Genomic DNA, 72,089 nt, shown 5'->3' with positions numbered 1-72,089 from the left:
TGCCTTACCTTTATCCGTTCACCCACACATAAAGCTCTGAGGACCACTTGGACTCCTGCCTCTTCTTCCCCTCTTTCCATCTCATTAGATTTCACATCCTTCATGTTATCCTGTTTCTCTCACTTACTCCTTCCTTTTCATTCCGACTTTCCCAATTCTGCCCTTGGGCAGAATTTCCCAACTTGACCCTTGATTCCTTTTACCTTTCCAAGTTTCCTAACTGACCTCATGACCTTCAGTGCCTGTGCATGCCAATCTTCTTCCCCCACTTTTGCTGGAATAATCTTACCATTCAGATGTAATAATCTCTTTCCCTCAAGGCCTTCTACAGGGAGGCCCCAGCCTCTCACTGCCATAGTACCTGCACCATCACTCATTAACCCACCTGCACCTGTCTTAGGAGCCAGAGCAGGGTTCTCAACTGCGATGCACTGGAAAGTCACAGAGGAGCTTTCAGAAAACACTGATTCCCCGGCCCAATTAACCAGAATCCCTAGGCCTGGGGCTGTGTCTGCCATAAAGTCTACAAAATCATTATCGATGTCTGTACTGTTCTTCCTCTGACTGACTGTAAACTTCTTATGGGCATTGAGTGTATTTGTATCATTTTGGTATGAAAACCCTGAAGCCCAGCATAATGCTCATATGTTGCTGTTCAGTTGATCAGAATCCCAGGTCTTTTGATGCAGCAGTCTAAAGATCAGACCCTAAAAGCTGTGACTTTACCTTTCTCCATTTCTCAAACATCTGATAAATTCCAATAATTCAGTACTCCTGAAGTTCTTGACAAGTATCTCTCCAGCTGGTCTCATGATTAGGAACCAGAAGATCAAACTATAAAGGTCCTTACAAGTCTTTACAAGTTATATCATTTAAAAATCATTTTTACAGTGCCAAGAAAGGACATTATTATAATTGTGATCCTAGAAGCCAGGGCCTCCATGGAATAATAGGAAGTGACCAGGGAAGCAAAATTTGCTTATGGATAGATTACTTCAAATGCAGAGTAGCAGGTCTATTTGAGGCTTCCCAGATGGCAGAGGGCTAAATAATCTGCCTGTCAATGCAGGAGTTGTAGGTTCAGTTTCTGGGTCAGGAGGATTCCCTGGTGAAGGAAATGGCAATCCACTCCAATATTCTTGCCTGGAAAACCCCATGGACAGAGGAGACTGGCAGGGTAGAGTCCATAGGGTTGCAAAGTGTGGGATGCAGCTGAGTGACTAAGCACACACATGTCTGTACAGCTTTTCATGTAACTTTCATAGACATTCAGTGGAATATTGCAATTAGCATTTCCTGGGTTTTTTTCGGCAGTGTTGGAATACTGAAGAAGCCCTCTGTTAACAAACTTGTACTTAAGGGTTAATTGCACTTCAGAAGGCTGTGGTGGGGGCTCAATAAGATAGTGCATATAAAGGAGCTGGTCCCCCTTCATTATCCAATACACAGATCTGCTATTACTAGTAGCAGTAATTCTTATCTCCTGAACACCTAGTCCCAGCAGCTTTTGTTTATAATTTACTGTGAAAACAGAACCATGAGTAAGAACTCTGTCTTGTCCTGTCCCACATCTATAAATGTGTCTGCACCTGTCCCCAAACTTTCCTCTTTCTCTTTCAGCAGGTAAGCTATGCCCTCCTGTGCCCCAGAGCCCCACCCCTTCTCCTTACTTGGGAACTGCTGCTACTGCTAAGTTGCTTCAGTCATGTCCAACTCTGTGTAACCCCGTAGATGGCAGCCCACCAGGTTCCTCGGTCCTTGGGATTCTCCAGGCAGGAACAGTCGAGTGGGTTGCCATTTCCTTCTCCAATGCATGAAAGTGGAAAATGAAAGTGAAGTCACTCAGTCGTGTCTGACTGTTAGCAACCCCATGGACTGCAGCCCACCAGGCTCCTCCATCCATGGGATTTTCCAGGCAAGAGTACTGGAGTGGGTTGCCATTGCCTTCTCCGGAACTCAGGAACTAGACTCCGTTTATCACCCATTCCTGGGTGGGTCAGTGGTAAAGAATCCTCTTGCCCATGCAGGAGACTCGAGTTCAATCCCTGGGTCAGGAAGAGCCCCTGGAGTAGGAAATAGCAACCCACTCCAGTATTCTTGCCTGGAAAATCCTATGGAAAGAGGAGCCTGGTGGGCTATAGTCTGTGGGGTTGCAAAAGAGTCAGACACGACCTAGAGACTAAACAACAACAACCTGTCCTTCCAGCAGGGGGACCAAGCTCAGCATGAAGGATTCCTTTCCTTTCCCCCGTACAGAACCTAAGGAGAATTTTCCTCAATTTTGTTTGAATTCAAATTATCTCATCTCAAAATTCCTCTAGTGTAACTAAGAGATTATAACATCATGTCTTATTGAATCCACAGCAGAGAAGATTCCTGAAATTTATCAGAGTTAACAATGTATTTTACCCTCCTTTATAAATCTATCCTTTGAGGATGAGTGTTTGTTTAGGGAGGCATGTGAATAGGTGCCAACAGGTGTGGGGGACCCTGGAGGGGATAGGACTTGGAGGGCCCACACCCAATCCTGGCCACACCTGCTTTCCTTCTTCCTAAACCACACTTTGGAGCACAGCTCCTAGTTTCCTTCTACACAATGTAATCCCCGCTTTGTGTCTCTGGTTCTTTAGAAGAGCATGGCATACACATTCCTATAGGCAGACGTGGAACAGCTAGGAAGACCTCTTCAGAGCCAGGGTTTAAGTTGGAAGAGGGGGCAGTTCTCTTCCAGTCTTGCAGGAAGAGGAGCCTGGACAGAAGCAGAAGAGGCTGCAGGCAGAAGCTCCTGCAGGGGCTCCCCATGGACTTGGGGGGAGTGGGGCGGAGCCCAGAACACAGAGGAGCCGATCTGTGCGGACACTCAGCCACGCTCAGCTGGAATCCAAGAGAGTTGAACTTTTCCACCTTGTGGAAAAGGATGAAGACCAATGGATGGGCTCCATTAGTTCCCGACTCTGCATCCCCGCACATCCTCACATCTCCCTCCTGGGGCGTTTCTCTGTCTCTCTCTTCCCTGTTTGAGTCTAACTTACTGAATTCATGCTTACTGTTTGATCCTCAGCTCATTATTGTCTTGGTAGTTTTCTCACTCAGCCCTCTCATCTAGCTCACCAGGAACTTCTGTATTACAAATGTAACGGGCATCTTTCAGCCCATACCTTACCTTTCTCAGCATCTCTGTGGCACTTGCACTGTTGATTATGTCCTCCCGCTTGAAACAATCTACCGCTCTATAGCATCTGTGACATATTCATCTCTTGGTTCTCCTACTAATGGATCACTCCTATGTGGCCCCTTTCTAGAAACTTAATTCTCTGCCTCCCGTTAAATGGTGCCCAGCATTTAGCTCTCAGCCTTCTTCTCATTGTGAAAGTCATAGATTCAAATATTATTGGTAATATTTATTTTTCCTAAATCTATCTTTTAAGTTGTGATCTCTTTCCACAGCTGCATATTGGATATGAAGACCTAGATGTCCTTAAACTCAATGTTCATCACCCTTGAATTCTTTATTTTGGAGAACAGCACTGTCATTCTGTCGGTGATCCAGACAAAGTTCTGAAACATAATTTAAAAATTCTCTCATGTCTTTTCCTTATGCTTTCTCTCACCCATCCCCAGTATTCAATCATATCCATTCTATCCTTTATACCTCTCATATTTATGTTCTATCACCACTGTGAAGGCCCATACAGATAATTAGTAAGAACAAGTATAAAATCACATATTTTCATGTCCCTAGGGATAGAATATTGGCACAATTTTAATATATTTATTTAATAAGTGGATACACAATTCAGTAAATAAGTAAATGGATCAACCAAAATTCAAATTTAGTGCTTCTGATTTTAAGAAAAACAGAGACTTCTGTAACGTAAGATTAGCACAAAGGGAGGCAGGATGGTAGGGTGGGTTTGTTATTATAAGGAAACACATGGAACCTAGGGAGATGAACCAAAGTAAAAAAACAGGAAACAGCAGGTCAACCAGCATGTGGTAAGGCAGCAACATCTAAGAGCCTCAACAGCCGGAGTGTCTGAAACTTCACTCTGGTTCCCATGCTACTGTGTGGGTTTGCCTCTCACTACAGATCACCTTTCCCCTCTACTCTGCATGCCTTTTCCCTATATCATTGACTCTGCCTGCTCATCAGTTCAGTTCAGTCGCTCAGTCGTGTCCGACTCTTTGCAACCCCATGAATCACAGCACGCCAGGCCTCCCTGTCCATCACCAACTCCCGGAGTTCACTCAAACTCATGTCCATCGAGTCGGTGATGCCATCCAGCCATCTCATTCTCTGTCGTCCCCGTCTCCTCCTGCCCACAATCCCTCCCAGTATCAGAGTCTTTTCCAGTGAGTCAGCTCTTCGCATGAGGTGGCCAAAGTATTGGAGCTTCAGCTTTAGCATCAGTCCTTCCAATGAACACCCAGGACTGATCTCCTTTAGGATGGACTGCTTGGATCTCCTTGCAGTCCAAGGGACTCTCAAGAGTCTTCTCCAACACCACAGTTCAAAAGCATCAATTCTTCGGCGATCAGCTTTCTTCACAGTCCAACTCTCACATCCATACATGACCATGGGAAAAACCATAGCCTTGACTAGGCGGACCTTGGTTGGCAAAGTAATGTCTCTGCTTTTTAATATGCTGTCTAGATTGGTCATAGTTTCTGCTTTCTCATGACTGGATGGCCATGACTTATCATGAACACAGATTTACCTCCTGACGTCATCTGTATATCCCTTCAACTTTTGCTTCTGCTGCCAGCTGCTTGCTTCTCTCTAAGTCTCCAAGGGAAGAGCCTGATGGACCTGGCTCAGTTTCAAAACACCAGACCACTGATGAACTTCCCTGGAGTACCCAAGCTGGTCCACCATAGTCCAATTATTACCATCCATTGCTAATAAAGAGTCCATTGGTATGGACCATGGCTATCTCGGGTTGCACTGGGCAAAAGCAGTGGGCAGCACAGAAACTCTGATGAATACAGACATGTGACCACAAGATTCTTCCTGGGGATATAAAAAAATATTATAAGCATTCTTATCACCAAGGAGAGTGGAGTGGAGGCTCCTTCAATATTGTAGGAAAAGCTAGAATTGCAGCAGCTAGGAAAGTTCAAATCACTTAGGAGTGCTGAGAGTACAGATGATGGGATGAGAGTCTAGAGATTCAAGAAGGCTTGATGGGGACCATAGTCAGGGAATGGAAGGGGATTGAGGTCCGGAGAATTTCTAAGAATACTGCTTACAACTCTGTTGTGCCATGAACAAATACTCAGAAATCTAATGGACAGTAAATACAAACTAACTAATTGTTCTGCCTCTGGTCTGGTTCTCTTCAGCTGCCACTTTAACAATATTTAGGCAATATTTCTCTTCCCGCTGTTATAAAAATGCTTACTTAGAAAATTTGGAAAGTAAAAACCATAAAAGAAAAACTAAAAATCTGTGGTTTTACTACCTAGCAAGAATTGTAATTACCATTTTATAATTTCTTTTCCTAGTCTTTTTCTCCATGTGTTTTTCTTCCCTGAGAAATTGAGATTTTTGCCACTCCAGTACTCTTGCCTAGAAAATCTCATGTACAGAGTAGCCTGGTGGGATATAGTCCATGGGGTCGCTACTAGTCGGACACGACTGAGCGACTTCACTTTTACTTTTCACTTTCACACATTGGAGAAGGAAATGACAACCCACTCTAGTGTTCTTGCCTGGAGAATCCCAGGGATGGCAGAGCCTGGTGGGCTGCCGTCTATGGGGTCGCACAGAGTCGGACACGACTGAAGTGACTAGCCAGCCAGTCAGTTATTAATATACATTGTGCATTTTTCTTTAGTTGTTATGTCACAAGTAAGTAATACATTCTTCAAAATATGGTTGCAAAGATATTGTCATAGGGTGGTATCATAGGGCTACAGTCCATAGGATTGCAGAGTCGGACATGACTGAAGTGCCCATCTTTTTAAGAATTTTTCACAGTCTGTTGTGATCTGCACAATCAAAGGCTTTAGCACAGTCAATGAAGCAGATATTTTTCTGGAATTCCTTTGCTTTGTCTATGTTCCAGTGAATGTTGGAATTTGATCTCTGGTTCCTCTGCCTTTTCTAAATCCAGCTTATACATTTGGAAGTTCTCAGTTCATGTACTGTTGAAGCCTAGCTTGAAGGATTTTGAGCATAATCTTTCTAGCATATGAAATGAACCCAATTATGGTAGTCTGATGATTTTTCCAGTGGTCATGTATGGATGTGAGAGTTGGACTGTGAAGAAAGCTGATCGCCGAAGAATTGATGCTTTTGAACTGTGGTGCTGGAGAAGACTCTTGAGAGTCCCTTGGACTGCAAGGAGATCCAACCAGTCCATTCTAAAGGAGATCAGTCCTGGGTGTTCACTGGAAGGACTGATACTAAAGCTGAAACTCCAATACTTTGGCCACCTCATCGAAGAGCTGACTCACTGGAATAGACTGATGCTGGGAGGGATTGGGGGCGGGAGGAGAAGGGGACGACAGAGAATGAGATGGCTGGATGGTGTCACCGACTCGATGGAGGTGAGTCTGAGTGAACTCCGGGAGTTGGTGATGGACAGGGAGGCCTGGCATGCTGTGATTCATGGGGTCGCAAAGAGTCGGACACGACTGAGCGACTGAACTGAACTCTATTTGGCATTGGCATTATTGGTACTGGAATGAAACTGACAGGGGAGAGCTGTCTCATTACTACACTTAGCTTTCCCATTTTCAGGTCACTCTGCTGGCTGCAAGGTGGGGTGGGGTGTGTGGTGGTGTCCGGAAAACTGCTGGTTTAGTTCATAATCAGGTCAGTGCCCATCGCCCTTCGCTGCATGCCCTTGATGCCCCCACTCCTCCCACCGCTGGCTGACTTCTTTCCCCCTCTCTAGACTCCAAGGTACTTGAAGGTAAGAGCGTGTTCTTCAACCTTGTTTCTGAGGGCCCAGCATGTACCTTGAATGTATTATTTAACACATGTTTTTGAATAAATGAACGGCTTTTAGAAACAATCTCCCCCTCCACCCATTCCTCGCACACACACCCAGGAAGGAACTTGGAGCCAGAGAGAAGGAGCAGGAGTTGTTTAGACCCTCAGTCGTGTCCGACTTTTCCGACCCCATGGACTGTAGCCCACCAGGCTCCTCTGTCCATGGGATTCTCCAGGCAAGAATACTGGAGTGGGTTGCCATGTCCTTCTCCAGGGGATCTTCCCAACCCAGGGATCAAACCCAGGTCTCCTGCATCCCTTGCACTGTAGGTGGATTCTTTACCACTGAGCCTTGAGAAGAAGGAGATGGCTTACCCAAAGCACGTGATCCAAATATGGCGACATCATTCTAAAAGGAATGTACTGAGCTGAGCTGTAAAGCAGGCAGGGAAAGACGTGGGCAGGAGAGACAGCGATGCCCACGGCCAGGGTCTGTGATGCTCAAACACCGCTGTGAATCAGAAGCACCCGGGGCTGGTTTTCCGCATTCCCGGCTCGAACCTAACCCCGGCCATTTAAGACAGGCCCTCCAGAAAGGCCCTGTCACCTCACTGCTGTCCTGGGGCTGGCTCGTCCTGGTTCTGCTTCTCTCCCCAACTCTGTGTTCAGGGACATCAGTTTGGTGGCTTAAAGTTGGCCCCTATGTGGTCATTCTACCACAGCCATCAGCAATCACTACACACCACCAAGTTCCCTCCTCCCCCTTCCTAAGGGCCGGTTTACGAGCACCTTGTGGGTCATTTAAAAAAACTCCCCAGGTGTTTTGGTTGGGCAGCAAGTGTAAGACCAGCTGGTCAAAAGCAAGCTCTTCTTGTGGCCTGTAGCTTCCTGCCAGATAGCATCTTGGGGCTCTAGTCCTTCCTGTGAGGTGAGGTTAGACATGGTGAGGTTTAGGTTGCCTCCCCGGAGCCTGAGTGAAGCACGGGAGAGGAGAACTGTGGTTTCAGTTTTAGTTGTTACAGAGCTTCTTTGCATAGGCCTTGGTCTCTTTTAAATTTAGCCCATTCTCTTTCAGGCTATGTTTCAGGCTGTGTCTATAGAGGCATGCTGATTCCTTAAAGCAGGTGAGGAACCTCTGGATTATGTGCAATCAGGAACCTTAATTACTGCCTCCTGAATCTGTAAGTCCTCTTTTGGAGGCATAATTGTGGTGTGATTTGCTGGATCTGACTCCCTTGGCTGAATCTGATTTAAGTGAGCCCCACTCCAGTACTCCTGCCTGGAAAATCCCATGGATGGAGGAGCCTGGTAGGCTGCAGTCCATGAGGTCGCTAAGAGTCGGACACGATTCAGCGACTTCACTTTCACACACTGGAGAAGGAAATGGCAACCCACTCCAGTGTTCTTGCCTGGAGAATCCCAGGGATGGGGAAGCCTGGTAGGAGGCCGTCTATGGGGTCACACAGAGTCGGACACGACTGAAGTGACTTAGCAGCAGCAGCAGCACCCACTCTTAGTGTAGTCTCACATAGCTGCCACACGTCACAGACTTTCAAAATATACACACCTCAATTTATAGATAGGATATGGGCTTCCCTGGTGGCTCAGATGGTAAAAGAATCTGCCTGCAATGCAGGAGACCTGGGTTCAATCCCTGGGTTGGGAAGATCCCCTGGAGAAGGGAATAGCTACCCACTCCAGTATTCTTGCCTGGAGAATCCCAAGGACAGAGGAGCCTGGTGGGCTACAGCCCATGGGGTTGCAAAGAGTCGGACACAACTGAGGGACTAATACTTTCTCTTTTTAGGAGACATAGAAAGAGGTTTGTGGGTTAACTTGCTGCTGCTGCTGCTAAGTCACTTAAGTCGTGTCTGACTCTGTGTGACCCCATAGACGGAAGCCCACCAGGCTCCCCCGTCCCTAGGATTCTCCAGGCAAGAACACTGGAGTGGGTTGCCATTTCCTTCTCCAATGTGTGAAAGTGAAAAGTGAAAGTGAAGTCGCTCAGTCGTGTCCGACCCTTAGCGACCTCACGGACTGCAGCCTACCAGGCTCCTCCATCCATGGGATTTTCTAGGCAAGAGTACTGGAGTGGCTTGCCATTGCCTTCTCCGGTGGGTTAACTTACATAGTAAATAAATGACTGATGGATTGAGACCCCAGTGATCCATCTCCAGGACCAGCACAGCTTCTACCGGTGCAGGCTGACTTTCCTGCACCATAAAGACATACTGCAAAATACAGAACCCATTCCTCTCCCACAGCCCCCCTGCCCCCCTTAGCCATCTTCTGTAGCATTAACTTGAAGGAAACTATCATCTCTCTGTGATGCACAAATCTGGCTGGAGAGGCTTCAGCAAAATTGCAGGGTGTCATGGGCACCTGGAGATCCCAGTCACAGAGAGGACCCTTAAAGAGCCAGGAGCTGCTCTCTTCAAAAAGTGGTACAGGGGCTTTAGAGAAATTCAGAGCTGGTGGGCATCAATGGTCTCAGCCCAGGGAGGCAGAACGATGCTGGAGGGCTGCTCTCAACCGCAACTGGGGTGGGAGTCCTGTAAGATTTCTCCCTGGGACTTGAGCAGCTAAACAGTCCCAGTTAAGCATTCACATCTTGGGGCCCTCTGGAAAGATGGGCTGTGAAGGCCTGTGTGTGTGCTTAGTCGGTCAGTCATATCTCTTTGTGACCCCATGGACTGTAGCCCACCAAGCTCCTGTGTCCATGGAATTTTCCAGGCAAGAATACTGGAGTGGGTTGCCATTTCCTCCTCTAGGGGATCTTCCCGACCCAGGGGATCTCCTGCGTCTCCTACCCTTTGGCAGTGGATTCTTTTACCTGAGCCCCTGGGAAGCCTAGGCTGTGAGGGAGGTTGTTTCAAGTACTCTAGCATGATTTCTCTCAAAGCACTGTTGCTCAAACACTATGCTGAGTAACTTAATAGGAAATTCCTCTTAACATCAAAAAACTTTTTTGTTATTAAGAGAGAATGGCAAGTTATAAACTTAAGAATTAAAATATTCTACTCAGGAACAAAAATTAAGGAGAGACTTCTAAACAATGTTTTTGTGACAATAAATGGAGTAGATCTAGATATCGAGTAAATTACAGTGAGGGAAGTTTCTAATGTGAAGTCTTAGCTCTAAAGCATGGTTTCTGCTGCTACTGCTAAGTCTCTTCAGTCGTGTCCGACTCTGTGTGACCCCATAGACGGCAGCCCACCAGGCTCCCCCATCCCTGGGATTCTCCAGGCAAGAACACTGGAGTGGGCTGCCATTTCCTTCTCCAATGTGTGAAAGTGAAGTCGCTCAGTCGTGTCCGACCCTTAGTGACCCCACGGAATGCAGCCTACCAGACTCCTCCATCCATGGGATTTTCTAGGCAAGAGTACTGGAGTGGCTTGCCATTGCCTTCTTCGAAAGCATGGTTTCTAGAGCTTTGTAAATGTCATCACATCCCTACCCATTATGGCCCAGACAGTGGGCCGAGAACCACCTGAATAAGTCAGCCTGTTGAAAGATGGGCCCCAGGGAAACATGGCCTTTCTATTCTGTTTACTTGCCATCAAAAGACCATTACTTTTTAATTGCATTTATTGTTTTGAGGCTTTTGTTCTAATTTATTTTTTAACCTTTCTGTTCTCTATAACATAATGAAAGCATCATTAGAGCTCATATCTTGTGGTGTATTTTAGCATATCATTTTATAGTGTTACACTCTTCATTGAATTTCTCTAAGAGAATTATATTGGTTACATTTCATGAGCCTAATTTTCTCTGTAGTCAGCTGTATAAGGGAGGAACACTCGACCAGTATTAGGTTCTTCAGCTAGGGCCTTGCAAATCAGACAACAAAAGACAGATGAACAAGAGAAAAACAAACTCAAGTTTATGAACCTGGGCAGCGCGCATCCACAGAGGGCACTCAGAGATGAATAATTCAAAGGAGTGGTTGGAAATTGGGGCTTATATGACATCTAAACAGAAGAATGATAAATCTGTAGAAAGTGTCAAGACAAAGGAAAGGGGTTTGAGTTTCTAGAGTAGCAAATTCAGGGAAGGTAAATCTATGGGGGATATCATAGAAAAGAAGGGTCCTTAAAATTTGCTATGTAGGTTCCTGTGATGTTTTCTCTGAGCTGATAAGGGTCTAGGGTTGTTTCTGGTGATTAACTTGTTTTCCTGGTAAAGAGGGGCTGGGGGGCCACTGAGGACACAGATTTATGTCTTGCTTTCAGGCAAATGAGGGGGGGGGGTTAGGTAGAGAGCTTTCCTCGTACTTACTCAGTTGCCTTTAGCTCAAAATATTTAATATGCCAAAGTGGCATATTCTATTACTCTTAACTACCCTTCATCATTCATTTCTTCTTGTTCTAATCCACTCACTAGAGTAGCTAAAATACAATCTTGAGAATAAGATAGTACAAAGAAAGTAAAGATTATTATTCTATTGTTGTTGTTTTTTTGATTTTACTTAAAAGTCTCCTTCCACAGAAGTGATGTGCCTGAATCCGTTCATCCCTGAACCCACTGTAGGTCTAGGCCGAATCTAGAAGCTTTGTTTCTGGGACTACTTTTCTCCCCTCTCACCTCCCAACCTTAAACATTCATGTAAGACATACGTTATATTTGAACAATGTTTCTTTTGCTATGAGTGTTTCACTATCGATCCGCTTTCACCAACCCTTGTCCCTTTTCCTACTCTCTGTCAGCCTCAGGTTTCGAGATCTGTTCACTCCCTGTCTTCCTAAAGATGTTCATGCTGACCCTTCACCATGGATATAGCTTTGTTGTTCAATGCGCTCGTGAAGAGAAAGTCTAGACGAGATTAGAAATCTGGGAAGTCTTGATTTTAACTTTCTCTGATTCTATTTTCTTTTGTTTAATTATTTACCTTTCAAACACCTTTCTAATTTCATAAACTATTTACCACAGTTCAGTTCAGTTGCTCAGTCATGTCCGACTCTTTGCGACCCCATGAATCACAGCACGCCAGGCCTCCCTGTCCATCACCAACTCCCGGAGTTCACTCAAACTCATGTCCATCAAGTTGGTGATGCCATCCAGCCATCTCATTCTCTGTCGTCCCCTTCTCCTCCCGCCCCCAAGCCTTCCCAGCATTGGAGTCTTTTCCACATCAATACCAAATGGCATTGATGTCTTTTTCACATCAACACCAAATCTTCTATACTTCAGTTTAAGCTTTATTCACATCACTGGGTAAGAACATGATTATGCACTGGGAGGAACTTGATCCAATGAGAAGAGAAATTCTAAAGATGACATTTGTGTAAAGGTGATATTAATTATGGCAATTTTATGGCCTGCTTGGCAGTTATGCCTAAATACCATGCAGGACATTGTGATGGTACGTTGTGAAATGATAGCTAATATTTCTGTGGATTTTATTTGACTAGAGTACTGTTCTGTAAATGCCTGTTCAGCCATCACAGTTTATTGCTGAAGAAGCAAACCAACAATTTAAAGAGGCCAAAGTAGGGGCATTTTCCCCAGTGAGAATGAATGGGGGTGGGGAGGAGCATTCTGTAAAAATCACAGATTTCCTGCATTAAATCCTTGCTACTCAAAATGTGGTCCTTGGACCAGCAGCATCAGTATCAGCTGAGAACTTGTTAGAAATGCAGAAGCTCTGACCCTACCCCAGACCAACTGAGCCAAACCCTACCCTATATTTGAACAAGATTCCCAAGTGATTCAGTGAGCAATAAAATTTTGGAAGCACCTTTGTAAATCACTCCTTCCTCTGTCAAGGGGAGTTGATGGAGGAAAGGAGTGTACAAGGAAAAACAGGGCTCTAGCTATTTCTCACCAACATCAGATATGCAGACGATACCACTTTAATGGCAGAAAGTGAAGAGGAACTAAAGAGTGTCTTCATGAAGGTGAAAGAGGAGAGTGGAAAAGCTGGCTTAAAACTCAACATTCAAAAAATGAAGATCATGGTATCCAGTCCCATTGCTTCATGGGAAAAAGTGGAAACAGTGACGATTTCATTTTCTTTTACTCCAAAATCACTGCAGACAGTGACTGCAGCAATAAAATTATAAGATGCTTGTTCCTTGGAAGAAAAGCTATGACAAACTTAGCATATTAAAAAGCAGAGACATTGCTTTGCCAACAAAGGTCTATATAGTCAAAGCTATGATTTTTCCAGTGGTCATGTATGGATGTAAGAGTTGGAGCATAAAGAAGGCTGAGTGCAGAAAAATTGATGATTTTGAGCTATGGTGCTGGATAAGACTCTTGAGAGTCCCTTGGACAGCAAGGAGATCAAATCAGTCAGTCCCAAAGGAAATCAACCCTGAATATTCATTGGAAGGACTGTTGCTGAAGCTCCAATATTTTGGCCACCAGATGCAAAGAGCTGACACGTTGAAGAAGACCTTGATGTTGGAAAAGACAGAAGACAGGAGGAGAAGGGAGAGACAAAAGATGAGATGGTTGGATGGTAACACTGACTCAATGGACTTGAGTTTGAGCAAACTCAAGGAGATAGTGAAGGGCAGGGAAGTCTCTTCAGTCCACGGAGACTCAAAGAGTCGGACATGACTGAGTGAACACCAAAGCTAGTTCTCACAGGTTAGAATGAGGCTGTGGCTTGTTTAAAATGAAGATTCCAGCTCCAGCCCCAGAACTTCCCTCTCTACAGGTCTAAGGTGGAGCCAGTCCTCTGCTTCTGTAAGAGGTACTCTGAAGACGTCTGAACACCTTTAAGTTTTAGATTCACTGTCTGTAATTACTGAGAAAAGGGAAGGCTGGGAACAAGGCTGCAGTAGGAAGGGGTGATTGATATATATATAAGGAAACAAACAAACACAAGAGTCTAGAGAAGGAAGAAGAGTGCAGTTTCTCATGTTCTCTGGAAAAGTCTGTAGTAATATTTACACTTGAATCCTAATGATTAATAATTTCAACCTCTCAGGTTAAGAATGTATTTTTTTTTTTTTTTTTTGACTAATCAGGCTTTCAGTGACCCTAAGCCTTAAACAAAGCCACATATTCTAGAGGAAATAACCACAGTGTACACAATGATCTCATCTGTCACTCTGAATTAAGAAATGATGTCAGTTGCTCCCCATCATTTTCAAGACTGCTCTTTTTTTGTTTGTAGTAATCCTTGCTTGGGCTTCCCAGGTAAAGAATGTGCCTGCCAATGCAGGCGACTCAGGAGACTCGAGTTTGATCCCTGGGTCAGGAAGACCCCCTGGAGAAGGAAATGTCAACCCACTCCAGTATTCTTGCCTGAAAAATCTCATGGACAGAGGACCCTGTGGGCCACAGTCCACGGGGTTGCAAAGAGTCAGGCACAACTGAGCAACGGAGCTCGCGTGCGCACGCGCGCACACACACACACACACAATCCTTGGTTGGGGAGGAGCAGGACAATCTCTGAGAGATGTGTCTTCTGAAAAATCCTGTGAGGCTGTCTTCACTTTAAGCAGGACTTAGAAAAAAACAGGGTGTTTTTCCAAAATCTAGTCTATGGATCTCTGTATTTGTATGTATGTATTTTTATATAGCAATACGAATAAAGCTAGTGGAGGTGATGGAATTCCAGTTGAGCTATTTCAAACCCTAAAAGATGATGCTGTGAAAGTGCTACACTCAATATGTCAGCAAATCTGGAGAACTCCGCAGTGGCCACAGGACTGGAAAAAGTAAGTTTTCATTCCAATCCCAAAGAAAGGTAATACCAAAGAATGTTCAAACTACTGCACAGTTGCACTCATCTCACACGCTAGTAAAGTCATGCTCAAAATTCTCCAAGCCAGGCTTCAGCAGTATGTGAACTGTGAACTTCCAGATGTTCAAGCTGGTTTTAGAAAAGGCAGAGGAACCAGAGATCAAATTGCCAACATCTGCTGGATCATGGAAAAAGCAAGAGAGTTCCAGAAAAACATCTATTTCTGCTTCATTGACTATGCCAAAGCCTTTGACTGTGTGGATCACAATAAACTGTGGAACATTCTGAAAGAGATGGGAATACCAGACCACCTGACCTGCCTCTTGAGAAACCTGTATGCAGGTCAGGAAGCAACAGTTAGAAATGGACATGGAACAACAGACTGGTTCCAAATAAGGAGTACGTCAAGGCTGTATATTGTCACCCTGCTTATTTAATTTATATGCAGAGTACATCATGGGAAACGCTGGGCTGAAAGAAGCACAAGCTGGAATCAAGATTGCCGGGAAAAATATCAATAGCCTCAGATATGCAGATGACACCACCCTTATGGCACAAAGAACTAAAGAGCCTCTTGATGAAAGTGAAAGAGGAGAGTGAAAAGGTTGGCTTAAAGCTCAACATTCAGAAAACTAAGATCATGGCATCCAGTCCTATCACTTCATGACAAATAGATGGGGAAACAGTGGCTGACTATTTTTTGGGCTCCAAAATCACTGCAGATGGTGACTGCAGCCATGAAATTAAAAGAAGCTTACTCCTTGGAAAGAAAGTTATGACCAACCTAGACAGCATATTAAAAAGCAGAGACATTACTTTGCCAACAAGGGCCTGTCTAGTCAAGGCTATGGTTTTTCCAGTGATCATGTATGGATGTGAGAGTTGGACTATAAAGAAGGCTGAGAGCGGAAGAATTGATGCTTTTGAACTGTGGTGCTGGAGAAGACTCTTGAGAGTCCCTTGGACTGCAAGGAGATCCAAGCAGTCCATTCTAAAGGAGATCAGTCGTGGGTGTTCATTGGAGTGCCTGATGTTGAAGCTGAAACTCCAATATTTTGGCCACCTGATACAAAGAACTGACTCATTTGAGAAGACCCTGATGCTGGGAAAGATTGAGGGCAGGAGGAGAAGGGGATGACAGAGGATGAGATGGTTGGATGGCATCACTGACTCAATGGGCATGGGTTTGGGTGGACTCCTGGAGTTGGTGATGGACAGGGAGGCCTGGCGTGCTGCAGTTCATGGGGTCGCAAAGAGTCGGACACGACTGAGAGACTGAACTGAACTGAATAAAAGTCTATGTAAGTAATATTAAAATATCAAATTACACTGGATATCAAATTACAGAGGAAGAAAGGTTGGAGAATATATTCTCTAGATGCTGTTATATGATTCTACCCGAATTTAACTCTATTATTCAGTCATATGCTGAAAACTAGCTCAAACAAGAGTATTGCTGCTATATTTAAAGACAAAATGACTCAATAGCCTCTTCAGTTCTCTCATTACAATGAATTTCTCTCCAGGAGCAATCAATGCCTTCCCAATGGCCCCACCCAATAGAATTTTATGCACAAGTCATTCCATGACTGTTCCCACCCCACCCTAAATCTCAGGAGAAATTTTCTCAATCATTTTTGAACCTGTGAGACTATGGTCACCAGTGTTTCTTAGGTTCCATCCCAGAGGATATTCAATATTTGAAGCCAACTGGGTCCATATTTGCTGAATATAGCATAAGTCTGAAGTTGCTATAGAAAGGAAAGTTCAGCTGATGTGGGTCTGATTCACAGCTTTTAATATGATTAGCTCCACACCCTTCCCCACCCCAGCTGGCCTGTAGAAAATCATCCTTTAGGGATTTCATGAGTTAAGAGAACATGCTAAACATTAAGGAATATGTCTGAGATTTTTCTAAGTGCATTTGGTCAGATACAATATGTTTAGATATAAAATAGTTCCACATACAGTGTAATTTATATGTTTGCACAATTTGTTAAACTGTGAAAATTTTATGATACACTCTAATATACAGCAAAAATTCTTCAAATAGTAGGCCTAATTGTTCCAAAGTCTCATTAATTATATGACCCTTTGAGAAAATATGAACCACCTGAGAGTAGATATAAAGTGTGTAACTTTGGGGTAAATGTGATCAATAGAAAGAGGCACATTAGGTAACATAAGAATTCAGAAATATAAATACATAGATTAGTAAATGTAACAAGTCATAAGAGAAGATGCTTGGCAATTTAAGAACTTACAACTTCCTAGTTCAAATTGCCACTGAAGACTTTCTCTAGATGTTCATCATTCATAGGCTAAATTTTCAGTATCTGCTCATCACTAGGCACTGTGGGGTTTAACATGTGGGATGCACATGTCTCTGGATTTTTTTCTAGCAATTAGAGAGTGGGCACCTACAGTAGCATTTTAAAATGAAATTCAAGGATCACCAAGACATCAAGGGCCTTTTTAGTTAGGCAATTCCATTGGCACATTTCAAATTCATCAAGGAGCCTCTCTGTATTTCACTGTGTTAGATTCTCAGTAATCACCAAGCCCTTGGCTTTTCAGTTTTAAACTGTGCTACTTCTCCGCATTATTTAAAATTAATCAGGGGTTTCTTGGGCACTTAGTGTCTTTAGCTAGGAGCTGGGGAAATACACAGAGAGGAATGGAACCTGCCCTCAAGGAGTTTGTATTTTAACTTGGATTACAAGACATGTCATGACTAATATTGGATAGTCAATATTAACGGAAGTTCTTGTCAGGAAAACACCACAAATCACAATTCAGTTCAGTTCAGTTCAGTCGCTCAGTCGTGTCTGACTCTCCGCGACCCCGTGAATCACAGCACGCCAGGCCTCCCTGTCCATCACCAACTCCCGGAGTTCACTCAAACCCATCTCCACAGAGTCGGTGATGCCATCCAGCCATCTCATTCTCCGTCGTTCCCTTCTCCTCCCGCCTCCAACCTTTCCCAGCATCAGAGTCTTTTCCAGTGAGTCAACTCGTCGCATGAGGTGGCCAAAGTATTGCAGTTTCAGCTTTAGCATCACAATTACTTACTCTTAAAGTGTCGTGAGAGCCAAAGTATTGAGTGTATCAAAGTTTTAAAGATGATGAATATAGCTCAGAGACGAATGAACGAAACTTTTCTGTGTAGGTTACTGCCGGCTTCCCAGGGGGCGAGTGGTAAAGAATCCGCCTGCCAATGCAGGAGATGCAGGAGACTGGGGTTCCCGCTCTGGGTTGGGAAGAACCTCTGGAGGAGGAAATGGCAACCCCGGCTAGTATTCTTGTCTGGAAAATTCCATGCACAGAGGAACCTGGCGGGCTACAGTCCAGAGAAGCCACCGCAAAGAGTCGGACACGACTGAGCACAGCACAGTAGATTACTTTTACGCACAGCCCGTTATGTCAGGAAAATCCATTTTTTCCCTCCCTGATTTTTATTATAAAAAATTTCAAACACACAGAAAAGTTGAAAATTGCACGGTGAACACCCATATGCCTTTCCCCTAAATTCTACAATTAGTGTTTTGCTATGTGTGTGTTATCACATACCATTTTGATTCAACTTGCTGTGCACGTTGTAAGGCATCCTCTGTACTCTGGCGCCACCTAAAGACAGGCTGGCGCCAGGCAGAGGACACAAAATAATTGGAGCAACCTCTGTTTTCAAACCTCGGGGATAGAGCCTTCTTTCTTGAGAGAAAATGGAACTCACCACAATCTATGACATGATAGTGTCCTCATCTTTAACTTTATTATGGGCTTCCCTGGTGGCTCATCTGGGAAAGAATCCGCCTGCAATGTCGGAGACCTGGGTTTGATCCCTGGGTTGGGAAGATCCCCTGGAGAAGGGAAAGGCTACCCACTCCAGTCTTCTGGCCTGGAGAATTCCATGGACTGTACAGCCCATGGGGTCACAAAGAGTCAGATATGGCTGAGTGATGACTACAACTTCATTATGTATTGTAGATATTAAACATGATTTTCCAATATGATAGAAAAATCAGTATTTTAGTTTATTAAATATACCGATTAATCAAATTTATAGTGTCCAACACATATGGTACAACTATTGTCAAAGAACTGGGACATAGCAAATATAATTGATGGTATATTAAGTGTCATAGACTCTTTTCTTGATGACTAGAAGTCACTTCTGCAGTGTTACTGTCTTGGTAATCACTGAACATTAGAATACAAGTCTACAAGTTGTACTGACGGCTGAGTTGGTAGTGATAATTTGATATTAGCAAGCGAGGTCAGCTATTATAGAAAAGGAAGAGTGTCAGTAGGATGCTTGTAAGAGTTATTATTATATTAACTATAGTTTTTACTAGAAGGCTAAACTGAAGAAATATTTAAAGTGAGAAAGATATCTGTAGCTCCTCCCTGCTTCCCTGGTATGTCACAGCTGGTAAAGAATCCACCTGCAGTGCAGGAGATCCTGGTTTGATTCCTGGGTTGGGAAGATCCCCTGGAAAAGGGATAAGCTGCCCACTCCAGTATTCTTGGGCTTCCCTGGTGACTCAGCTGGTAAAGAATCTGCTTGCAATGTGGGAGGAAGATCCCCCTGGAGGAGGGCATGACAACCCACTCCAGTATTCTTGCCTGGAGAATCCCCATGGTCAGAGAAAGCTGGTGGTCTACAGTCCATGGGGTCACAAAGAGTTAGACATGACTGAGCGACTAATTTGAATATGTATCTAAATTTGATGATAAATGCCCAGCCCCAGGGAAGATGGAAGGCAACATTTTTTTCCCTTTAAAAAGAGAAACATTCCGTACAACTCAGCAATGGCACATCTTAGTATTTACTCAAATGAGTTGCAAACTTGTGTCCACACAAAGTTTATGATTGTCAAAATTTAGAGGCAACCAAGGCTATGGTTTTTCCAGTGGTCATGTATGGATGTGAGAGTTGGACTGTGAAGAAAGCTGATCACCGAAGAACTGATGCTTTTGAAGTGTGGTGCTGGAGAAGACTCTTGTGAGTTCTTTGGACTGCAAGGAGACCCAACCAGTCCATTCTAAAGGAGATCAGTCCTAGGTGTTCATTGGAAGGACTGATGCTGAAGCTGAAACTCCAATACTTTGGCCACCTCATGCGAAGAGTTGACTCACTGGAAAAGACTCTGATGCTGGGAGGGTTTGGGAGCAGGAGGAGATGGGGACGACAGAGAATGAGATGGTTGGATGGGATCACTGACTCGATGGACATGAGTTTGCGTGAACTCCGGGAGTTGTTGATGGACAGGGAGGCCTGGCGTGCTGTGATTCATGGGGTCGCAAAGAGTCAGACATGACTGAGTGACTGAACTGAAGATATCCTTCAATAAGTAAACTGTGGTAACATCAGGGCATAGACTACTCTTCAGTGCTAAAAAGAAACGAGCTATCAAACCATGAAAAAACATGGTGTAACCTTAAATGTATATTACTCAGTGAAAGAAGCCAATCTGAAGGGGCTACATGATGTATGATTCTAACTGTATGATATCCTGTTAATAACAGAACTAAAGAATCAGTTAACAAAAAGTCAGTAGTTACCAAGAGGTGGGGGGAGGGAGGGATGAACAGGTGGAGCACAGGATTTTTAGGGCAGTAAATTACTCTGATACGATAATGATGGATACTTGTTATTATACATTTGTCAAAACCCATGGAATAGGTCAAGTCCCGACAAGATCTATCCTCAGAGTCATTTTCATGTTACAGTTATGACTAGCTTATTTTTGAAACAAAAATTGGGGAACTTTATCTGACAAATATGGGAACCATGGGAGAAAATGTTTGAAACCATGGGAAAAAATGCTACTTATGTGAATCCTTGATCTGAACTAAAGTGTAAGTTGGATTTTCCAGGAAAGGCTACCTTAAAAGAAAAAAAAAAAAAAAAAAGAGAACCCTTAGAATTTCTGACATTAGCATCTGGTGCCTATGTAGATCTGGCTTTTCCTAGATTGGCAGCTTACCCATTGCGGTCATTTCTGGAGCTTGTAACACTCTCAGCTACCAACTCCGTTTTCAAAGCTATTTAAGGTTCAGTGTGCAAAGTCATTCTCAAGGAATGTCTGTTTTTCTCCAGTCTTTTCATTGACTGGTTTCTTCTCTTGTTTTGGATACTCAATTCTTGGAAATCAATTTGCAACTAAGAACTTGGGCATAGGGATTAGACTATGTGTTTGGGTACCCATTCACTTATTCATTCCTGTAGTAAAAACTTCCTGAGCATCTGCCATGGACCCTGCATAGTTCTAGGTGCTGGGGACTAAACCATGAATAAAGCAGGGAAACTCCCTCCTCTTCTGGGTCTGACATTGTAGTGGAGAAGAGTGACCACTGCGAATAATCAAGTCTATAGTATGTCTGACGGTGGTAAGAACAATGCAGAAAAATGAAGCAGGGAGAAGTGGATCAGGTGTCAGGGGCACACCTCACAGATCTTAAGAAGGGAAGGAACTGCCATGTCTGTACTGAGGAAGGAGACTTGGGAGGAGTAAGTGGCCAGAACAAACACTGAGGCAGGGATGTGCCTGGTGTGTTTGAGGAACAGTGTGTGCTGCAGCTGAGTGAGCAAGAGGAGATGAGGTCAGAGAGTAAAGTGGGGGCAGGTCGCACAGGGTCTGTAGGCCACCCAAAGCCTTTGGCTTTTACTCAGAACATGATGGGTGCCACTGCAAGTCTTTAAGCACAGATGTGACATGTTGGGACTCACTTTTTTCAATACCAAAGAAAATCATTTTAATGTTTAGTAGCCAATCCTGGGTGTTCATTGGAGGGACTGATGCTAAAGCTGAAACTCCAATACTTTGGCCACCTCATGCGACGAGTTGACTCACTGGAAAAGACTCTGATGCTGGGAAAGGTTGGGGGCGGGAGAAGAAGGGGACGACCGAGAATGAGATGGCTGGATGGCATCACCGACTCTGTGGACATGAGTTTGAGTGAGCTCCGGGAGTTGTTGATGGACAGGGAGGCCTGGTGTGCTGTGATTCACGGGGTCGCGGAGAGTCGGACACGACTGAGTGACTGAACTGAACTGAACTGAACTGAGCTTTCTTCTTGGGGTTTTATTAATCTCCACTTCTTACATGTGTCATTGGGTTACACAAAATATTTTTGTATTTTGTTCTTGTTTATAATAAGCATTTGCTATTGCAAACATTTTGATGGTTGCACAATTTTCCATCATGTGGATAAATCATAGTTAAATTGACTTTCTGAACTGACAAAACAACAAAACCAGAATCTGCAAAAGGAAGTAAAATTACCATCTAAGTTATGTGAAAAAGTGAAAGTGTTAGTCATTCAGTTGTGTCCGACTCTTTATGACCCCATGGAATGTAGTCTGCCAGAATCCTCTGTCCATGAAATGCTCCTGGCAAGAATACTGCAGTGGGTTGCCATGTGCTATATACAAATGTTGTTGTTGTTTAGTCGCTAAGTCGTGTCCAACTCTCTTGCAACCTCATGGACTGCAGCTCTCCAGGCTCCTCTGTCCATGGCGTATCCTAGGCAAGAATACTGGAGTGGGTTGCCACTTCCTTCTCCAGGGACTTATGTTTTTAAAGGATCATTGGCTGCTGTGTTGAGAAGTGGTGGAGGTGTGGGAGGACAGGGATCAGGACGTACTAGGACCTGGTGAAGTTGTCTTTGATTCATTACTCGAAACACTAATTCTAAACTCAAACCTCGATGGCCACTTGCTTCTCACAACTGTCCTGTTGTGGAAACAAGGTGGTTCCACAGGTGGGTGCCTACCCACCTTTCCTCACCTCGCAGGCGCCCCCTACTGGCTGTAATCAGAACTGAAGGGCTCTGGCTCACAGATTGCAGAGCCTGGGTTCCCGGCATGTCACCTAATGTGAGGAGGAGAAAGAGGGAAGGGAGAAAGGGAACATCGTAGGCTGGGATTCCTTATCTGAGAGGCATGAACAGATAACCATGTTCACAGGGCTTTCCTGGAGAATTCCCTTTTTGAATCTGCTTTGGCTGTGCTAGTTGACTCCCCCTATCACAGAAGGGTATCAAGGAGAGCAGAGTCACAGAGTAACACTCAGAGACGTGAACAGAGGGGTCATGTGGACTGTGGCATGCCTGGTCCTGACCAAGAAGATAAGAGCATCTGGAGAAAGCCCTGGGAGAGGTAATGTAGGGAGAAACTGTGCATGCTTAAGCAGGAATAACGGGCCCCACTGCTCTGCTTTGTGGTGTGTGTGAGACAGAAATGAGTTTGAAGTCCTGTCTGGGATTTCCTGAAGTCTGGAGGAAGCTGGGTGGTGTCTGATGGGCAGCCCCTCTGTTGCCCATATTGCTAAGTGGAAAGGTCAGTAATGGTTGCTATCTGCAATACTAAATGACATTTCTCAGCAACATCATTTCTGCTTCATGGCAGAAAGCAAAGAGGAACTAAAGAGCCTCTTGATGAAGGTGAAAGAGACGGAAAAAGTTGGCATAAAACTCAACATTCAGAAAACGAAGGTAGTGGCATCCTGTCCAATCACTTCATGGCGAATAGATGGGGAAACAGTGACGGGCTCCAAAATCACTGCAGGTGGTGACTGCAGCCACAAAATTAATAAAAGCTTGCTCCTTGGAAGAAAAGCTATGACCAACCTAGATAGCATATTAAAAAGCTTTGCTGACAATGGTCCCTCTAGTCAAAGCTATGGTTTTTCCAGTAGCCACGTATGGATGTGAGAGTTGGACCATAAAGAAGGCTGCGTGCCAAAATATTAATGCTTTTGAGCTGTGGTGTTGAAGAAGATTCCTGAGAGTCCTTTGGATCGCAAGGAGATCAAACCAGTCAGTCTTAAAGGAAATCAGACCTGAATGTTCATTGGAAGGACTGATGCTGAAGCTGAGGCTCCAATAACTTGGCCACCTGATGCGAAGAGCTGACTCATTGGGAAAGACCCTGATGCTGAGAAAGATTGAGGGCAGGAGGAGAAGGGGACAACAGAGGACAAGGTGGTTGGATGGCATCACTGACTCAATAGACATGAGTTTGAGCAAGCTCGGGGAAATGGTGAAGGACAGGGAAGCCTGGCGTGCTGCAGTCCATGGGGCTGAAAAGAGTTGGACACCACTGAGCGACTGAACAACAGCAGCATCGTACCTTATAGAGCTTTGCACAGAGCAGCCTTCATAAATGCTTCAGTTCAGTTCAGTTCAGGCGCTCAGTCGTGTCCGACTCTTTGCGACCCCATGAATCACAGCACGGTGGGCCTCCCTGTCCATCACCAACTCCCGGAGTTCACTCAGACTCATGTCCATCGAGTCGCTGATGCCATCCAGCCATCTCATTCTCTGTCGTCCCCTTCTCCTCCCGCCCCCAATCCCTCCCAGCATCAGAGTTTAGGGAGAAAAATTGAAGACTCTGTTGTAAAAGTATCACCTTTTGAATAGCGATCTCTGAGTTTGTCCACAGCACAGTGCCCTCTGGGATAAAAATAGATTATAGTCAATTAAATGTCTTGCAATTATATTCTTACAGATTGAATTTGTCATATGTATTTATATGACTATTCAAGAAAACAAACTGAGTGATGAACTTCTAATCACTGTCTCTATAGGTAAACTAACAGATGGCTTACAGAATTGAATTATTCCAGATAGCTGAATGTATATAGAGTCCAAAGTAATTTAAATGTTTGAGACATGATAGAAATATAATGTCCACAGTAAAACCAAAAAATCAGAGATATTCGGCTTCTTACCCTGGCTCTCATCTTATCTGACTGTACATTCTTAGACACTTATGTTTGAGATGACATAATATTTGTGTTTACCATCAGTCAGGCACTGTTTTAAGTTCTTTATGTGTATTCACTTGTATAAACTTCACATGCTGCTGCTGCTGCTGCTAAGTTGCTTCAGTCGTGGCCGACTCTGTGCGACCCCATAGATGGCAGCCCACCAGACTCCTCTGTCCCTGGGATTGGATGCTATTATTATTCCCACTTTACAGATGAGGAAACCAAAGCACAGGAAGATGAAGTCACTAGTTCAGAGACATATGTATGTTGGGCATCCCTGAGACCTCCCCCAGGTTGAGTGATTTGCTAGGATGACTTATAGGACTCAGTGTACAGTCATGCTCATGGCTGTGATCCATTACAGTGAAAAGATACCAAGTAAAATAATCAAAGGAAAAGGCATAGTGGATAAAGTTGAGGGGAAACCAGACACAAGCTTCCAAGAGTCCCCTCCTGGTACAGTCACCCAGGGTGCACTTAATGTCCCCAACAATGAGTGGTGACAACACATGTGAAGTGACTCCCAAGGAAGCTCGTTCTTGACTCAATGCCTGGATACTTATTGGAGGCTGGTTGTGTAGACGATCTCTGCCCAGCATGTGTACAAATTCCAGGCTTCCAGAAGGAAAGCAGATATTCAGCGTGAATTGTATTGCTTGCCCAGTGCAGGCACGGGAGCCACTCTTATCAATTTAGGAAATGGAATGAACAGTCTCAGTCTCAAAAGCCTCGTTGCTAGATACCAACCAAGGATCAGCCTCACAAAGAAGCCTTTTCAAGACCAGCAGTCACACTTAATACGTCAACACTTTTCTGCTCATGCATCTGCTAAGTGGAAGGGCTAGGCTTCCATCACAAATAGATTCTGGAGGCCAACTCCTGAAGCACTGTCTGTGGGTTATCAGAGATGTCCAGGAGATAAATTCAGGATCCTGGAATTCAGGGGAGAGTCCGGTTAGAGATGTCAGTATGGGAGTTGCTGGCCCGGAGTCACACTGAAAGCTAAGGAAGTGAATGTAGTCTGAGCTTAATAAAGGTCAGAGGACTCCACCCTGAGGCACTCTCCACATCCAGAGTTCATGTGAGGATTAAGTTCAGTGGACAATAAGAAGAGGCCAGTCCATTCAGAGGAAAACCAAGAGAAGTCGTGACCGACCAGCCAAATGAAGTTAGTGTTTCAAGAAGGCAGAGAGCAACAACAGATACTGCTAATAGACAAGACAAAAAAGACCATGCAAGACCCTGGGGCTTGACCACGTGCCGGTTGCTGTCTTTGCCCAGAACTCTTGCAGGGGGAGAGTCAGGCAGAAGTCTGACTGGAGTGGGTTCTAGAGAGCATGGGAAGAATGGAAGTGGAGATCACAAAGGATTAAAAACTCCTTAAGGCATTTTGCTCTAAAAGAAAAGGGACAAGTGGGATAATAACTGGAGGGGACAGTAGATTTCAGAAGATGGGTGTGTATAACATGGGAGCTATTCTAGCATGTTTGTATGCTACTGGGACTGCGCTGAGAGGAGGGAAATGCGTGATGCATGAGATCAAGTGGGCCATGGTGTCCTAGAGTAGCTGAAAAGGGATGGGACATAATGTACAAAATTGGCTTTATTGATCTGATGATCATGGCTGCTCCTCCAGAGTTACAGAAGGGAAGGCAAATGGTCTGAGCACCAAGGTGGGTGGGTGAATGTGGAGATGACAGGGTGTGGAATTTCTCTTTTGGTTGCTTCAACTTTCACCATAAAATGGAAGCAAATGTTTAGCAGAGTCAGGAAGGGGGCAATGGAAGTTTGAAGAGGGGAGAAGGTGCGTGACCATCATCTACAAGGTCACAGGAGTGAGCTGACTCGGGAGATATAACAAACTGCTTGGGCTAGTATGGGCCTAGCAGAATCTCAGATATCTGCTGCCATGAATTTAAAATAAGACCAGCTGCCATGGTGGTGTGTTTTTTCCAGCCCTGTGTGGGGGTAGGGCTTCAGAGTGATACAGGGTGGGGTTAACCAGGGTGGCAAGTGTAAGGAAGAGCATGGAGGGTGGGAGCAGGGGAGTTTATCTACGGAAGGGGAGGGAGAGATTTGTGGGGCTCAATTCTCACTCCTTCCTGCCGGGTGGGACAGGAGGGCTCAAAAGTCATTTCCCTTTCAGGTACAGTGTATTGTGCAATAATCTCACTAAGAGTGCAAGGCTTATCTGTGATATAAAGTTTATTGCTTTTGCTGACTCAGACTTACCTTGGTACCAACGGCCCAGGCTGGCAACCACGAATCCACAGAGAACCAGTGACAGGTAGCAGCAACTTTCTCTGGTGTCTGTCCCTGTGGCCTTGAAACAAGCACCCTCTCCAAGATGCTCTCCAAGCCTGACCCTCACCCTTTACAATCAGTACACACCATTCTCCAGGCCAGCTGGGCAGCTGCCAGCCCTCCCTTGATGGGAAATAGATTTTGACAGGTTGATGAGTTGTTGTTCCCACCCAGGAGTGAGGCCCGGTTCCTCCCTCTCTGGCCCCACACCTGTCAGAGGACTTTGTCTGATTCTCTGCTTCTTACTCAGCTTATAGCCTCTTGTCAAGCACACATCTCTGGGGTCCCTCGGTTTGTTCTTTCTTGATTGAAGCCTGCAATGACTCAGCCTGCTTTCCCAACCCTTCCTGTCCCCTGAGGGCCAGGCCAGCCCCCCTCATGTGTCCCTCCCTTCCTAGTCATCTCTGAAGAAAGCTCCCCAGGTCCTTTTGATTTTAAAAGACTTACTGAAGCTCCAATACTTTGGCCACCTGATGCGAACTGATTCACTGGAAAAGACCCTGATATTAGGAAAGATTGAAGGCAGGAGGGGAAGTGGGTGACAGAGGATGAGATGGTTGGATGGCATCACCTATTCAATGGACATGAGTTTGGGCAAACCTCGGGAGATGGTGATGGACAGGGAAGCCTGGCATGCTGCAGTCCATGGGGTCGCAAAGAGTCGGACATGACTTGGCAACTGAACAACAACAAAATTGCGTATCACAAATGTATAGGACTACAAATAGATCACAGATAACTAAAACTGGCATAATATAGAATTTCTAGAATCCCAAAACAGTTGGTGTAACTATGGTTTGATTTCTGGATGGGTTCCAGCCTGGGATGGTGGTTTAGAAAACCGAACAATCTTCCCTCCTGTGTGTCTCTCACATAACTAACACACTCACCACACTTCTGACATGAAATGTGTGTCAGATTTTCCCATACTGAGCAATTTCTGTGACATCAGCTGGGTGTCCTACAATTTAACTCAGTTCTGTACTGTCTACCTAGAGGTAGCATCTGACCCCACAGGTGAAAGGCTCAGTCCCAACAGACTGCCCCTTCTCCCACATCAGAAGCCAAATGCAAGTGGAGGTCCTCGGGTTTCCACAGCTTCTGTTGGACACGGCTACACACCTGATCTTCTCCCCTTGGGACTTGATTATTTATTAGCACAGCTCACGGAACTCAGGGAAACACTTTTGTTTACTAGTTTGTTAAAGGGTACAGATGAGCAGCCTGATGAAGTGCTACATAGGGTGAGTTCTGGAAGGGTCGTGGATTCAGGAGCATCTGTCCCCGTGGAGTTGGGGTGCATCACCATCTGGTACAGGGATGTGTTCACCACCTGGGAAGTTCTCTGAACCCCTTACTTTGGGGTTTTTCTGGAGGCTTCATCATGTAGGCATGATGGCACCTTTACTCCATTTCCAGGCCCTCTCTTTCTAGAGAGGTGTGGTTGAGAGGATGAGGCTGAAAATGCCAAGCATCTAATCATGACTTGGTCTTTCTGGTGACCAGCCCCCATCCAGGAGTGCTCTCAGAGTCTCCTCATTAGCACAAGAGATGCTCCTAGTGTTCTCGAAAGTGAAAGGGTTAGTCACTCAATCTTGTCTGACTCTTTGCAAGAATACTGGAGGGGATAGCCATGCCCTTCTTCAGGGGATCTTCCTGACCCAGGGATCAAACTCAGGTCTCCTGCATTGCAGGCAGATTCTTTACAGTCTGAGCCACCAGGGAAGCCCCCTAGTTTACTTACCTCTTAGGAATTTACAAGAGTTTCAGGAGCTCTGTGCCAGGAACCAGGACAAAGCCAAAGATGTACTTCTTATTAGAAATCACAGCATCACATCTGGGAGATGGAAACTTCTGCCTCTAGCTAATTCCCAAGGCTGAATTTACCATCAACAACAGGAAGGTCTCCAGCATCCCGTGTCTACTAAGAGCTCCTCCCTCTAGCTCCGAGGGCTGACGCACCTCCCCCTAGAGATGGAGACTGGCACCGTGGAGGACCACAGTCATCAGAGCTTGTTTCCCCACAGGCCCTGTTGCTTAACTTCTCTGAACTACATTTCCTCATTTTGAATTAGGGAGAGTAACAGATGTTTTATAGAGTGGGCGTGAAACCTGGAAACGTAAAGCTTAGTTTTCTTTCCCTTTTCCTTTTTTCAGAGCATACCAAAATCACTTTGAATGGCTTTCCCCAAACCACAAAGGCATAGAGTGGAACATTGAAAGCTTCTGAACAAAGAGAACCACAGAACTCAGGGTAAACTCCCAAAGCACAGGGTGAAAGCTCATGCTTTCACTAAGGGGCTTCCCTGGTGGCTCAGATGGTAAAGAATCTGCCTGCAGTGCAGCAGATTCAGGTTCCATCTGTGGGGAAGATTCCCTGGAGAAGGAAATGGCAACCCACTCCAGTATTCTTGCCTGGAGAATCCCATGGACAGAGGAGCCTGGCGGGCTACAGTCCATGAGGTCGCAGAGAGTCAGACACGACTGAGCAACAAACACCTTCACTTTCACTAAGGGAGGCATCGGGGACCAGACTTACACTCATCCTCCAAACCCTGATCACATCCAGTGTTTATACCAAAGGTAGCAGCCATCTCTCCATCTTGCCTCTCAGAGAGTCCTTGGAACTGCTTGTCGGGATAACAGGATTCTGATTCCAGGACTGCCATTAGGCAAGCCACAGGATCATCCCAGCTTGCTGGGGGGGGGCCTGTTTCTCCCTGGAAGGCACCCCAGAGTCTTGCTTACTCTAAAGTCTGATCTGATCTCACTGTTGCTGTGAACCACATTCAGAGGCAGGTTAAATCAATATCCCCGAGCATTACTATGCAGCAAGAAAAATGCCCCAGAGCTTCTATCCTCTTGTAACAGGAAAAACAGAGATGAAACAATGAATGATCAGCATTAGGATTGTTACAAAAGGAGAAGTACAAGCATGTAGACAGGGGAACCCACCTAGTGAGAGAACACACAGCGCTTGACTCAGAAGACGGCAGATACAGATGGACTCAGGGGCCTAGGGCGGTAGACAGGGATCATATCCGTGTTGGTGTGTTCAGACTGTAATCTGAGGACAAAGGGAGCCAATGAAGGACATTAAGGATAGACATATGATCAGATAAGAATTTTAAAGAGATACAGTATGGCTGTGTGTGTGTGTGTGTGTGTGTGATGGGTGTGAGAAGGCTGGGAATGGGCAAATAGATGAGTGAATTTCATTTTGGACCTGCTCAGCGTGAGGTCCTAGCATCATCTGCGGGGTACATCTCCTTAGAGCTTTCATTAAATACCACCTTTGTATTTTGTGTAACTCCCCTGATACAACAAGTCAATAGACATTTGTATGGTTTCATTGAGCAAATACTTTTGACTTTTAAATAATTTATTTTAAATAAATAATTTTGACCTTTAAAAACCTCGCGCTAACTTTTCTGTATTGTTTTGTGCCTGTCCCAAAGTATCTGACTTTGGGTTGCTTATCTAGGTTAGCATCAATATCGTGACTTTGGGCAATTCCCCTACATTAATACTATAGATCTTGAATCTACATGGATGACTTGGTACAAAATAATTCTGAATACTTGAAACCTGCTAAGTTCCTTCTAAAGAGCTAAAATGTGCCATAGGCCTATGTACATATTATTATTATTTTTTTTTCCTATACTCAAGAGTTTTCAAGACTCATTTGATAAAAATAAATTTGCCTCCTTTCTTAGGAGAAATCACAGGCTTTGGGAAAAAGGAGGGTTGTGGGAATTGAGGGGACCTTAGCTTTAGGTTCTGGCTCTTAAATCGTGAGGTGAGATGAGTGACACAGTCTTTGTTACTTAGGGTTGTGCATTTGTAGTTATTTCAATAATTCAGAAATCTGCATTTATTTGGCTGAATATCTCAATTCACCACAAGATGGCAGCACAAAGTTAATTTTTAAAAGAGATGACTTTCTAGCACTCACATAGAAAGAGGACTAGAAAGGAACCATAATAGATCTTTTCTTCTTGTTCTTAGAGTTGAAAAGAAAGAAAGAAAGAAATATAGAATGAAGTGACAAAGAAGAAAAAAGAAAAGAATGAGGGAGGGGAGGTCATGAAAAAGGAAAGTAAAAGAACAAAGAAAAACCATTTCACAAACATTCAGCTAGAATATATTTAATGAAAGAAAAGAACCAAGCCACCAATGTAGGAAATTTCCAAGAGAGGAAACCAGTGTTATAACCACATTTATTCACAGCCTCGATGTGTGAGTATAAGATAGACATTTGACCTTCTTATAAAAGCAGTTATGTCTTTGGGAAACTATGAGAATGAATTTACATTTACAAAGGGTTCTGATCCAATTCAGTCAGGCTTATATTAGCATGATGATTAGCTTGGATTCAAGACTGTTTCATCTAGCATCCTTCATAGAGGTCTTTCATGTTGGTTTCCATATTTGTGTGGCAAAATAGGAGACATTATTCAAGAAGAGGATACTCAGACACACGTTGGCAGCAGTGTCCTGAGGTACTGGAAATAGAAAGGGTGCCACGAGTTCAGTGACCCTAGAAGCCCCTGAGCTGGGAACCCTTTCATTCTTTTATTCTCCATGGACCAGCCACTGATTACTTGACCTTCTATTGATCTCCTCCAGCTTCTTGCTCACTCCCCATCTCACGAATTCAGAATAGCAGAGAGTTCAAGAAAGGGAGTGTTCTGAAGAATGGTGATTGTCTCATTCTTAGATTGAGGTTTTTATTTTTTTTTTAAACCTTGGAACTAACGACATTTGGGGCCAGATACTTCTTTTGGGGGGAGGGAATGAGAGTGTAGGGTATTCAGCAGCATCTTTGCCACGTACCACTAGATGCCTAGAACACACCCACCCCAAGCTGTGACATCCCAAATGTCTCCAAATACTGCCAAGGCTTGTCCTGGGGAGAAAAATCTGTCCCCACCTCCCCATTTGAGGGCTACAGGCTTAAGATAAACTCTAATGACAAAAATGAAGGAAATCCTTTGTCTCGCTGTCCTGTTCAAGGGCAAAACTCATCAGAGAAATGTGTGTTTTTCAAATCTCTGTTAGAGTTTTCCAAATTTGAAATTGGGCAAAAATGCCTTTGTTAGAGTCAGGATAGTGTTCTCTACATGAGACAAATCAAAAAATACTTATTATGACTATTCTGTTGCATAAGACATATATCAGGCCCTGTAGAGCATACAAAACAGTGAAAGAATTTTTATAGAAATGAAAACAATGCTGGTGAATACTTACAATGTGCCAGACACTTTTTCTATCCTTTGCAAACATCTGTTTTCTATTCATTTCCTTTAAACTCTGCAAGTTCTCTATCAAGAAATATCATTTGCACTTTATAGGTGAAACTGAGATTGAGAAAAAGTTCAGTCACTAGCTCTATGTCACATTAATGGTAGGTGACAAAGACCAGTCTTACTAACACCGAGGACTGTGTGGACTCTTGTCCCAAACACTAACCCTTGAGGAGCTTACAGTCTAGTTGAGGGAACAATGTATATATACACAGGAAAGGTGTCTAATGTCATAAGGTGGTAGATGATCTATGCCAAAAGCCATAAAAACTACAGGACACATGGCTGTAGACTAGAGTGATCTGAGAAATTGTTAGAATGTGTTGAGTGTTAATCTGTATGTCATGAAAGAGTAGAACATGAGAGAGATGGATTAGGAAGATGCGCAGGGGTAGGTTCCGTTCTATGAAAGGGCAATCTTCTGAGAGCAGTAAGTCTGTGTGAGGTTGTTGAGAGCATTGGGTACAGATGGCTAAACGGAGTGGAAGATCCAAGCTGAGTAAGAGAGATAATACAGGTTGGAAAGGGCAGCTGGCAACAGTATCAGAGGGCCTTGAATATAATCCAGAAATAATAAACTAAAGGCCAAAATAATAGATTTTGTTTAGTTCAGAGTTGTGAAAATTGAGAAATTTGGGAAAAGATGAGATTTCTAACATTCCTGCATGTGGTGATATTGATTCTACATTCCTGTCTCAATTCTTGGCTGAAGCCAAGGAAGGCTTGCTGTTTTTAATGGACTCTGGGCTTCCCAGTTCTGCAAAATCCACACCACACTCTATTACCCTTGCTTTACTTCACTATCTGCTTAACCCCTACAAGCAGTGGAATTTGTATCTAAACTTAGAAAAGGGTTTTCTCAAAATTTAACCTGATAAAACCAGTTAAAGTTGACTATTTCTTCTAATGGTCCAATCCTCCATTCAGCATCTTTCTGTACACCCAAAGACTATCCTTAGAGTGTACTTTCCTTCCTGTCTTCCATACACCCATCTTTCCATACACCCAAAGACTATCATTAGAGTGTTTTCCTTCCTGTCTTCCCCATTGCCATCACCCCTCGTTGTGTTGCCTTCTCCCAGAGCTGTGCACTATTAACCTCCCACTGTTGTTCAGTGTTGGAGCTGATGTGGACTTTCACGTCTTTGTAAATTTGAATGTGAACCTGTGTACTGCAGCAACGATGCCACTTCCTTTACTTTTGCTGGTTTATGACAACTCACGTAGCAATGAATATTTTTACTATGTTCTCGGCACTGTGTTATGAATGTGGACTATCACTATGTAATAGGGAGCAAGAGGATTTATATTCTAATGGCAGAGACATCAATGAACAGAATAAGTAAATTACATGCATCTGAAAATGTTATCTGTGAAGGGAAAAAAACAGTCGAGTGGAATTAGGAGTCTGGCAAAGGGGATTCCCTGGTGACTCAGACGGTAAAGAATCTGTCTGCAATGTGGGAGACCCAAGTTTGATCCCTGGGTTGGGAAGATCCTCTGGAGAAGGAAATGGCAACCCACTCCCATATTCTTGCCTGGAGAAAGACTTGAAAAAGATTGTTGTGGGAAATGACTGTGATGTACTAGGAACATTCAAGTAGCAGGCAAGCTCTTCTGTTACGGAACAGGCTCACAGGTCAAATTAAGAAGCTCAGATCATACAGATTGTTGAATCAGCCTAACACATAACACATGGAGAGTAGCAAGAGTGGAGAGAGGAAAGAGCTGGTGTAGGCTGACGTACTTAGGATGTTGTGTAAGCAGGTAGATGGTGCACTGGATGAACCCTGGGTTGTGCAATGTTAATATATTCTCTCTCTCTCACACACACACGTACCAGCCTTCTCACTGAGTAAAGTTATAGGACCAGATTTGAACTTAACCTGTAGCTCAACATAGAGAAGATATCTGGGGATCAACAACACACTTGCTCTATGAGAGGGAATCGAGGCCAACCACTCTTGCCTATAACTATGGTTCATGAATGAGCCTGTTGAGCAGCCATGAGCTTTCCTAGTTCTCTTGGGTGGAACACATGTGGAGTCAGACTGGGGACCATAATATATATCCTCAAGGGATGGCCAATTTGAGATGTGCATAGCTGTCCACCTGGAGATGGCAAGATCAAGACTTTCCTATTTGGTCCTTCTATCATTTTCTTTCTAGAAACAGCACTCTTGTTTATCCCATGCTTATAAAATCATATATTTCACTCATTATGCCTACCTTTGACATGTCTCATAGGACATTTACTTACTATATTTAACATATCTTTGGAGTTTTATGCATCCCATTGTTTTTCTCACCTTTGGAAGCAGAAGTGAACATTCTAGCCAGGAGAATACCAGGGGAGAGTAATAGTGAAGGTGGTGTGCCTGGTATGTTTCCAGGACAGCAGGAAGAGGTGGCTGGGGTGGAGGGAGCTGGTGAGTGGAGATCAGCAGGAGAGGAGGGCAGATTTTGCTGGGCCTGATGGCCATTGTAAGCGCTCTGTCTGTAATACTAGCACAACTCCATCCTTCACTGAACTCTGCTGTCAACTCTCTTTTTCCATCCTCTAGGGATTACCCTTTACTCACACAGAGGGGGGAAATCACAGTAGTGCAATGTCATGTAGGCTGGAGAGAGTTTCAAAAAGAGGTCAACTGTGTCAGCTGTCCCTGAAAGGACTTTGATAAACAATAGACTCTGGGGGACGATGAGAGCGGGGTAAAGGAAAAGGCCATTTGAATTAGCAATAAAGATGTCATTGGTGACCTTCAAGAGACGGGTTTCGATGAAACAGCCAGGGCAGAGGCTGAGCGTGGTGTTACAGAGGAAACTGTGGGGAGGAAATGGATGCGCTGCTTCCTCAGGCCTGGTGACCTTTGGGCCTCACGCTTGCTGATATGAGAAAGTGTGTCCCCTCCTCTGAGGAGGCGCGCCGAGGAGTGCCCAGGCTTCGAGCACTTCCCAGCAGAGCCCCACAAACCCAGTTCCCATGTATCAGGCTGCTGATTAATGTATTTCCAGCAAAGTCTACCAGATTCTTTGAAAGGCCTTTGAGGTTGCTCACTGAAGTAAATCGTTTTACTCACTGTTTTTGTTTGACTACGAGTGGAGCGAATGATGAGATTAATAACTCTATCTGATCATTTCTAAGACTTGAAAATCTGTCCTTCTGGTCCCAAAGCTTATCTTCTCTCCCTTCATCCCTCTATCATTTCTCCATCCAGCCCTCCATCCATCTCTCTCTATCCCTCCACCCATTCTCCCTCCCTCCCTCCCGCCGTCCTTCTATCTCTCCATTCATCTGTCCTCTTCTTGATAGCTATCTCCTGTGAACGCAGGATTTTTTTTTTTTATCTACAAGTTTGCTTTGTCCACCTGACCCTGGATCCCAGTCCCCCCAAACCCTTCTCTCGTCCTCCTCACTCTCCCCAGACAACGTGCAGATCAGTGAGTCCCTTTTTAGCTCTGATCTCTAATCTCTCCCTTCATTGAATAAACCCAAATTCTTTCTGTCTTCGAAAATACCACTTCTCCCCTTGCTGTCCATCTGTAGATATCATCCTCGGTCTCTTATTAGCTGAGAACCAAGTCCCTTGAATGCCACATCTGCACAAGATTGTATCTGCCCTTGTCTCTTCACTGAAAGTGATGTCTGGACGTGCCCATGTCACCTCCTGACACCATTACTGCTTTGTATTTGTTTTTGTAATTGTCTATTTTCTTTTCTGTCTTACTCAATACTTTAAGTTACCTGAAAGTTGTTTCATAGTTACTGCTGTCCCCAGCATCTAGACATCTATGGCACAGATCAGGCGTTCAATATTTGTTGAATGAATGAATCAGTGAATGAATGAAAGCGTCTTGTCTGTGACTCAGCTAACCATGTCAAAAACCACTCTGCTATTAGTTGCTGCAATGGCAAGCCACTCCAGTACTCTTGCCTGGAAAATCCCATGGATGGAGGAGCCTGGTGGGCTGCAGTCCATGGGGTCACTAGGGGTCGGGCACGACTGAGGGACTTCACTTTCACTTTTCACTTTCGCACATTGGAGAAGGAAATGGCAACCCACTCCTGTGTTCTTGCCTGGAGAATCCCAGGGACAGGGGAGCCTGGTGGGCTTCCATCTATGGGGTCACACAGAGTCGGACACGACTGAAGTGACTTAGCAGCAGTAGCAGTATTAGTTGCTGGGGGAATCATTCTCCCTGGCTTTCATTCTAACACTCTGTCAATTGCTTTGTGGCTTCATATCTTTAAATGATGCAATTTCTTAGGGGTCTGTTGGTTCCTTTCATTTTTTAAAATTGGAGTGTAGTTGCTTTACAAAGTCGTGCTAGTTACTGCTGTACAACAAGGTGAATCAGCCATATGTATACATATATCTCTCTCCTCCCTCTTGAGTCCCCCTGCCAATCCCACCCCTCTAGGTTGTCACAGAGCACAGGACTGAGCTCCCTATACTATTCAGCAAGTTCTCGCGATATTTTGCACATGGTGGTGCATATATGTCAATGCTAGTCTCCCAGTTCATCCTCCCCTGCCCTCCCCTCACCCCACTGTGTCCACATGTCTGTGTTTCCGTTCCTGCCCTGCAAATAGGTTCAGCTGTACCATTTTCCTAGATTCCCTTCAGGGACCACAGCCTTGTGGAAAAGGGGCTTGCGAAACTCAATGAAGCTATGAGCCATGCTGTGCAGGCCTCCTAAGGTCCACTTGACTTCACACTCCAGGATGTCTGGTGTTAATATACAGTAGTTGCTTTTCTTTTTCTGACTTACTTCGCTCTGTAGGACAGACTCTAGGTCCATGTTCCTTTCTTGGCAATGTTTATTTTACCTGGGCAAGCGCACCTGCAGCTTTAACTACAACCTTATCTGTACCTCCCATGCTGATCTCCCTTTGTTCTTCAGACCTGTATATCTAAGTGCCTTCTGATTATCTCCATTTAACCATTTCGTGGGGACCTCAAGTTTATAAGGTAAAACACTGGATTCATAACTCCTGTCTCAGTGATGGTAGAGCTATCCACTTATTCATGAAAGCCAGAGATGGAAATTTTCCTAGATGGTCTTGTTTAATCAGATGGTCATTCCTTTAGATAAGTCTTACAAGATATACCTGAAATGTGTGTCCTCTGTCATTTTTGGTGTTATGAGTGAGACATGAAGTTTTGGGGGCAGAAATAGGGAGTCCTGCCCTCTTTCTCCTGAAACCCCTCCACACACACACACATACACATACACACACACAAACACACACACACACACACATAGAGTGAGTGAGCCCTGTGTCTGAGCATATACACACAGAGCTATGATCAGAATCAGGATGTTGCAAATACTTCCAGGGCTTCTAGTCATCAGTGAGACAAAGCTGTTAGTCTCCCCTCTGCCAGTAGAGATGAGACATTGGGGAAGGAGTGCTGAGAACTAGGATAGGACTCACACGAATGGCCTCCCTCCCACGCCTCCCACTCCCATCTGAGAAACTTCTCCCTCAAACAGAATAAAATAAAACAGAAAAAAAAGTGATAAAAAGGAACTAAAAAATATTTTGATTGGGGCAATTCCAACCACATATTTCAAAATTGCTGGGTAACTTCCCTCTCTCTATTTCACTGTACTGAGCATCCCTCCACAAAGGCTTGTCATTTCAGAATTGGAGGGTGTTGCCTTTTCTCAGCATCATTTTAATACAAGTTCATCAAATATCTGACACCCCAAGGCACTAACCATACTGTAGAAGCATGAGCTAGGACAGCAGAGAAATGGTGGGGCAACAGCTAGGACAGCAGCGTGGTGATGGGGACAGAGCTGCGTACAGGGAGAGATCCCCTGACTTTCCGACTTAGAGGGGGTCACCAGGTCCTTCAGTGCCACATTATCTGTGACATTTGAACTTACTCATGGTGATACTTCTTTACTGTGATATTATTTCTCTCATTCCAGTTCTAGGAAGTGGCCTGGATAGGAGTTGCCACTAAAACACCGGAAGGGGGAAGCTTCAGATAATTTTAGAAGGTTTGGGCTTACTGAAGGCAAAAGGAAACAATTCAAGGATTTTAAGCAGGAGAATGATTGGATCAGCATAGTATTGGAAATAATATCGGTTCAGTTCAGTTCAGTTCAATCGCTCAGTCGTGACCGACTCTTTAGCCAATATTTATTAGTGCTTATTATATACCAGACATTGTACCAAATGCTTCATATGGGTTATCTTACTTAATTTTAAAAGTAGCTCTGTGAATAAGTACTCTGAGTTTTCTTCTCTTTACAGATACTGAAGTAAAAGGCCTAGAGGATCATTTGTCCAACTTCTCACAGATAAGAGGAGGGGAGATGGAATGCAACCCAGGTTCATTGGATCCAAGACCATTTCAACCATCACCCTAAGCCCAGAATCATAAAGAAGGAAATTCATAAGAAGCTATCTTTAGCATAGGTTGTTTTTTCCTTGGGTGAACCTCCACCATCCTTCATAGATTCGTTTTTTATAAAGCCGCTTGCCTGTGTTGAAGCTACATGACAGTCACATCCAAATATGCTAGGCTCTCTCCTGTCTTTGAGCCCTGGTCCCTCTCAGGGAAGTGGTCACCATGGTGGGCACTCCTAGCCCTTCAAGACTTCCCAGTCACCACCTCCAGCCTATCCTCTGACTACTCCTCTCCATTCCCTGACCCTGTACTGGGAGTTAACACAGATATCCATTGATCTTCAAACTTCTTTACTTTGATACCTTAAAGTTCCTTGAGAAAGTAAATACTGCCACGTGTATCTTCAACTTGACATTCTGAAATTTGTCATCTGAACTGAACTGAAAGCTTAAATAGTGGCAAAGGATGTAATTTCTTACATATTGTAAATAATAGGCTTTTATGAATGAATTGTCACATGACTTTTCAAAACCTATCCAATGGAAAGCAAGTACCGTATCATTTGGCATTCATCATCAGATTTATCAGAACTCTAATTCTAAACACTCTAGGTGAGTCTGTCCTTCCTATTCAACAAAGAAACATAACAGGGATTTTTAACAGGTGAATAGAAACAGTTGACTTGCTCAGCTGCAGGACAGAAGGTAAGAAAATTTGGCCCAGGCTATGCTTTCAGAGCCTTTCCAGGGGCAGAGGAGGTCTCCATCTAGCACAAGTGCATGGACATGGAAAAATTAACTTATAAAGTATTCTGATGCAGCACAGGCAGGAGTGTTTATTCTCTTGTTCATTCTATAGCCGTGCATGCTATAAATCTTGGGTAAGATTTTTGAAATAAGGTGTTGAATTTATTGGATGAACATGGCCAATACTTTGGTTCCCCTATTATAAACATTTAAAGAGGGGCCCGTGTTATTAAATTCAGTTTTTGAGGTGGTGAAAGAGCCTGATTACTTATCACTGGTGGTTAAAACCATCTTTTTTTTTTCTTCAAGAGGTAGTGTGTGTAGCAGTCAGATAAAGGGTCTTGGAGTCTTGTTTTGTTTTTCATCGCTGAGTCATGTCTGATTCTTATGACCCCATGTACTCTAGCCTGCCAGGCTCCTCTGTCCATGAGATTTTCCAGACAAGAATACTGGAGTAGGTTGCCATTTCCTTCTCCAGGAGATCTTCCTGACACAGGGATCGAACTCGTGTCTCTTGCTTTGACAGCCAGATTCTTTACCACTGAGCCACCTTTGGAGTCTAAGAGATTTGAATTTAAGATTCACCATTTTATCTACTGTGGGAACTTGAGCAGCTAATCTGGGTTTTGGTTTCCTTGTCTCTGGAATGTTCATAACAGGGATTATAACCAAAGTTCAAATTCCTGGAAGAAAACCCAGCTTGGATTATGTGTTCTTATGGCTAGAGCACCAAGAGTTGATTGCAGCAAGAAGCTGTCCCCATTTCTCATCCCAGATCCTGGGTCTCTTGCAGGGCCTACATCCTCAGGATGGGACATGATACTGGGGAGAAAAGCTGGGTGAAGTAATGATGAAGCTAGTAATCCAACTCAGGGGGCTTGATGAAGTGTTGTTAGCATCTGTAAGAGGAGAAGTATTTGTTTCCAGATCTCTTCCCTACCTGTGCTAACCAGAACAAATGCCCAAGTATTCCTTTATCAATTATCCTAGACTCATTTTATTTAGAATTCCCTGGTAGTTCAGTAGTTAAGACTCTGCACTTCCAATGCAGGGGGCATGGGTTTGCTCCCTGGTGAGGGTGTCCCAGGTGGTGCTAATGGTAAAGAATCTGCCTGCCAGTGCAGGAGAGCTATGAGGTGTGGGTTTGATCCCTGGGTTGGAAAGATCCCTTGGAGGAGAACACAACAACCCACACCAGTATTCCTGCCTGGAGAATCCCAAGGACAGAGAAGCCTGGTGGGCTATGGTCCATAGGGTTGCAAAGAGTTGGTTGGACACACCTGAAGCGACTTAGCGTGCGTTTTATTTATAGACAGTTATGCACTGTGAATTGGAAGAGTGCCAAATGATCTCTGGCCCTAACAACTCTTCCTTTGCGGGCTGCCCCAGTGCTTTAGAATGGTTGCTTTGGGTAAGGCATTACAGGTCCAAAAGACCTTATTGGAAGGCTAAGAGGTAACCTCAGATGTTAGCAAGACTAGCTCATCGATCACATCAACTGGCTTTCAAAGAGCTGGGAGTTGGATCCCCAACTCACTGAGTGGCAGGACAAGTACAGTTTGCTGGAAATGAGGGCGAGGAAACACTGCACTTGAAACATTAAGCAGTTCACGGACAGAGCCAGACCACAGAAGGAAAAGAGTGAGAGGCGAGAGATGAAAGGGAGGTGAGGGAGGAGGAGGAACGCAGGGACTGGAGGGAGACAGGCTCTTCACACTAATGCCTGCCTGATGCCTCCGGCAGGTCCCCAGGGAGCACTGACAAGCCATTCTTTGGTCATAGGACTTTAAGAAATGATAAACCAAGAAGAAGTTTCTACCCCTAGAAAGTCTTCTCAGATTATTAATTATGCTTGCAGGCCTACAAATCTTAGCCAAAATGTCAATCATCATCTCCACCATAATATTGATAATAGTAGCGTATTCTTCTTGAGCCCTTGCTTCAAATACTATAGCCAAATAGACAACAAGCACATGAAAAGATTCTTGGTATTACTAATCATTGTGATCAGTCACTAAGTCGAATCTGACTCTTTGTGACCCCATGGACTGTGGCCTGCCCAGCTCCTCTGTCCATGGGATTTCCCAGACAAGAATACCGAAGTGAGTTGTCATTTCCTTCTCCAGGGGATCTTCCCAACCCAGGGATCAAACCCATGTCTCTAGCTTGACAGGCAGATTCTTTACCATTATGCCATCTTTGAAGCCCTAAGTATTACAGTTTGTTGTGTTTTACGTGTGGTGGGTAGTTCACAGAATCCTCACAACCCCACCAGCCAGTGTTGTTCTTGTAGATATTGTTCTAGAGATGAAAAAGCTGACATTTAGAAGAAGTTAAGAAACCTGGCTCAGAGCACAGCCAACAAAGCTGTGGCACTGAATTCTCATTGGAATTCGTGCTTTGACTCCAGTATAAAACCCTTAACCACTAAGGATTATGTCTTGAAGAGGGTGACATTCCAAAGCAGGGATTGCCCAACTTTTCTGGGTGAAGGGCCGGATAGGAAATATCTCTGACTTTGTGAGCCATGTGGTGTTGAGCCATATGGTGTCTGTTCCAATTACTCAACTGTATGCGTGAAAGCAGCCATAGATGATATGTAAACAAGTAGGTATTATATAAACAATAAAACTGTAAAGGAGAGTGGATTATTCTAAAGAGACTTGACAGATTTCCCTGGTGGTCCAGTGGTTAAGACTCTCGCTTCCACTGCAAGGGGCACTGGTTTGATCCCTAGTTAGGGAACTAAGATCTTGCATGCCACAGCCAAAGAATCAAATCAAATAAAGAAACTTCAAATAGGTAAGGGCTTCCCTGGTAGCTCAGGGAAAAGGTAAAAATAGTATACAGTCAAAATGACCCTTCAAATAACAGTAGTTGCTTATAAGGAGGGTAACTACCTTTAACAATATGTTTATAGCTGGGCCAATTGAATCACAGCAGCAGAGAATGAATGTTTTTGTTTCTTTTTGCATTTCAGTGGTGATCCCTCTGTTCTTTTGATGGTGGAGACCAAGTCTAGTTTGAAATGGAGGAAGAGAAATAGAGGACATAAAGGATTCTCCTACCACTCCTTCATTTTTTGTGTGAGGTAAGTGTGGTTAAGTTCCAGTGAGAAAAAAAGGCGTGTGTGGTGCCCGTCCATTGAAAGCTTTCCCCCAAATGATTTAACTCACACTTTGGGAAGGGACCAAAGCATCTTATGGACTTAAAGTTTCCCAAACATTCTTGAGAAAATGCTTGCCTGAGAATGCATTTCTAGCTTATCTCTCTGACTAAGGGAAAGTTGCACTTAGAAAGAGCTGGAAAAAAGAGGTTTGTTGCTGAAAAATTAGACTAAATGGCCCTGGAAGCTGCTGACTGACCAGATATTGTAGGGATACAAGTTGTTGAGCTGTGGATATGGTTTCTTTGGAAGCATATACCGTGAATCCCGTGAGATCTAAAGGAGAAAGATAATTTTCTTTAGATTCGCTATAAAAACTCAACCTGGGTTGATTTCAGGGCAGCGAAGACTAGCCTACAGAGGAAATATGCATATTTGAAAGACCTGGGAAAGTCCTTAAGAAAGGTCCTTCAAGCACCAAATATCTCCCAGCTAGAGATTGCTGCTAAGTCACTTCAGTTGTGTCCAACTCTGTGTGACCCCATAGATGGAAGCCCACCAGGCTCCCCTGTCCCTGGGATTCTCCAGGCAAGAACACTGGAGTGGGTTGCCATTTCCTTCTCGAATGTGTGAAAGTGAAGGAAATGCTCAGTCGTGTCCAACCCTTAGCGACCCCACGGACTGCAGCCTACCAGGCTCTTCCATCCATGGGATTTTCTAGGCAATAGTACTGGAGTGGCTTGCCATTGCCTTCTCCAAGCTAGACATTAGGAGCTCACTAATTCAGACTTATTTCTTGTGATTATACCCGTGCTTTTCAAGACTGTTGTCTTCAGCTACCGGTGTCTTTGGAGGGATGAATGGGGGATGCAGACCTGTGTGATGGTCAAGGACCAGGTTCACAATTTGCTGTCTGGTCCCATCCAGGCTCTGCCTTTTCTTAACCATAACCTGGGAACACTCTGTCCTCTAAGCCTAAATGTCTTCATCTGTAAAATGAAAGTAATAGTAATGCCTACTTCTTAAAAATCTAGTAAGGATAGTATTGCATAAATAAAACATTTTGCTTAGTGACTATCACACAGTACGTGTTCAATGAACCTTACCACTTATGTATGACAGGCTGTTATTACAAATTTATTAGCCCTTATGAGTAGAACACATTTAAAACTCCCTAGGAATATTGGACAGGCAGGAGGGAGAGGGAGGGGGTGGGAGGGAGGGGAAAGGAGGGAGGGGGAGGGAGAGAGGGAGGGATCTTACTTGCTCCATGAGGAAAACACGGGGATAGTATATACATGGGTCATGCAAAAGAAGCAAGTTTAGGCATGAGATGAACCTAGACTCCAATCCTGATTTTGCTACTTGCTACTTGCAGTTCTTGGGATATTGGGATTTATCTAGTCCCCTGGGTTCTATTTCCATTGAAAAAAAACAAAAACAAAAACCCAGAAAATCCTGCCAGCTTCCTAAAGCACGAGCTGGAATAGGCAGGGAGAGAATAAATGAATACATGATAAATAACAGCTACCTTATGTGTCCCCAATACACTGGAGCTCTTCTTACTAATCGTGGGAAAGTGTTGGGTATCAGGTGGGAACTGAGCATCCCAGGGAAGAGTTCAGCACAGTGTGGAAGGTGGTCCTTAGAATGGGAGATAGAAGCCAATCAAGGACAACCCTCACTTCACAGTTTTATTGTCATTATCAAAGTATTTTAGTTTCATGGCAGCTTTCTTTTCTTTTTTAAATTATATCCTGGACATATGTGGGATGATGGCTTTTAATGTTTGGATTCAGCTTTCTGCAAATGGCACACAAATCTGATGAAGATGTGAACACAGCTGGTGTCAGAGGCTTGGAGGTGAAGGCCCTCATTCCCTCAGTGGGGACATGGTGGGTGGGAAGATGGACTGATGGGGTTACAGTGTGAGGGTGTGAGTGTGCAAGGAGGGAGATATTTTGAGGTTAGATGTAAATATCCACCATGACTGTACCATAAAGGAAAAACAGCTGAGAAGTCATATTGTAAAGTATGGAAACTAAAAAACTGTCTTGTTTGAGTTCAAGACCATGTTATTTGTCTCATTTGAAATGAAAATAACCTCTTGTTTCAAAGAACACTGTATTTTTTCCAAGTTAGAATACATTGACAGTGCGAAATAAAAATGATATAAAAGGTACACAGGAAGAAGTCCACTTCACACTTGTCCCTTCCCATCCAATCTTGTCCTCTCTCACTTCCTACTCTTTGTACTACTTTTGGTTTGTTGACTTATTTATCTTTCCAATATTTCTTTTTGCAGATGCTGACAGACAAGGACAGAACATACTGTTCCCACCCTCCTCATTTTATTACACAAAAATGCAGCCCATGTTGTATTGAGCTTTGCACGTTGTTTTCTCTGCTTAACAGGACAGCCTGAACAACTCTGTACATCGGTACAGAAAAGGCGCTCATTTTGATTTTTTTTCACAGCTGCATAGGATTAATTTTGTAAACATGCCATGTTTTATTTGGGTCCCATCCAAACCCAGTCACAACAAATAGTCTTGTACACTTTTACTTACTATGTGTGTAGATGTCACTGTTGGAAAAAAAGCCCAGATGTGGGATTGCCAGATCCAAGGGTCACTGAACCGATAATTTAGGCATATATCACCAGATTCTCCTGCACGGGCCTGCATCATTTCCCCCTTCATGGTAAAGGAATGCCATTTTCATTTGTATTTCTCATATTAATTTGTAACCCATTTAGCTATGAATATTTCTTTTTCTATGACATGTCTTTTATGTGCTTTGCCTGCTTTTTCATTGGATGAGATTGGTGCATCCAGGGTGGTATGGCATAGACTACCTGTTTTTCTATTGGTTTCTTCCTAGGCGTCTTTATTTCTGGGAGTGCCTTAGGAGTTTATCATGTATTCAGGACAGTGGTATTTGTCATATGATTTGCAATTTTTTTCCAGTTTATCATTTTGTCATTTACTTTGCTTATGGCATATTTACCATGTTGCTGCTGCTGCTGCTAAGTCACTTCAGTCGTGTCCAACTCTGTGTGACCCCATAGATGGAAGCCCACCAGGCTCCCCCGTCCCTGGGATTCTCCAGGCAAGAACACTGGAGTGGGTTGCCATTTCCTTCTCGAATGTGTGAAAGTGAAAAGTGAAAGTGAAGTCACTCAGTCGTGTCTGACCCCTAGCGACTCCATGGACTGCAGCCTACCAGGCTCCTTCATCCATGGGATTTTCTAGGCAAGAGTTCTGGAGTGGCTTGCCATTGCCTTCTTCGATTTACTATGTTAATGGATTTAAAAATACATATGTAATTTATCTTCTTTAATTTTATGACATGGGTTTTCAGTCATGTAAGGGACTTGCCTCTTCCAGGGTTAGCAAGGAATTCACTTACATTACCTTTTGCAATTTTTAAAAACTTTTGTTTTTAAATACTTGCTGTAATTGAGGGTTTTTCCTTATGTATAATGTGAGGTACAGATCTAATTTTATTTTATCTTTTCTTTATGGGGATAATCAGTTGTTCTGTTAATCTAAAGATCCATCTTTATTGATATAAATGTCATCTTTATCATATACTATATTACCGAATGTGTTTGTACTGAAAATTTTTGAAATTTTCTTCTAATCCACAGGTCTTTCTATTTATATACCAGACATGTAGTTATTAAGATTCTGTGGTATGTTTTAAATATCTGGTAAACTGAATCTCCCACATTCCTTTTTTTCTTTTAGTTTTTCTAGCTATTTAAATTTATTTTTCCACAGCAATATGTGAACCGTGAACTTCCAGATGTTCAAGCAGGTTTTAGAAAAGGCAGAGGCACCAGAGATCAAATTGCCAACATCCACTGGATCATGGAAAAGCAAGAGAGTTCCAGAAAACCATCTATTTCTGCTTCATTGACTATGCCAAAGCCTTTGACTGTGTGGATCACAATAAACTGTAGAAAACTCTGAAAGAGATGGGAATACCAGACCACCTGACCTGCCTCTTGAGAAACCTGTATGCAGGTCAGGAAGCAACAGTCAGAACTGTACATGGAACAACAGACTGGTTCCAAATAGGAAAAGGAGTACGTCAAGGCTGTATATTGTCACCTTGCTTATTTAACTTCTGTGCAGATTACATCATGAGGAACGCTGGGCTGGAAGAAGCACAAGCTGGAATCAAGATTGCCGGGAGAAATATCAATAACCTCAGATATGCAGATGACACCACCCTTATGGCAGAAAGTGAAGAGGAACTCAAAAGTGAAAGTGATGAAAGTGAAAGAGGAGAGTGAAAAGGTTGGCTTGAAGCTCAACATTCAGAAAACAAAGATCATGGCATCTGGTCCCATCACTTCATGGGAAATAGATGGAAAAACAGTGGAAACAGTGTCAGACTTTATTTTTTGGGGCTCCAAAATCACTGCAGATGCTGATTGCAGCCATGAAATTAAAAGACGCTTGCTCCTTGGAAGGAAAGTTATGACCAACCTTGATAGTATATTAAAAAGCAGAGACATTACTTTGCCAACCAAGGTCCGTCTAATCAAGGCTATGGTTTTTCCCGTGGTCATGTATGGATGTGAGAGTTGGACTGTGAAGAAAACTGATCAACGAAGAATTGATGCTTTTGAACTGTGGTGTTGGAGAAGACTCTTGAGAGTCCCTTGGACTGCAAGGAGACCCAACCAGTCCATTCGAAAGGAGATCAATCCTGGGTGTTCATTGGAAGGACTGATGCTAAAGCTGAAACTGCAATACTTTGGCTACCTCATGCAACAAGTTGACTCACTGGAAAAGACTGATGCTGGGAAAGGTTGGGGGTGGGAGGAGAAGGGGACGACAGAGAATGAGATGGCTGGATGGCATCACCGACTTGATGGAGGTGAGTTTGAGTGAACTCTGGGAGTTGGTGATGGACAGGGAGGCCTGGCGTGCTGTGATTCATGGGGTCACGGAGAGTCGGACACGACTGAGTGACTGAACTGAACTGAACATGATCTTTATGGTGTTATTTTAAGTGGATAATGCCATATTTAGAAGTCAATGTTGGGATAGTTGGCACCTTTTTGTTACTGAGTCTTTCTATCCATGGTATATAAGATTATGTCTTTATATACATTGAAGTTACAGGGGAGGAAATACTTCCTCTTTAACATGTAGGTTCTTCAACGGTGGCCCTGCAAATTAGAGTAACAAATGAATAATGAGAGAAAACACTTCATTACCAAATGCTGAGCTAATCATAGGAGAAACTTCAGTTCAGTTCAGTTCAGTTCAGTTCAGTCGCTCAGTTGTGTCCGACTCTCTGCGATACCATGAATCACAGCACGCCAGGCCTCCCTGTCCACAGAGTCATGTCCACAGAGTCGGCGATGCCATCCAGCCATCTTATTCTCTGTCATCTTCTTCTCCTCCCGCCCCCAACCTTTCCTAGCATCAGAGTCTTTTCCAGTGAGTCAACTCGTCGCATGAGGTGGCCAAAGTATTGCAGTTTCAGTTTTAGCATCAGTCCTTCCAATGAACACCCAGGATTGATCTCCTTTAGAATGGACTGGTTGGATCTCTTCGCAGTACAAGGGACTCTCAAGAGTCTTCTCCAACACCACAGTTCAAAGCATCAATTTTTCGGCGATCAGCTTTCTTCACAGTCCAACTCTCACATCCATACATGACCACGGGAAAAACCATAGCCTTGATTAGACGGACCTTGGTTGGCAAAGTAATGTCTCTGCTTTTTAATATACTATCAAGGTTGGTGATAACTTTCCTTCCAAGGAGGAAGCGTCTTTTAATTTCATGGCTGCAATCAGCATCTGCAGTGATTTTGGAGCCCCAAAAAATAAAGTCTGACACTGTTTCCACTGTTTTTCCATCTATTTCCCATGAAGTGATGGGACCAGATGCCATGATCTTTGTTTTCTGAATGTTGAGCTTCAAGCCAACCTTTTCACTCTCCTCTTTTACTTTCATCAAGAGGCTTTTGAGTTCCTCTTCACTTTCTGCCATAAGGGTAGTGTCATCTGCGTATCTGAGGTTATTGATATTTCTCCCGGCAATCTTGATTCCAGCTTGTGCTTCTTTCAGCCCAGTGTTCCTCATGATATAATCTGCATAGAAGTTAAATAAGCAGGGTGACAATATACAGCCTTGACGTACTCCTTTTCCTATTTGGAACCAGTCTGTTGTTCCATGTACAGTTCTGACTGTTGCTTCCTGACCTGCATACAGGTTTCTCAAGAGGCAGGTCAGGTGGTCTGGTATTCCCATCTCTTTCAGAGTTTTCCACAGTTTATTGTGATCCACACAGTCAAAGGCTTTGGCATAGTCAATGAAGCAGAAATAGATGTTTTTCTGGAACTCTCTTGCTCTCTCCATGATCCAGCAGATGTTGGAAATTTGATCTCTGGTGCCTCTGCCTTTTCTCAAAACCGTTTGAACATCTGGGAGTTCACGGTTCACATATTGCTGAAGCCTGGCTTCGAGAATTTTGAGCATGACTTTACTAGCGTGTGAGATGAGTGCAATTGTGCGGTAGTTTGAGCATTCTTTGGCATTGCCTTTCTTTGGGATTGGAATGAAGACTGATCTTTTCCAGTCCTGTGGCCACTGCTGAGTTTTCCAAATTTGCTGGCATATTGAGTGCAGCACTTTCACAGCATCATCTTTCAGGCTTTGAAATAGCTCAACTGGAATTCCATTACCTCCACTAGCTTTGTTTGTAGTGATGCTTTCTAAGGCCCACTTTACTTCACATTCCAAGATGTCTGGCTCTAGGTCAGTGATCACGTTATCGTTACTATCTTGGTCGTGAAGATCTTTTTGGTACAGTTCTGCTGTGTATTCTTGCCACCTCTTCTTAATATCTTCTGCTTCTATTAGGTCCATAGCATTTCTGTCCTTTATCGAGCCCATCTTTGCATGAAATGTTCCCTTGAATCTCTAATTTTCTTGAAGAGGTCTCTTGTTTTTCCTATTCTGTTGTTTTCCTCTATTTCTTTGCATTGATCACTGAGGAAGGCTTTCTTATCTCTCCTTGCTATTCTTTGGAACTCTGCATTCAGATGCTTATATCTTTCCTTTTATCCTTTGCTTTTCGCTTCTCTTCTTTTCACAGCTATTTGTAAGGCCTCCTCAGACAGCCATTTTGCTTTTTTGCATTTCTTTTTCATGGGGATGGTCTTGGCCCCTGTCTCCTGTACAATGTCACGAACCTCCGTCCAGAGTTCATCAGGCACTCTATCTATCAGATCTAGTCCCTTCAATCTATTTCTCACTTCCACTGTATAATCATAAGGGATTTGATTTAGGTCATATCTGAATGGTCTAGTGGTTTTCCCTATTTTCTTCAATTTCAGTCTGAATTTGGCAATAAGGAGTTCATGATCTGAGCTTCAGTGATCAATAATTCAAAGCAGTGGTTAGACTGGGGCTTATTTAGCATCTTAGCAAAAGAACAATAAATTAGCTAAGAAGTGACAAAACAAAGGATAAGGGATTTAGGCTTCTAAGGGGTGGTAAACTGTGGGGAGGTACACATATGGGTAAAACTAATCAAAGATAAGAAATACTTAGTAAGGTTTGTTATGCAGATTTCTCTGGGCTGATAAGATGCTGAAGCTGAAACACTAATACTCTGGCCACTTGATGGGAAGAACTGACTCAATGGAAAAGACCCCGATTCTGGGAAAGATTGAAGGCAGGAGGAGAAGGGGACGATGACAGAGGATGAGATAGTTGGATGGCAACACCAACTTGATGGACATGAGTTTGAGCAAGTTCTGAGAGTTGGTGGTGGACAGGGAAGCCTGGCATGCTGCAGTCCATGGGGTCACAAAGAGCTGACAAGACTGAGCAACTAAAACGACTGACTGATTAAAAATTATCCTCTCCTTAATAGAGGAAGGAAAAGCAAGAAAGTTTGTGTGTGTTTGCTGCTTTTCAACTGCCTTTGGCTCAAAATAATTCTTATGTTAGAGTGGCATATTTTGGGGCAGTATGCTTTAAACCCCTTTAGGTCTTCAGGAGGCTTTAAAGTTTCTCACATCAAGTTGCACATTTAAAATTTTTTAAGTATTTTACTTTTTAGATGCTATGGTAAATATGGTCTTCTCTTCCATCTTATCTTCAGACTAATTGTCTTAAATTAGGAAGCAACATGAGACAAACTATTTATTGCAATTAAATAACTTATAAGGTCAATCAAGGAAAGTGTGCTAGTCACTCAGTCAGGTCCGACTCTTTGTGACCTCATGGACTATAAGCCCACCAGGCTCCTCTGTCCATGGAATTCTTCAGGCAAGAATACTGGAATGGGTTGCCATTCCCTTCTCCAGGGGATCTTTCTGACCCAGGTCTCCTTCATTGCAGGCAGATTCTTCACTGAGTAACCAGGGAAGCCTCTCAGTCAAGGAAAGCCATAATATAATATAATCAGAAGCAGTTTAACAATTTGTACAGACACTTGTCAGTACCATGAAAGCTACAGAGCTTCTAAAACCTGAAACACACACACACACCAGTTATTGAAATTACAATGCCAAAGCACAATAGGAGATAAAATTGAAAAAGGGTTTTGTTCTCATAACTTGTCACTGCCTTCTAATGGGTGGCCTTAGTATCTGAAGTGGCTGTCTCTTTTGCTGAGGTTTAGATGTGAGCCTAGGAGTTAAGAGGATGTTGGATTGGGTGGAAATACACTGTTTGGGTAAGAAATAAAGAGATTTAGATGCCTGGGGAAAGACTAGGAATGTGAAAGCCTAGAGCTAGCTGGACTGGAAATTGGAGGGGGAAGAACTGAGAAGGAACCCCCCTGATAGGATGAAAAGTTTGGGGTAGAAGAAACGTGCTGCATGGGGATGTTTGAATTCCTCTGTTGAGATCTGGGTTGTGGTTACCCTTCCAACAGCCCTGAGAAGTGGCTATCATCGCTGAGAAGTCTATTCTATTGGTTATCTGGACTACTTTTTCCCCCATGCCCTGCAGAAACAAACAAAACGATCCATAAACACTTTTTTCAGAATGAGCCTTCCTGCAAAAAGATTACCTCTCCCTGTTGCATCTCTTATTGTGACAGAAGACTGTAACAGTCAATACTGTTTGTGTAATGAATTTTGTGATGAACAAGCCTGTAGAACAGTTTCTCTCATTCCTAGCTGTCCAAGCTAACGAGCCAGATTCTGGTTGCCTTCTGGATAAAGAGCAGGGGTGTGGCTCCGCCCAGGTACGTCTCCCTGTGGAGGGAAGTCTACTTCTTATCAGTAAGTTACTGGTTCACAGGCCACAACGTTTTATCTTTTTCCTGGGAAATACCTGAACTAAAATTACTTTATTTACCTGCTTACTTCTTTATTACAACATCTCTCACTCCAAAGCTCCATTTGAATGTAGATCTTACCTACTCTGTTAACTGCCCTATTCCCAGTGTTCAGAACAGTGGCACGTGATAGGCCTTTAATATCTGTTGAACAAACAAACAAAATATAGTTCAGCGTCTATATTTCTTTGTTTTCTTAAAGCTGCAGTTTGTATCTGCTGCATTGGCTGAAATACACGTTCTGTATAAATGAGCTTATCCTCCTTGCAATGATTAAAAAATTGTATAACATTAAGCTTACAAAACGACTTTCAATTTCCTTTTCTAATCTTACTCCTTCTATATCAAATGATTTTACGTGTTTCCACAAATCATTATTATACAAAGTAAAACCAACACTTCAATCTCAAGTTTTAAAATTTAACAACTTAGAAAAACAAAGTGAAATTACGATAGGAAGAAATGGCTGGGCTTGACTTGTACTTACAATTTTTTTCACTTGCTATTGGATACTCTACTTTTCCTCTTTATGACATGAAGATTGCAATTTCCAGTAATATATTTTTGTTGTATTCCAGTGATATATATTTTTAGTCCAGTTATAATAAAATATAACTATGGGAATGTACCTAACATCTGCAAAGTAGTGAATGGGAAATAGCTCAAAGCAGAAAAATATTTGGTTAAAGATTGAAGCAAAATACAAGAAAATTTTACTTAAAATTCTAAAACATCACTCACCAAAGGAATATTAACTTATTCACTGATTAAAAACTGAATGATGAAAATTATGTAGGCATTTAGCTCAATATTCTAGAGGAAAAAGAGTAAACAAATAATAAAAAGAAGGAAGAAATGAAAATAAATGTAAAAATAAGAGAGTTAGAGAGCAAGTCCTTGTCCGGTAAAAAGTTAGTGAGTTTGACCATGTCAAAATTAGAGATCTCTGTTAAATAAAAGGTAACATAGAAAAGTTGAGATTCTTAATATATTGAGAGAAGATATTTGCAGTATTTATAACTGACAAGTAATGAATTGAGAAAACAACAAATTCTGGAAAATGGATAAAAACAAGAACATCAACCACCACCACAAATGAAATACCCTGGAAGGAAATGAGTGAAGATTCCTAGTAGTGAAAAGCAGAACCGATAACAAGCATATCAACAGATGGCCAACCTCACTAATTATTATAGAAACTTGATGACAATAATGAGAATGCATTAACTCCCATAAAATAGTAAATTATTAGAAAATCAGGTTGTTGGGCCGCACCCTGCAGGCTTGCAAGCCTTTCGGTTGCCCAATCTTATGACCAGAGAAAGAACCCAAAGATGGCGGGAGAAACATCAGCAGTTTATTGGACAGGGGAATCTTACATGTCCTAAGCAAAAGGGTCCTGGATTGAAATTCCACTGTGACCAGCAGACAGCGAGCAGAAAATGACAGCTGTCTTCGATACGTGGGGGAGGAGGAGGCACCCTTTATAGTTGGAGTTGACATCAAATTAGCTCATCAGTTACCAGGGAAACCAGTGGCTGGGGCAGGGGGCAAGCAGGAAGGCAGTGACTAATTAAGCCCTATAACTAAGAGTATTGGATAGGCAAGTGAATGAAGCAGGGTCTGCTGGAGCAGGAGATGTGCAGAGAGCAAGAGAACAGCCATCTTGACTGGCCTGACCTTACACAGGTATTACCAAGTGTTAGCAGGGATATGGAAAAGGCAACCCACTCCAGTGTTCTTGCCTGGAGAATCCCAGGGACGGCGGAGCCTGGTCGGCTGCCGTCTATGGGGTCGCACAGAGTCGGACACTACTGAAGCGACTTAGCAGCAGCAGCAGCAGCAGCAGGGATATGTGGGAAATAAGAAACTCCTTGCACTACAGGTGGAGAAAAATAGACATTTTGGAGAAATGGCCTGTTTGCACACTGCAATTACACTTCTAGGTATAACTCAGGGCTATGGCATGAAATTTTTGTCCTGTAGGGAAAATTGTTTTCAAGCCTCCTACCAAGGTGGAATTGGCAAAAAATCTTTACATGGGGGGCTTCCCTGTTGATCAAGTGTTAACAGTCTGCTAATGCAGGGGACACAGGTTCGATCCCTGGGAGGATCCCACATACCGCAGGGCGGCTAAGCCTGTGTGCCACAACTCCTGAGCCTGTGCCCTAGAGCCCACGCTTCCACAACAAGAGAAGCCAGTGCAGTGAGAAGCTCGAGCACCACAGCTAGAGAGCAGCCCCCACTTGCTGCAACTCGAGAAGGCCTGTGCCTAGCAACAAAGACACAGTGCACTCAAAAATACATAAAATAAAAATGTAAAAGTCTTTACACGGGATTTGCATTGGCGCCTTTCTAGACCCTTGTACTGTGCCAGAGGGTAGGGGTTGGTAATTTGTATCAGCTCCTTTCACCCTCCTTGTCCCTCTATAGAGCCTTGAAAATCTCACACAGACTCTTAAGGGGATTTGTTAGAGTATATTTATTGAGGAGATGTGAATAGTAGCGGGTGTTCATCTCCAGGAGCACGGACAGGTGAAGGATGGTGCGTGTATGCCGTGAGTACCACACAGCGGTTAGAAGTGATGAATTGGACGGGCACAGTTGCAGGCTGAAAAATGGTCCTCTGAGGATGGCCACGTTCTAATCCCCAGAACCTGTGCAAATGGGATCAAGTAATGTTAAAGGAGGGAGAGTAGCCTGCATTATCCTGGTGGGCCAGTGCAGTGACAGGAGTCCTTCTCAGAGGGAGGCAGTGGGCTCACAGTCAGGAGTAGGAGATGTGATGAAAGAAGCAAGAGATTGGAGAGAAGCAAGGAAGGAGTCCGGCACCTATATGGCCTCTAGAGACTGAAAAAGTCAAGGAAACAAGATTCTTCTCTCAGAACCTTTGGGGAAGAAAACCAACCCTGGCAACCCCTTGATTTTAGACCAGTGACTTTAGGTAGTAGCTGATGTTAACTTTGAACTCCTGATTTCCAGGACAGTAAAATGATGATTTTGTTGTTTTAAGCCACTGAGTTTGAAATAATTTTGCTATGGCAGCAATAAGAAATTAATAGAAACATGCACTATGAATAATTCCAAAATTACAGGCTAAAATAAGCTTCAAAAGACATTACATTTTTCTAGAAAAGATACTGATCCGAGAACTGGAAGAAGTCTATTTAGAGAAAAGGAATGAGAGTATGGGTTACAGTAAAGTAGAAAATAAATAAAAGAACTGAAATAGAGAGTCCAGTACAGAACAATTGTAAAAGTGAGTCATGCAGAAGGAAGTATGATTAACTCATATCTCTGCACTTGAGATTCCCTGTAACACTTCTCCTATTAAAAAAAAAAAAAAAAGAGAAAGAATGAAAGAAATGGACAATAGAATTGGCATGGAAAACACAGAGGTGGTTCTATGAAAAGATATTGAATAAGCAAATCCTTGGCATCTGTGACCATGAAGGAAAGGAGAAAAACACAATAACATCATTTAGTGTGGGAACTAGGTTTTAACCACAGATGATATAGAGGATACTTAGAAATTAAATGGGGTTCCCTGGTAGCCCAGCTGGTAAAGAACCCCTACAATGTAGGAGACACCAGTTGAATTCCTGGGTCAGAAAGATTCGCTGGAGAAGGGATAGGCTACCCACTCTAGTATTCTTGGGCTGCCCTAGTGGCTCCGCTGGTAAAGAATTTCCCTGCAATGTGAGAGACCTGGGTTGGGAAGATCCCCTGGGGACCAGCTACCCACTCCAGTATTCTGGCCTGGAGAATTCCACGGACTGTATACAGCCTGCAAAAGTTGGATACAACTGAGCAACTTTCACTTTAGAAGTTAAATACTCTTTACAACATTAAGTAAAGAAATTGAATATTTTGATAAAATCAATAGCCTTTTTCAGGAATTTTAAATTACCAAAATTGACTCAGGGAATGGCTTTAAACAACCTCACCAAATCAATTAGGTGGAAAACCGAAGAGGAATTTAAAATATTTCCTTAACTCTAATCCTCCTAAAGCCAGATCTGGATATTTTGAAAGGCAAATTCCATAAATATCTTTCAAAAAAAGATGATTTCTATACTATTTAATCTGTTCCAGAACATTGGAAATGATGGAAGCCTTCTGTTCTGCCTCTAATAGTAAGCCCTGTTAGGATGAGCAGTGTGATAAACAGGGATCCTATTTAGGAGCCAGATGACCTGTTTTCCAGTCATGCTTGTTCCACTTGTACACTGAGTACTCTCCAGCAGTTTGCCTGGTACCCCCTGCTTTAGAGGCTCACCTGTCAATCAGGTGCCTGACAGGTGGCTGATGTCAGCTCTGCCCTTTCATCCCCAGCCTGGCTCAGATTTTCACTATTAGGCTTGCTGTTGCCGCTCCTCCCCCACCTGCAGGCTCCATCCCAGTCCAGGGTCTGAACTCATCCTGACAGAGTAGACCCAGTTCCATTCTCCCCACCTTCAATCTAAGACACATTGCATCTTTATGATGTTAATAGATTCTGGATCAAGAGGAGGAGGCAGGGCTGACCATGAACATCAACATGGTTCCCTAACACTTGAAGCTTCCCCACCCCACCCCAGGGCGTTCATGTCATTCTCTGAATAGCTCCATTTCCATGTCAGGGATTCTGTTTTTGTTTCTGCCAACCCGAAGTTCTAGCCCAAGGTCTCCCAATCTACTGACTGTGGACACCTGGAAGATTATAGATAGTGGTTGTGAGAAAGTTAGGAATTCTTTTCTATTCCAGTTATTGTTTGTGGATTGATTATCTCATACACGTATGTGTCATTACTTTTCCAAAAGAACTTGTGTTAATGTTGGTTCAACCAAGAGATAGAAACCACACAGCAATGTAAAACAGGGGATGTTTATTACAAAGAGTTATTAAACTATGATAGAATAGTAACTGCAAAGATGTAAAAGGAACGTTAAAGGGCACCATAGGACTAAGAAAGAGGACCCATGGGAAGTCAACTTGGAAGAAGGGGTTCAGGCGATTCTGGAGAAGGTGTGTGTGCATCCCATTGGATGTCAGAGAAGGTGGCTGTCTGCCAGGATCAGAGCTGGCCCATAGTCATTGAGCAAGCAGGAAGCAATCTCCAGTTAGGGCCCGGGAGAACAGGCAGGGGGATGGGCTTGTGAGGGAATGGGGGAGGTGCATGCTGTGAACTAAAGGTTTCTGTCCCCTGCCTCCCATCCATATGTTGAAGCCCAAAGGTGATGGTATTTGGAAGTGAGGCCTTTGAGGGTAATTAGGTCTAAGGGTGGAGCCCCACAATGGGATTAGCATCCTTAAAGAGGAAGAGAATTAGTTCTTTTTCCCTTTCTCTGCCAGATGATGGGACATTTAAGAGGAGTAGTTCATTAAGAACCCAGCCCTGTGGGCACCCTGATCTCAGAATTGTAGTCTCAAGAGCTGAGAGAAATAAATGTTTGTGATTTAAGGCACCCAGTCTGTGTATTCTATTATAGAGACTGGAATGGACTAAGACGATGCATTTTAGTGATTCCTCGTTGGTTTTTATCGTTATGTGTTTCTCAATTGCTTCCCAGATGATGCAGTGGTAAGAATCCGCCTACCAATGCAGGAGATGTGGGAGACTGTCCCTGACCCAAGGTTCAATCCTTGGGTAAATACTTGGGTTCAATCCTTGGGTCAGGTTCATTCCTTGGGTCAGGGAGATCCCCTGGAGGACAACATGGCTACCCATTCCAGTATTCTTGCCTGGAAAATTCTGTGGGCAGAGGAGTCTGGTGGGCTATAGTCCAGAGGGTCACAAAGAGTCAGATACAGCTGGGTGACTGTGCACTGACTGACTGAATGATTTCTCAATTAATGGATACAAAGAAGACAACAACTAGCGTGGGGAGAGGGGAGTCCCCAGAATATTTTGTGGTTGAGCGTGAATCCTTCTCCTTGACAAGGTGAGAATCTGTTGCTCCAGCGAGCTGCCAAACATGAATCCCAGTGATGTCCACCTGGTGACTTGGCTGTAAAATAGCATCCTTCCTGCCCAGCTGTCAGGTTTCAGTAAATCTCACGCTGTTCACTCTAGTGTGAATCATTTGCATAAATCATGAGAGCCTCCTGAGCGCCTTGTGCATCGCTTCTTGACCTCTGAGTCCTAGGATGCAATCAGCCTCTGTAAGCACCTGGCCATTCCTCAAACTCTCTGTCCATTCAGCTCAAAGTGGCTGTTTGGACTTTTGCCCCTCTCACAAGATAGGACAGTTGGCTTGAATGAATGAATGTTCAGCCACCTCCTGCACAGATCTTTTTTATATTTATTTATTTGCACTGGGTCTTAGTTGTGGTACTCAGGATCTTTGATCTTCCTGGAGGCATGACGGATCTTTAGCTGTGTTATGCAAGATCTTTTTTTAGTTGGGGATTGTGGGATCTAGTTCTCTTACCAGGGACTGAACCCAGTCCCCCCTGCATTGGGAGCATGGAGTCTTAGCCACTGGACTGCCAGGGAAGTCCCTCCCACACAACTCATACTAAATGTATGTGGAAGCACAGTAAACAGTATAAAGCATTATGATTATTATTGCTAGTAATAGCGTAACTTTTAAATAAAGTTTTCTTTGATTTCAGTAGATTTCATTTGCAAACCAGTAGGATGGATATATATCTCCACATCCATGGGTAGACAGTAAAGAATCCCCCCACAATGCAGGATACTTGGGTTTGACCCCCGGTCAGAAAAATACCCTGGAGAAGGAGATGGCAACCCACTCTAGTATCCTTGCCTGGAGAACCCCACGGTCAGAGGAGCCTGGTGGGCTACAGTCCTTGGAGTCGCAAAGAATTGGACATGACTGAATGACTAAGCACCTACTCACACACACACACACACACATTCTACTTCTATAACCAAGCTCACTTGTAACTAAGCAACTCAAAATTTCTGTGAAGTCTGCCTGAAACATAAGATTCTGTCATAAGACGATTCTTTCTCCCTTACACACCTGTGTCTAAACATTGCAGCCACAGTACCGTGCAGTTTCAAATACCTCGCCACCTGGTCTGGAAGATAACCATCCCACATAGCATCTGAGAACTCTGACCTGAATGACATTTCCAGGTAATAGGTGACAGTAGGGGAGAGGAGAGAAGGAGAAAGAATTAAGAGAAAAAGTGAGTTTCATTTCAAATGAAACAAGCTGGTTGGCCCTGCTCACTTTGCAGGTTGAAGTTTTACCTTAAACTCAACTTTTCGGTAACAGAAAAAAAGAATAAGAAAATTGTGAAACTGGTAATGATTATGCGATACTTGAATTTGGTTAAAATGCAGGACAATATAAGTCAGTACAACTTTTGGCTGACACAAATGAGGAGTTATGCTTAAGTGCACAAAAGGTTTCCCATGAGCCACTTGTTTTTGGTTTTAATAAGGCTCCACCTCTTTAAACGAATTGCCAGTAAATTTTTTGCAAGTTTAATGCTAGAAAACAAATGGGAACCTTGAGGTTTTTCCCCTCAAGATGCCTGTCTAAAATCAAGATTACGACAGCCATTTGGGGGATGGGAGTATGGAGGAGAGAGAAGACATCAAAAAAATGTTGGGAGGGGTGGAGTCACAGAAAGAAACTCATGGTAAGGAAAGATATTTTTATTGGTGTGTGATATGTGTAGCTAAGCCACCTGACAAGCTGATGTAGTGATTCAGGTATACAAATCCTGAGAAGTTATCATAGTAAGCCTCTTACTAGTATATACTGAACCCCGAAGATGGACAGAGGGACTGGCTGTTGGCAAGAGCTCTGTCAAATGATTGATCTGAGAATTTGTGTCTATTGTTCCTTTCACCAAGCCTCCTTAAATTGTAGAGGAAACATGATACTTGCATTTTTAATATTTTTAATGCTCACTAAGAGATCCAACCAGTCCATTCTAAAGGAGATCAATCCTGGGTGTTCATTGGAGGGACTGATGCTAAAGCTGAAACTGCAATACTTTGGCCACCTCATGCGACGAGTTGACTCACTGGAAAAGACTCTGATGCTGGGAAGGGTTGGGGGTGGGAGGAGAAGGGGACGACAGAGAATGAGATGGCTGGATGGCATCACCGATTCTGTGGACATGAGTTTGAGTGTACTCCGGGAGTTGGTGATGGACAGGGAGGCCTGGCGTGCTGTGATTCATGGGGTCGCGGAGAGTCGGACACGACTGAGCGACTGAACTGAACTGAACTGAAGAGGTATAGATCCTGAAGGATTATTTTCCAATTGTGATTTCAGTTGCTAATGTCCCTTTCTCTAACCACAACCTTACAGGTCTTCTCTCCCACTGTCCAAATCTACTCAGCTTGTTTCCTAACCAACCATAGCCCAACACAGGACTCTATGGTCAATTGACTTCTTCCTTTGACCTTCCTGAGCCTGTGGATCACCCTCCATGAGCTTTCTCTACATCTCCATCAATCTATGAAGGCCCGCTATAAGAGGATCAATCTGTGTGAAATCCTGGCTCAACAAATGCCCAGGCACAACAACATCATTATTCCATGTTGTCTGTCACTACTCTGCTGCAGGAGTCTCTTCCATGTGCCCCTCATGGTAGCTATTTGAGGAGCCTCTGTCTTCAAACTTCCTTCTCCCCACTCCACTGATAATCAAATCACCTGTTTAATTTTTTTTTTTTTAACTAAGATGATCCAAGCCAACATGTGTGAGTTTCATCAGTTAAACTTGTCTTCAATTCAAATGATCTATTCTTACATCATTTTCTTAGTTCTTATTTTCAGATTCAAAGAAGAGAGAGTCTCTTGAGTCCTGGATCAGCAGTTTCTAAACTTGGCTGCATGTTAGAAGCAATTAGGAAATGTTACATGTTTTGATGCCCAGGCACTCCCAGACCAGTTAAATCAGAAGCTCTGGAGGTGGGATCCAGGCACTGATTGTTTTTAAGGCTCCCAAGTGACTCCAAGATGCATCCCAGCTTAAGAACCTCAGCTTTGTTTGGTCTCAGATCAACTTTGAAGGGTGTTTTGCACCCATCATTATTCCCCCGCATTTCCATATCGTCATTCTTCTCCCACCTCTTTTGCTTCTTGGATTCTACCTTTCAAAATGTATAGGTCTCTCAAATTGAGCAAATATTTCCCTTTACCTTGCTGTCTTCTCTAGCAACCATGCCTCTCGCATTTTCTGTCAAATGTGTGGAAGACTCTCTATATCTTCTGTTTACACTTCCTCCCTCATTTTGCTAGTAATCTGAGTTCTAAGTTCTCTACATAAACACTTTTCTGAAGTTAAATATGAACCCAATTTTCTTCCTCCAATTTAAGAGAGACTTGAGACTGTTGACCATCTCTTCCTTGAAGTGCTTGATTCTAAAGTGTGTGGAAGTAGAAGTTGCTTAGTTGTGTCCAACTCTTTGTGACCCCATGGACCAGTAGAAAGAGGAGATTCAGATTCTGTAACTCTCTGTGTGATCTTGAACAAGTCATTTCCCCTCTGAACTCAAAACGAGGGGGAGGCATGTCCATTAGAAAATGCTCAAGGTCCCTAACATTCAATGGCTTTTGTGTTTGAAGCTGCCAAAGAGGCAGAATAGCATGGAGCTTATGAGAAACTTGGGCCTGATAGTCTCTGTCTCAGGGAAGGGAGGGAGCACAGGATGGGTTTTTGGGATGCTGGTTATATATGTTTTGTGACCTGTATGTGTGTACGTATGGAATTCTCTAGACCAGAATAGTGGAGTGGGTAGCCAGTTCTCTTCTCTAGGGAATCTATCCAAACCAGGGATTGAAACCAGGTCTCCCACATTGCAGGCAGATTCTTTACTAGCTGAGCCATAAAACAATGCCTTATCCATCTTCTTTATCCATCAGCCTTATAGTCTTTGTTCTGTCTTTTCTATTCATCACTCTTCTTTATTCCCTAAAACAAACATTTTATGTATTCATCTAAAGTACTTAGAATCGTCCCTGGCATGATAAGTACTATATCAATTTTAGCTATTTTTAAAGACATCAATAGAAGAAGAGAAAGAGTTTTTGGTATCCTACTTTGTTTTTTTTTATTCCAGAAACTTCACATCACCCAAGCATGATACAACATCAGACCTCAAAGGCCTGCTTCTGGGTCCTGAAGTTAATGCTTGAGGCCCACAAAGTGAGCCTCCAAAAGGGATATGGGATGCTGTGAGGAAGGATCTAGGATTAGAAAACACAGAAGGGAATTCCAATAGGGGGCAGGGTAGGTGAGAGCAGAGTAAGAATGCCAGGAGCTGGCATTCTCTTTTGACCTCAAGGACTACGTGTATGTATGGGAGAAGGCAATGGCAACCCACTCCAGTAATCTTGCCTGGGAAATCCCATGGGCAGAGGAGCCTAGTAGGCTGCAGTCCAAGGGGTCGCGAAGAGTCGGACATGACTGAGCGACTTCACTTTCACGCACTGGAGAAGGAAATGGCAACCCACTCCAGTGTTCTTGCCTGGAGAATCCCAGGGACGGGGGAGCCTGGTGAGCTGCTGTCTGTGGGGTCACACAGAGTTGGACACGACTGAAGCGACTTAGCAGCAGCAGCAGCAGTACGTGTATACGTGTTTCTGCCGACCTTAAATGAACAGCTTTCTAGATCATGGTGTTATGATCACAATGGAGAGGTTATATTCTTGGATACACAAATCTAAAACTACTGACCTCTCACATGAGTGAGACTTCTATCCCCGGTAGTTTATTAGGCGTCAAACCTTGGATATCCAGATACCTGCTCAGCATAACATATCTCTTCCCTTTAGAGTCCCTCTGTCCAAAGCTTGGTAATGCCATCGGAAACACCTTTCTTCTAATCACTGAGAAATGAGCTCTTTAGTCATTTCCAACTCTTCACTCTTAAAATTCAAGCTCTAAGGCATACTAAGTAATCTTAACATAGGCTATTTGAATGTCTAATCTTCATTTCCTTATTTGTAAATTCTAGATAATTTTAACTACCTCATAGGGGCTATTGAAAGAATAGTGGTACTACTAGTATGATTATTACTAGAAGTAGTATTAGTAATAATAATAGTGGATACCATTTATTGATCTCTTAGAATTTTTTCATATTTAATCCTCATAACAACTCTATGAAACAGGGCTGTATGTTTTACCTTTAGGTCACAGAATAAGAAAATGAGGATGCTCATTTCAGCAGCACACATAGTAAAATTGGAACGATACAGAGAATACTAGCATGGCCCCTATACAAATTCATGGAGCATTCCATATTTTTGTATGACTCAGGGAACTCAAACTAGGGTTCTGTAACCACCTAGGGGGTGGGGTGGGGAGGGAACTGGGAAGGAGGTTCAAGAGGGAGGGGATATACTTATACCTATGGTTGATTCATGTTAATGTTTGGCAAAAACAAACACAATACTATAAAGCAATTATCCTTAAATTAACAATAAATAAACTTAAAAAGAAAAGAAAATGAGGCCCCCAGAAGCTCATCCATCTATTCAGGAAATGTTTCAGTTCAGTTCAGTTCAGTTGCTCAGTCGTGTCCGACTCTCCACGACCCCATGAATCACAGCATGCCAGGCCTCCCTGTCCATCACCAACTCCCGGAGTACACTCAAACTCCTGTCCACAGAGTCGGTGATGCCATCCAGCCATCTCATTCTCTGTCGTCCCCTTCTCCTCCCGCCCCCAACCTTTCCCAGCATCAGAGTCTTTTCCAGTGAGTCAACTCGTCGCATGAGGTGGCCAAAGTATTGCAGTTTCAGCTTTAGCATCAGTCCCTCCAATGAACATCCAGGATTGATCTCCTTTAGAATGGACTGGTTGGATCTCCTTGCAGTATAAGGGACTCTCAAGAGTCTTCTCCAACACCACAGTTCAAAAGCATCGATTCTTCGGCGATCAGCTTTCTTCACAGTCCAACTCTCACATCCATACATGACCACGGGAAAAACCATTGCCTTGACTAGATGGACCTTGGTTGGCAAAGTAATGTCTCTGCTTTTTAATATACTATCAAGGTTGGTCATAACTTTCCTTCCAAGGAGCAAGCGTCTTTTAATTTCATGGCTGCAATCAGCATCTGCAGTGATTTTGGAGCCCAAAAAAATAAAGTCTGACACTGTTTCCACTGTTTTTCCATCTATTTGCAGGAAATGTTTACTGAGTGCCAAGTCTGTACCAGATACTTTTCTAAGAGATTGAGATTCTCCATTGTGTAAGACAGGATCCTTGATCTTATGTAACTTACATCCTAACTGGGGATAACCAAGTCAGCAAATAAAATAATTAGACTGTGAAGAGTCCTGAGAAGTAAACAGTAGAGTCTTGTGTGACAAAGTAATAGGTGGGTTGGACCACTTTGGGTTGATTTTAAAAGTCACGTATTTAAAGTGGATAACCAACAAGGACCTACTGCACAGCCCAGAAAACTCTGCTCAATATTATGTAACAACCTAAATACGAAAGGAATTTGGAAAAGAATAGATACTTGTGTATGTATAACTGAATCAGTTTGCTGTGCACCTGAAACCAGGACTTCCCAGGTGTCTCAGTGGGTAAAGAATCCACCTGTAATGCAGAAGATGCAGGAGATGTGGGTTTGATCCCTGGGTTAGGAAGATCCCCTGGAGGAGGAAACGACAACCCACTCCAGTATTCTTGCCTGAAGAATCACATGGACGGAGGAGCCTGGCAGGCTTCAGTCCAAGGGTTGAAAAGAGTTGGACACGACTGAGTGACTTAGCATGTATGCACACCTGAAAAGAGCAGAACATTGTTAATTAACGATACTCTAATATAAAATAAAATTAGTTAAGAAAAGAAAAATTTCCTTTAAAGAAAAAAAAAAAAAGGCATCTCTAACTAGGTGACATTTAAGCTGAGAGGTTAAGGGTGAGGAAAGGATTCAACCAAGAAAGGATAGAAGGGAGAGTGCAGAGGCTTCAGAATGAGCAGGAACTAGAGAGGGAGTGGGGGAGTTGAGGGGAGTGAGGTGGAAAGAGGCTGCAGATGGAAAATGCTCTGCACAATGGCAAGGAATTTGGAGCTTATTCCATGCAATGGGAAGACTGGATGGAATGAGAACAGTGCAAAGACAAATCTGAATTAAAATTTCGAATATCACTCTAGCTTAGTGTGATGTAAGGCTGATGAGGGTGCAAGAGGTAAACCTGGGAGACCAGCTGGGCAGCTACTATAGGAGTCAGAGCAGGAGATGATGGGGGCTGGGCTCGAGGAGCAGGTGGAATGCACACCAGCGAAGAGCTGAAGGGGCTGTTTTTGAGACAGAGCCTTTGCGACTTGCTAATGGATGTTCAGCAGAGTGAGGAAAAGGGAGGATTTAAAGAGGTTTCTAGGGACTTCCTTCATGGTCTGGTGGTTAGGACTTTGCCTTCCAGTGCAGGAGTGGGGTCGGCTGTTCAATCCCTGCTTGGAGACCTCAGATCCCATGTGTCTTGTGGCCATAAAACCAAAACATAAAATGAAGCCATATTTTAACAATAAAGAGTTTAATAATAGCCCATATTAAAAATGTCTTTAAAAAGAGGTTTCTAGCTTAAGCGTCTGGGTGAATGGCAGGGCCAGGAACTGAGCTGGGATGATTGAAGTAGAAGCACATTTTGAGAAAAAGAAATGGGACATGAAATCAAGAGTTCCAGTTTGACTGTTAAAAAAAAAAAAAGGTAAGCACACAGCCAAATCAAGAGGTCAGTTAGACAGTTGAGTACCCAAATGTGGAGAGATTAAAAAAAAAAAAGGGATTATCTACATATACATGGTGTTTAGGGTTATTGGCATGAAGGAGAAAAAAGAGAAGCCCTCAGGTCTGAATGCCGCAACATTGATCATTTATGTCAGCCAAGGAGAAGAATTCAGAGATTCCACAAGAGACTCTTGCCCCAGTTCACCCAATTAGAAAGGAGCTAAGCTGTGATGACTGATGCAGGATTTGTGAAGAGTCCCATAGAGTCTGGCTCCTAAAATGCCCCCTCCCTGCAACCAGAGTTACTGCAACCTCTTCTTCCGCCTCAAAACTCCTAGTCTGTCCTTCAAGGCCAACTCTAATGGGCTCATTTCTACTTCCCCAAACTATTTCCAGCCACTCCTAAATATTTGTCGACTAAAAGACACTGCACAACTGACAAACTTCTAAGTACTTGTAGGGCAGTTTTAGGTAACAGCAATCTCACAACAATAACATTCACTCGTTCAACAAATATCGGGCATTTGCTGCCTGTCAGGCCCTCCTCAACTCCTGAGGAGACTCCAGAAAGCACATAGGTGAAGTCCCTGCTCTCCTGGAGCTGATGTCACGGAGAGGGCTAGCGCCGTTCAAGTCAGCTCATGGGGCCATCCATGGGTCATGGCCATTCCAACCTCCTCAAACATTCATTCTTCCTCCCTACCCTCTTTCCTCGTCTCCCCATCTCAATCCTCCATTTCCATAGAAGTCATTCAGTCTAAAATTTAGCATCAGTTACATACCTACCTGTGAGCGCTGATGTATCTAAACATCACCTGCCCACCTCCACTCCCTCCTGCAGAGACACACACCTTCCTACAGAGATCCTGCCCCAGTCAGAAAGCCACATAGAAAGCTCTGCAGAGACCATCAGTGCTCCGTGTGTCAGCTGACTGTGCTCAGTCGTGATTAGTCGTGTCCGACTCTTTGCAATCCCATGGACTGTAGCCCGCCAAACTCCTCTGTCCATGGAATTTTCCAGACCAGAATACTGGAGTGGGTTGTCATTTCCTACTCAAGGGGATCTTACTGACCCAGGGATCGAAGCTAAGTCTCCTGTGTCTCCTGCATAGGCAGGCAGATTCTTTAGCACTGACCTACCCGGGAAGCCTACAGAGTGAAATTGAGAGGCACAGAGCCTCAGAGGAAGAGACGAGAGAGTGAGCTTTGATGAGTGAAATGGAAAAGGGGATTCAGGGAGAAATGGGTAGTGTGGGGAAAGTTAATGGGGAAAGGGGAGACGGCTGAGGGGGTAAATCAGAGATCGCAAAAAAAACTTCAGACTGCCCAGAGGGATTGCTAACCCCAGAGAGCCCATTAATAAGCTTCCAAGGTCATGTGGGCTCCATGCCTAGCATCTTACCTAGAGTCAACACCCAGAGGCCTTAATAGCCACCCTGGGGCTTTTCTCAGCAGACCATGCTTAGAGGAAGGTATTTGCAAGGAAGGTCAATTCTTCATCCCCAGCAAGTGCAGGCTATATTAGGGAAGTTAACCTATTTACACTAAAGCCTTCTCAACTGGGTATCAGTAGATTAGTCTAATGCTCTCCGATGGGGTTACACAGATAATTGTCACACACTCACCTACAGACTACAAACAAATAACTTCCATCAGCATATAGATTTGATTTCATATGATTATGATTTCATATATGTGGCGTTAGTTGCTCAGTTGTGTCCAACTCTTTACGACCCCATGGACTGTAGCCTGCCAGACTACTCTGTCCGTGGGATTTCCCAGGCAAGAATACTGGAGTGGGTTGCCACTCCCTTCTCCCGGGGCGGGGGGGCGGGCAAATCTTCCCAATCCAGGGAGTGAACTCAGGTCTCCTGCACTGCAGGCGGATTATTTACCATCTGAGCCACCAGGGATATGTGTGGAGGATCATCTGTATTAAACACCAGTGGGGCACTGGTTAATTGCCCTGTATTCCAGCAGATGGAGCTATAGCCTGGAGGGGTGCAATATGCTTCAGTGGCTGATGCCAACCCCTCAGAAAAATCAATATTGAGAAGAGATGTGGGGAAAGAGAATTAATAATAATAATATAATAATAATAACATTAGTTGTTATTCTGTGATTGTACACGCGTCTGAATTGGTGTCTGATCCACAGCAGGGCACTCAAATAAGGAATGAATACCTGTGACGTAATCCAGTGACCAGACTTTAGCTTGAACATTCTGAGAAGAGAGATTTTCTCCTCCTCATTCAGCTTTCTTTTTCTCTCTTGTTCCTTTGAATATCTGCATATACACACCCTTTGGACACCCACTTCCCATTAAAATGTCATGGAAAAATTCTGTGAAACTTGACTGTAGGGTCAAACGGATGTCAAAGGGAGGTGTTGGGAGAGGCATGTGACAAAAATAACCCAGCTGAAGTTCCTACCTGCCTCCCATGCCCCAACTCTGTGCTCTAGGCAGTGTTCCTTGAAGTTTGTTTCCTCCCTGGCCCCCACCGTTTGCATCAGTATCAGCTGGGTTGTTTATCAAAAATTCTGATTCCCAGGCCATACCCCAAAGAATCTTAATCAATAGTTGTAGGCTGGGGCACCTCCAGTGGTTCCTTCACACAGTCAAGCTCCAGAATCTCTCTTCTGAGGGAAGGAGAGCTGACAAACTCTTATTCCCAATCCTGAGACCCAGAGAGCACTAAAAACTCTGAAAACTGAAAAGTTTTTACAACTTACTTTGGTGGCAAAATCTGGCCCATGAAGTGCCATGAAGCTATGTATGATTCTTATTAATTGCACATAATGTGAGTATGCGTACATAATTGAATACTCACATAGCCCTAAGGAAATATTAATGTGTTTGGTTAGAGGGTGCTGTCCTAACCCCACTGGAGATATTATGGAATATATTGTGTGTGTGCTAAATTGCCTTTCTGAAGTCCGAACACTTCCTGAATTCATAAACACATACGGTCTTGAGGGATTCAGATGAAAGGCATCTGTGCTGTGTTCTCACAGCCTGACCATAGGTGGTGCTTGAAGCAGTTAAATTTGGGTTTAACAATGATCAGAAAGCCTAATAAAGAGATGACTGGATTGGGAGCCGAGAGACTTCATCTTTCTGTATCTCTATTCTTTCTCCTGAAAATGAAGGAGGAGATGACATTTAAAACCTTTGGCTCTAAAATTCTGGTTTTCACTCCTTGCTTTTCTGGAGAAATGTTGAGGCATTAATGCCACAAAGAGTACATTGTGGAGTCTTATTATTTTCACTAAGAAAAGTTTAAAATGTAAAGACCTTTCACTATCTTCTGGATTTTCAGATTCTTGACTGAAGGGGCATCTACCCCAACTTTACGGATATCTTGACACATTATTGCACTGAGCAGCACTGCTGGGAAACTACTAGAATAGAGAAGTCATCAGGAACTCCAGAGAGTGCTGTGAAACACTGGGGAAGAAAGCATTATATGCTAGTTACAGAGGAGCAGACAAGAGACACAAATCTGAGAAAGTCTCCATTACCAGCTGCTTTCAGAGCTTAGGGCTTTCCAGCTGGCACTAGTGGTCAAGAACCTGCTTGCCAATGCAGGAGATATAAGAGACACGGGTTTGATTCCTGGGTCAGGAAGATTTCCTGGAGGAGGGCATGGCAACCCACTCTAGTATTTTTGCTAGGAGAATCCCACAAATAGAGGAACCTAGTGGGCTACAGTCCATGGGGCAGCAGAGAGTCAGATATGATTGAAGTGACTTAGCACGTGGGCATGCACTCAGAGCTTCATTCATCCAAGGGGCAGCAAGCTGCCTCTCAGAGAATCCTAGTGATCCCTTAGCCTGTGTGATGGTGGGTGCTCTATGCAGTAACCAATGTTTAAATGCTCATCCTAAGACCCTGTGAAATCCCAAAGCAAGATATTGTGAAGTTAAAACAAAACACAAGGCAAGACAACAAGCTCTGAGTTTGTTCTATCAGAAACAATGTGTTATGGGCTGACTTGCATCCCCCTAAAATACAGAGGTTGAGGGTCTTCCCAGGTGACCCAGTGGTAAAGAATTGCCTGACAAGCAGAAGATGTAGGTTTGATCCCTGGGTTGGGAAGATCCCCTGGAGTAGAAAATGGCAACCCAATCCAGTATTCTTGCCTGGAGAATCCCATGGACAGAGGAGACAGGAGGGCTTCAGACCACCATGTTGCAAAAGAGTCGGACACAACTTAGCATCTAAATAGCAGCAGCATAATAAATGGTAGGGTTTACTTGCCCAATTTCATTAAAATTCAGAGGTTGCAGTCCTAACTCCCCCAGTAAATAAAGAATGTGCACTTATTTGGAAACAGGGTCTTCACAGAGACAATCAAGTAAAATGAGGTCTTTAAGGGAAGGAAGGCTCCACGATTGAATGACTAGTAATCCAATAAGACCGGTGTTCTCTAAGAAAGGGGAATTTGTACTAACACACAAGGAGAACACTGTGAGAGCAAGAAGATGGCCATCTATAAACTAAGGAAAATCCTTGCACAAAATATACAGTGTGTAGTCCTATGGCAGAGGGAGGCATCTGTGAGCTCTGGTGTGAATATTTGGACACTGATTTCACTCCTGGCTTCATTTATGCCCTGTGTCTGTGTGTGTGTACTAAGTCGCTTTAATCATGTTCAGCAGGTGGATTCTTTACCACTAGTGCCACCTGGGAAGACCTGTTTATGCCCCATTCTTTGTTTTTCATTTGTTTCATTTTTCTAATTTTGTCTTTTTTTTTTTATTGGAATACAGTTGCTTTACATTGTTGTGTTATTTTCTAGATGTATCTTTATCCACTGCCTGAAATTCTTTTTAGGCTTGCAAATGATAGATGTTGGTGAGTAACTTATCTTGCCTAGCACATTCATGGACAGTTGATATGAAACGATTAAATGGCAAAGCCCAACTCTCCTATAACTATTGTGTAAAGAACTGTGAGAGATGATAAGGTTTTGTTTCACAGGACACAAGACTTCTGAACTCTGGGAAAGAATTCTTCAGGCAATATGCCACTGTAAAGTGATGCTTGAGTCACCCCAAAGTCAGGACTGTCTTCAGCTCTTCACAACACAGAGCAAAGAGGATGGGGGATACCATTTCCAGATGAAAGGCTGTGGCAGGAATTTTGTGAAGTGTGTCAAGAATTAAAGCAGAAAGGATGACTGTTTACTGTGTGTTTGCTGAGTGCTAGACAATGTTATGTAACAGACTATTTGATCTTTACAATGGCTTTGCAAAGAGGGAGTCCCAGCTCCCTGCTTAAAACTGAAAAATACGTAGCTCAGAAAGGTAAAGTATTTTGTCAAAGAGCAGATAGTTAGTTTAAAAAGTTGAGCTGAAATTTGAAATAGAGAAAACTGACTTTTCACAAATAGTCCCATCCCTCCAAATTTCCTCCTTAAAAATTCATATAGTGTTTGACTCTTATGATCAAATCAGGATCACCAATAACTATAGAAATGTAGTTGGTAAAAAAAATCTTACCTTTTGGAACATTTAGAAATGTTAGATGAAAAGACTCAAAAGGATCTGTGTTTGGCATGAAAGTATATGGCTGGAAAACATGTGTATCACAGAAGAGCATTTGGAAAAATGTTTGGAATTATAGCAATGAAAATAGGGTAATTCCAGACAATGTTTTTTACTCAACTTTTAGTGCGAAGTGGTTGGGAATTAATATCAGAGCCACTCTATTGACTGTAGATGTTATATTATCCTTTAAAATTAGGTGGTGGCAGAAATTAGTGGCTGTTCTCCAGAATCCATTCTCTCCTTTTTTTTTTTTTAAACTGGGTACTTGGTTACCCAGTTAAAGTTTGAATTTATTTCACAGCCTTCCTTGCAGACAGGTGTGACCATGAACTTGGTTCTGGCCAGTGGAATATGAGTGAGGTGCTATGTGCCATGGCTCACTGTGCCCTCAAACGGTAGGGGTGCCCTCCTGTGCCCTGGATTCCTTCCTCTGGCTGGAAAGCAGGTGTGATGGTGGGAGATGAATCAGCCGTTGTACACCTTCAGATGGAAACCAGTCGTTGAAGATAAAAGTGTTAAAGAAAAAAAAGCCTCAAGATTGTGGGGCCACCTCACCAGCCTGAATTGCAAACCTGCCCTTTTGTATTCAAGAGACATAAATGGTCTATGTTTTAAAAGCCACTGTTATATAGAATCTCATTGTTATTACAGCCAAACAAGTATTCAAGTTAATAAGCTATATTCTAACTAATAACTAAATAGAACACCTCGTTCCCATATCTCCTGAACGCGAATGTGTGTGAAAGTCTCTCTGTAGAATTATCTACTCTGTTTCAGCGTTCCTTTTGTGACCCAGTTGCTACCAACAGGGAGAGATCTTTAAATACCAGGGGCTCTTTGTTTCCTTGGTTCCTGAACTCTTGTCAGGAAAAATCTGCCAAGAGGATCCTGGCTTCTCGTGTTCCCTTAGGAGCATCTGAACTGGGTCTGGAAAGTCTGGCTTATTTCTTTCAAGTGTAGGACATGAGCAGTTGTGAAAGTGAAGGTATTATGAGGGTGATTTGATATTTATTAGTGATTTTGTTTAAGCCCGAACAGTGCAAAAAGTGAGTGGAAATTTTTGCCAAGATCTGACCTATAAAAGCCCTTTGAGAGCTAGGCAGGGTGTAGGATCAGGGGTTTCTCAGACTTGCCTGAGGTTTCTAGAGATAGTACATTGGCAACTTCCGGAAGAGATGGGGGAAGGGGGTGTTAGAACAAGAATTCCCCTATAGTCCCCTTTTCTAAAATAGGGTTTAGAGAAGATGTGGGAGGAGCACCCCTAAACCACTGAGAAGTCTCAGTTGTAAAACCAATGACTTATT

The 72,089-nt window shown here is 43.5% G+C and overlaps 1 pseudogene; it reads left to right on the top strand.

Annotated features, from left to right (window-relative positions):
* The first annotated feature begins 62,702 nt into the window (after positions 1-62,702).
* On the top strand, positions 62,703-62,796 carry LOC129561376 (U6 spliceosomal RNA; annotated as a pseudogene).
* The last annotated feature ends 9,293 nt before the right edge of the window (positions 62,797-72,089 follow it).

Source organism: Moschus berezovskii, chromosome 10 (genome assembly GCF_049115385.1).
Source record: "Moschus berezovskii isolate FMDL1 chromosome 10, NW_MosBer_1.0, whole genome shotgun sequence".
Classification (NCBI taxonomy): Eukaryota; Metazoa; Chordata; class Mammalia; order Artiodactyla; family Moschidae; genus Moschus; species Moschus berezovskii.
The sequence above is the reverse complement of the archived record's forward strand: the minus strand, read 5'-3'. Positions and strand labels throughout refer to the sequence as shown.